This window comes from Oryctolagus cuniculus, chromosome 5, assembly GCF_964237555.1.
Source record: "Oryctolagus cuniculus chromosome 5, mOryCun1.1, whole genome shotgun sequence".
Lineage (NCBI taxonomy): Eukaryota > Metazoa > Chordata > Mammalia > Lagomorpha > Leporidae > Oryctolagus > Oryctolagus cuniculus.
The window spans coordinates 81,418,524-81,490,612 of NC_091436.1; the positions used below are offsets into that span (position 1 = coordinate 81,418,524).

The 72,089-nt window shown below is 39.5% G+C and overlaps 1 protein-coding gene across 1 annotated transcript; it reads left to right on the plus strand.

Annotated features, from left to right (window-relative positions):
• The first annotated feature begins 11,544 nt into the window (after positions 1-11,544).
• LOC100344160 (heterogeneous nuclear ribonucleoprotein C-like) lies at positions 11,545-13,000 on the plus strand. The gene is made up of 2 exons (XM_070074639.1): positions 11,545-12,098; positions 12,138-13,000. Exons 1-2 carry the CDS (start codon positions 11,782-11,784, stop codon positions 12,658-12,660), a joined length of 840 nt encoding a protein of 279 aa, XP_069930740.1. The 5' UTR covers positions 11,545-11,781; the 3' UTR covers positions 12,661-13,000.
• The last annotated feature ends 59,089 nt before the right edge of the window (positions 13,001-72,089 follow it).

The window sequence follows — 72,089 nt, forward strand, 5'->3', positions numbered from 1 at the left end:
TGTTTCTGTGTTTCTGTGTGTAACACTTCTTTAAGCATCTTTTGCAGGGCTGGATGAGTGGCAACAAATTCTTTCAATTTCTGTTTGCAATGAAAAGTCTTTATTTCACCTTCATTCACAAATGATAGCTTTGCAGGATATAATATTCTGGGCTGGCAGTTGTTCTCTCTTAGTACCTGGGCTATATCTCGCCATTCCCTCCTAGCTTGTAGGGTTTCTGATGAGAAGTCAGCTGTGAGTCTGATTGGAGATCCTCTGAGAGTAATCTGACGTTTCTCTCTTGCACATTTTAGGATCTTTTCTTTATGTTTCACTGTGGAGAGTTTAATTACAACGTGTCGTGGTGAGGATCTCTTTTGGTCGTGTTTATTAGGGGTTCTATGAGCTTCCTGTACTAGGATTTCTCTGTCCTTCTCCAAACCTGGGAAATTTTCTGCTAATATCTCACTAAAAAGGCCTTCTAATCCTTTCTCCCTCTCCATGCCTTCAGGAACTTCTAGAACCCGAATGTTGGTTTTTTTAATAGTATCCTGAAGATTCCTGATGATATGTTTTAGATTTCTAATTTCCTCTTCTTTTCTTTGGTCTGACTGTATCCTTTCTTGTTCTCTGTCTTCTAAGTCCGATATTCTCTCTTCTGCTTCACCCATTCTGTTTCGAAAGCTCTCTAATAGAGAAAAAAATTCAAATCAATAAAATCAGAGATGAAAAAGAAATGTTACAACTGATGTCAGCAAAATGCAAAGAATAATAAGAAACTACTATGAAAAACTACATGTTAATAAACTGGAAAATTTCAAACAGATGGATAAACTCCTGGATTCATGCATACCAAGATTAAATCAAGAAGATATAGACAACCTAGACAGACCCATAACAAGCAATGAGATTGAAGAAGTAATCAAAAGTCTTCCATCAGGGAAAAGTCTGGGACCTGATGGCTTTACTACTGAATTCTACAAAACATTCAAAGAGAAAGTAACTCCAGTACTCTTCAAACTATTGTAAAATTTTGAACAGATGGAACTCTGCCAAACTCCTTTTATGAGGCCAGTATTACTTTGATCCCAGAACCAAAGACATGACAAGCAAAGAAAACTACAAACCTATATCCTCAATGAATGTGGACACAGATCCTCAACAGAATACTAGCAAACTGAATTCAGAAACCCCATCAAAAAGATTACACATCATGACCACGTGGAATTTATCACAAAAATGCAAAGATGGTTCAACATTCTCAAATCGGTAAATGTCAAAAATGACATCAATAGAATGAAGAACGAAAACCATATGGTTATTTCAATAGATGCAGAAAGAACATTTGATATGATTTAACATCCATTCATGATTAAAAACTCCCCACAAATTAAGAATAGAATGACAGTCCTCAAAATTATAAAGGCTATAGCCAACATTCAATATTATAGTGAATGTGTGTGGGGAGCAACCCGGACTAGACTGAGTTACTGGAATTAAGACTTATTCTATGCATCTGCTCTCCCACAATATGGCGCTGGGAGAGAAGTAAACAGCTTCCGCACAGCTGCCTCCAGTTCAACCAATTAACTGTAGGACTTGCTCCTGATTGGAGAGCAGCGTACTCGGCGTGTGGGCAGCCGAGTTGGGATTGGCGGAGGAGGACTATAAAGGAGGAGAGAGACGGCATGCACCAGGAACATCTAAGGGGAACATCTAGCTGAAGGAACACCTGTGCAGCCCCCGAGACGAGCCGGCCGGCGGTGTGCCGCTCCCCTGCGGAAGTGGGGAATGCGGCCAAGGGGAACTGCCCTTCCACGGAGGTGGAAGGGATAGTAGCCAACCCGGGAAGAACCAGCAGCAAACCCGGGGAGGGCCGAGCAGACGAAAAGAACAGCGCAGGGTCCTGTGTTGCTCCTCCACGAAGAGGGGGAGCGACATAATGGTGCCGTGACTCGGATAGCAAACTTAGGAGGGAAGAAATGGGAAGAACTGGGAAAATATCGGAGAGAGAGACTAGCAAACAGCCTAGGGAAAATATCGGAGAGAGAGACTAGCAAACAGCCTAGGGAAAATATCGGAGAGAGAGACTAGCAAACAGCCTAGGGAAAAGCCGGACGAAAAAGGTGCCGGAAGAAGTTATTGAAAGCCTAGGCATAGACTCAGATACGGACTACGGGGGGAAGCTGGGAGAAATCTCTAAGGTCGAAAGCGAAAGTGAAAGCTAGAACAAACAGACTCGGATGCGGACTGTGGGGAGAGGCCAGGAGAAATGAGGGAGGAGTATTGTTGGAGGAAAGCTTGGGGAAATATACCGGGTAGAGAAAAGTGTTAGGGAAATTGAAGCCGCGGGGGGCAGGCCGAGGCGGAAACGAAAGCCACTTTGGGATTCTCAAGTTAGCCCGGGAATAGGGGGCGAAAAGTTGAAACCAGAAGCTGAAACGTAAGCCAGATTGGGATCCGTCTGATTAGCCCGGGGAGCAAAGGACGGGAAGCCAAACCGTGGGGCGGAGACGTATGCTGGGTTGAATTCGCCAGGCTAGCCCGGGGAACTTAGATTGAATGCTAGTGGCGGACACGTAAGCTACGCTGTGTTACTCGCGGAAGCCGCCGCGTGCAGAGAGAGCACGGGGCGTGAATAGATAGGGAACGGGGCTGGTGCGAGGCCGTGGTGCAGACGCGAAGGGCGTGGAGACCGCGGAGCGCGCGAAGCCAAGCCGCGCAAAGCCGGGAAGCTGCGCAGATGAGAGAGACGCGGGCTGAAGCGGCTCAGCCGGAAAGCCGCCGAGAAATAGCCTCGGGGCGGAGCCTGCCAGCAGGGCGAGGCACCGGGATGCCGCAGGGATAAGAGAAACAGAAGTTTAGAAGTAAAGTGAGAGAAATAGGAATGCTGGAAGATAGAAGTAAAATGGGAGAAATAGGAATGCCCGGAGATAGAGAAATAGAGAAATAGAAAGGCCTCCCCTCAACATGGCAATGAGAAAGCTTGGATTCGGTCTGCCTGAATAAGTGAGGCGATGAGCACCTGCAGCGGCTAGCAGCTTATGCGCCGCAGGTCACCGAAGACAGGCACGAATTAACATCAGTAAGGCCTCCCCACAATACCGCAATTAGAAGGCTTGGATTCGGTTTGCCTGATTGTTAGGGCTTGTAAGCCCCTGCAGGCAGAGCAGAGCATGCGCTGCGGGGCACCGAACACAGGCACGCATCAGCGCCTAAAAACCTCCTCATAACATGGCGAAGAGAGGACCCGGATTCGGTTTGCCTGATAGGACTTGTAAGAACCTGTGGCAACTCTAGCAAGTAGAGCAGAGTGTGTGCCGCGGGACACCGAAGACAGGCGTGTATCAACGCCAAAAATAAAAAGAAAGGGGGATCTGTGGGGAGCAACCCGGACTAGACTGAGTTACTGGAATTAAGACTTATTCTATGCATCTGCTCTCCCACAATATGGCACTGGGAGAGAAGTAAACAGCTTCCACACAGCTGCCTCCAGTTCAACCAATTAACTGTAGGACTTGCTCCTGATTGGAGAGCAGCGTACTCGGCGTGTGGGCAGCCGAGTTGGGATTGGCGGAGGAGGACTATAAAGGAGGAGAGAGACGGCATGCACCAGGAACATCTAAGGGGAACATCTAGCTGAAGGAACACCTGTGCAGCCCCCGAGACGAGCCGGCCGGCGGTGTGCCACTCCCCTGCGGAAGTGGGGAATGCGGCCAAGGGGAACTGCCCTTCCACGGAGGTGGAAGGGATAGTAGCCAACCCGGGAAGAACCAGCAGCAAACCCGGGGAGGGCCGAGCAGACGAAAAGAACAGCGCAGGGTCCTGTGTTGCTCCTCCACGAAGAGGGGGAGCGACAAATGTGTAAAAATTTAAAACATTTCCTGGGGGCTGGTGCTGTGTTGCAGCAGGTTAATGACCTGGCCTGAAGTACCAGCATCCTATATGGGCGTCAGTTTGAGACCTGGCTGCTCCACTTCCTATCCAGCTGTCTGCCATGGCCTGGGAAAGCAGTAGAAGATGGCCCAAGTCCTCAGGCCCCTGCACCCACGTGGGAGACCCGGGGGAAGTTCCTGGCTCCTAGCTTCAAATCGGCACAGCTCCGGCCATTGCGGCCAATTGGGGAGTGAATCATCGGATGGAAGACCTCTCCCTCTGCCTCTCCTCTCTCTGTGTAACTCTGACTTTCAAATAAATAAATAAATCTTTAAAAAAAAAATAAAGCATTTCCCCTCAGATCTAGAACTAGACAAGGATGTCCACTTTCACCACTCTTATTCAATATACTATTGAAAGTTTTAGCAAGAGCCAGTTAAGGAGGAGAAAAAAATAAAGGGCATAAAAAATGGAAAAGAAAAAGTCAAAGTATCCATGTTTGCAGAAGACATGATGTTGTATATGGAAAAACCTAAGCACACCACCAAAAAAATGTTAGAATTAATAAACCAATCCAGTAAAGTCACAGGTTCCAAAATAAATGTACAAAATACATAGCTTTTTTGTATGCTAATAATAAACTCACAGAAGAAGAAATCAAGAAATAAATCCAATTCACAATAGCCTCCAAAAAAAATCAAATATTGAGGAATAAATTTAACCCAAGAAGTGAAAGGTCTCTACAATGAAAATTATCAAACATTGATGGAAGAAACCATCAGACACACAAAAAAGAAAACATATTCCTTGCTCATGGATTAAAAGAATCAAATATCATTAAAATGTCTGTATTACCTAAAGCAATCAATCCCTATCAAAATACCAATGACATTCTTTACAGAACTAGAAAAAGCAATCCTCAAATTCATATGAAATCACAAGAGACCCAGATTAGCTAAGGCGATCCTGAACAAGAAAAATCAAGCTGGAGGCATCACACTACCTGATTTCAAAGCATACTACAAAGCTGTAACAATTAAAACAGCATGGTGCTGGCATAAAAACCAATACATAAATCAACAGACAGCCAAGAAATTAATCTACAAACATATAGCCAATTGATTTTTGACAAAGTGCTTAGGCCATACAGTGGAGTAAGTAAAATCTCTTTAAAAATGGTGCTGACAGACACTAGTCTTGTTTGTGTGATCCCTTTGGTTCTTAGTCCTATCATTATGATCAACTGTGAACTGAAATTGATCACTTGGACTAGTGAGATGGCATTGGTACATGCCACCTTGATGGGATTGTATTGGAATCCCCTGGCACATTTCTAACTCCACCATTTGGGGCAAGTCTGATTGAGCATGTCCCAAATTGTACATCTCCTCCCTCTCTTATTCCCACTCATATTTAACAGGGATCACTTTCCAGTTAAATTTAAATACCTAAGAATAAATGTGTGTTAATTACAGAGTTCAACCAATAGTATTAACTAGAACAAAAAAAAACTACTAAAAGGGATAAAGTATTAAACTGTACATCAACAGTCAGGACAAGGGCTGATCAAGTTACTGTTTCTCATAGTGTCCCTTTTACCTCAAAAGGTTTCCTTTTTTGTGGTTGGTTAGTTGTCACTAATCAGGGAAAACATATGATATTTGTCCCTTTGGAACTGGCTTAATTCACTCAGCATGATGTTTTCCAGATTCCTCCATTTTGTTGCAAATGACCGTATTTCATTGTTTTTGACTGCTGTATAATATAGAGTACATGTCCCATAATTTCTTTATCTAGTCTACTGTTGATGGGCATTTGGGTTGGTTCCAGGTCTTAGCTATTGTGAATTGAGCTGCAATAAACATTAAGGTGCAGACTGCTTTTTTGTTTGCCAATTTCATTTCCTTTGGGTAAATTCCAAGGAGTGGGATGGCTGGGTTGTATGGGAGGGTTACATTCAGGTTTCTGAGGAATCTCCAGACTGACTTTCATTGTGGCTTGACCAGTTTGCATTCCCACCAACAGTAGGTTAGTGTCCCTTTTTCCCCACATCCTCTCCAGCATCTATTGTTGGTAGATTTCTGTATGTGAGCCATTCTAACCAGGGTGAGGTGAAACCTCATTGTGGTTTTGATTTGCATTTCCCTGATTGCTAGTGATCTTGAACATTTTTTCATGTGTCTGTTGGCCATTTGGATTTCTTCTTTTGAAAAATGTCTATTGAGGTCCTTGGACCATCTCTTAAGTGGGTTGTTTGTTTTGATGTTGTGGAGTTTCTTGATCTCTTTGTAGATTCTGGTTATTAACCCTTTATCTTCTGCATATTTTGCAAATATTTTTTTCCCATTCTGTTTGAAAAAGGGAGAGAACGATCCAACATGGGAAGTGGGATACACAGCAGACTCATAGAATGGCAGATGTCCTAAACAGCACTTTGGCCTCAGAATCAGCCCTTAAGGCATTCAGATCTGGCTGAAGAGCCCATGAGAGTACTTTAGGCATGGAAAGCCAAGACACTCTGGCAAAAAAAAAAAAAAAAAAAAAAAAAAAAAAAAAAAAAAAAAAACCAACACAACACCTAAATGAAAGATCTCTGCTAGTGAGATCCCAGTAGATAGACCGGGCCACCAAAGAAGGAGGTACCTTTCTCTGAAGGAAAAACAGAATTTCCACTTTGACTATGACCTTGTCTAAATAAGGTTGAAGTCAGCGAATTCAAGAGGCTTCCATTGCCTTGGAAATTCATGACTAGAGCCTAGGGAGATTTCTGATGTAATAAACAAGGGTGTCAAATTGTTAAGTCAACAACAGGAGTCACTGTGTACTTACTCCTCATGTGGGATCTCTGTCCTTAATGTGTTGTCCAATGTGAATTAATGCTATAACTAGTACTGAAACAGTATTTTACACTTTATGTTCTATGGGGGTGCGAACTGTTGAAATCTTTACTTAATATATACTAAATTGATCTTCTGTATATAAAGATAATTGAAAATGAATCTTGATGTGAATGGAATGGGAGAGGGAGCGGGAGATGGGAAGGGTGCAGGTGGGAGTGAAGTTATGGGGGGAAAAAGCCATTGTAATCCATAAACGGTACTTTGGAAATTTTATTTACTAAATAAAAGTTTAAAAAAAGAAATACGAACAAAACTAATAAACGTTCAATTACACTTCATAAAAAAAATTGGTGCTGGCAAAACTGAAAGTATAGGTATAGAACAATGAAACCACATCCCTACCTTTCACCATATATGAAAATGAATTCAATATGCATCAAAGACCTCAATTTAAGCACTGAGACTATGAAGTTGCTGAAAAAAAGCAGAGGAAACACTCCAAGATATTGATGCAGGGGACAACTTCTTGGACAAGATCTCCAAAGCACAGGCTACAAAAGCAAAATTAAACAAATGAGACTAAATTAAACTCAGAAGCATTTGCACAACAAAGGAAACCATCAATAGAGTGAAGAGACATCCCACAGAATTGGAAAAATATTTGCATATCATCTTTCTGACAAAGGATTAATATCCTGGATATATCAGCAACTTAAAAAACTCAACAAAAATAAAAACAATCAACCAGTTGAGAAGTGTACAACAGATTTCAATAGACAGTTCTCAAAAGAAGAAATACAAATGACCAAAAAATATGAAAAAATGCTCAATATCATTAGCCATCAGAGAATGCAAACAAAAAATGCAAATCAAGTCAATGAAATATCACCTCATTCCTGACAGAATGGCTAAAATCCAAAGCATGGAGGTACAAATGCTAGTGAGGATGTGGACAAAGGGGAACACTTCACACTGTTGAAAGGAATGTAAATTAGTGCAGCCATAATGGAAGATAGTGTGGAGATTTCTTCAAAAACTAGAAATAGACTTGCTATATAATCCAGCAATCACACTAATGAGTGTATATTCAAAAGGCTTGAACACAATGTATCAAAGAGACAGTGCACCACCATGTTTGTAGTAGCCAAAATTTAGAACCAACCAAGATGTCCATCACCAGATGAAAAGATAAAGAAAATGTGGCATATATAGCAATGGAATATTATCTAGCTATTAAAATTATATTATTACTATAATAATAAATATTATTCAGGTATTAAAAATACCAACATCTTACCATCTGCAGCAAAATGGGTGCAACCAAGGGAGTCATGTTAAGTAAAATAAGCCAGAACCAGAAACACAAATACTGCATGTTGTTTCTTATAGGTGGGAGGTAAAATTTTAAAAAACAGAGAGAAAAAGAGAGAGAGAGACGGAAGGAAGGAAGGAAGGAAGGAGGGAAGGAAGGGAGGGAGGGAGGGAGGGGAAACAAAAACAAAGAAAGAAAAGAGAGAGAGAGAGGAGGCAGGAAGGCAGGAAGGAAGGAAGGAAAAGAAAGGAAGAAAGAATCTGTATCAGTATTGATGCAAATAAAGTTTTGTAAAACTGTTTTATACCTCTGTCAAATCAATGGTTAAGCTTTAATTATCTGTGATTACTTTAAAATGTACTGTATATGGGTGAGATGGTCATTTTTCCATTCAATTACTGTTTATAGCTATTCTCTATATTCCCACTAAACTAGGGTCTTTTTTGCTTTTTACTTGTTAAACTTCTTATTCGGTGAAGTGTTAAGCCTTTTTACTGTGAATGCAAATATAAAATATGTTATCTCACAAATTATAAAAGGAGAGAGAAGGAAGAAGTGCTGAATGGAGGGAGGGAGGAAGGAAATATCATTATGTTCTTAGAACTGTATCGACAAATTACACTGAATCTGTTAAAAACTAATTAAAATTAAGAATAAATAAATAAATTGTGGAAAGACAATGATTCTCCTGAATTAAAATTGGAATCAACTCTGAGTTTCAACTTTCCATTAGGTTTGATTCCTCTGTTGAGATCTTCAATTGTATGTTCTCTGCTCTGAGTTTGTGTTTGGTAGCAGAACTCAAGAGCATTTGTATTTCCAATGAGGAATAAAACAGGTCTCCAGCCAGCATGCTTTCTTCTGAGTCCTTGCTGACTTCACTAAGATGGTTGTGCTGATGTACATTCAAGTGTGGCTGCTTTCTCCTGATTCTTTGGGTGATCATGCCCTTGGCCTAAACAAGCAAATCATGTGTTTACAGAATCACACATCCATGCCCTCCTCCACAGTCTTTTTTTTTTTTTAAGATTTATTTTTACTTACTTGAAAGACAGAATTAGAGAGAGGTAGAGGCACAGAGAGAGGGAGGTCTTCCATCCATCCACTGGTTTACTCCTCAGATGGCCACCACAGCCAGAGTTGAGCCAATTTGAAGCCAGGAGCCTGGAGCATCTTCTGGATCTCCCACGCAGGTGCAAGGGCCCAAAGACTTGGGCCAACTTCTACTGCTTTCCCAGGCCACAGCAGAGAGCTGGATTGGAAGAGGAGCAGTTGGAACTAGAACTGGCATCCATATGGGATGCTAGCGCTTCAGGCCAGAGCATTAACCCACTGCGCCACAGCACCAGCCCCGTAACTCTGACTTTCAAATAAATGAATAAATCTTTAAAAAAAAAAAAAAAAAAAAAACGGGGCCAGTGCCATGGCTCACTTGGTTAATCCTTTGCCTGCAGAGCCAGCATCCCATATGGGCACCGGGTTCTAGTCCCAGTTGCTCCTCTTCTAGTCCAGCTCTCTACTGTGGCCAGGGAGGGCAGTGGAGGATGGTCCAGGTGCTTGGGCCCTGCACCCGCGTGGGAGAGCAGGAGGAAGCACCTGGCTCCTGGCTTTGGATTGGCATAGCCCCATCCGTGGCGGTTATCTGGGGGGTGAACCAATGGAAAGAAGACCTTTCTCTCTGTCTCTCTCTGTCTCAATCTATCTGAAAAAAAAAAAAAAAGAAAGAAAAGAAAAGAAAAGAAAAGAGAGAAGAAAGAAAAAAGAAAAGAAAAACAGTGTCAATATGCAAATATCAGAAGTTGGCTTAGCTTCTTTTCTTCCAGTGAAACAAAACACATGACCATTCACTTAAGTGAAGTACAGGATTCAACTACCAGTAAAATAGCAATCTGTGCCTATAGGCAAGTAAAAATGATATGCTATCAGGCTTGGCTAGACAAGCATTGTGTGTAAAGGTCAAACCTACAGGAGTATATCTAGAAAACTGTTAACAAAGTCAAGCTTCTGGATTTTCAAAAACTCCCACTGTAAACAGTTCTCAAAAAAGAAATACAAATGACCAAAAATATGAAAAAAAGTGCTCAATATCACTAGCCATCAGGGAAATACAAATCAAAACCATAAAACCACAATGAAATATAACCTCACCCCTGTTAGAATAGCTAAAATCCAAAGCATGGAGATGATGTGGACAAAGGAGATTGCTTATACACTGTTAGTAGTAGTGCAGCAACTGTGGAAAACAGTGTAGAGATTTCTTCAAAATTTAGAAATAGACTTGCCATATGATCCAGCAATCCCACTACTGGCGTATATACCCAAAAGACTTGAATACAATGTATCAAAGAGATAACTACACTGCCATGTTCATAACAGCACTGTTCACAACAGCCAAAATTTGGAGCCAACAAAGTGTCCATTATCAGATGAATGGATAAAGAAAATGTGGTATATATACACAATGAACTCTTACTCAGACATGAAAAGAATGAAATTCTACCATTTGCAGCAAAATTGACACAACTGGAGAGTATCATGTTGAATGAAACAAGTGAGACCCAGAAACACAAATACTACATGTTCTCCTTTTTATGTGGAAGCTAAAATTCAAAAGGTAAACAAAAATAAAGTAAGAGATGTCTTCATGTATCAGTATTGCTGCAAATATGCAAATATAGTTTTGTAAAACTCTGTTCTATATCTCTGTTAAACCAATGGTTAAGAATGTTAGACTATTATAGTTTTAATGTCCTATGATCACTTTAAAATCTACTGTAAATGGGTGAAATGGTCATTTTTCCATTCAATTATTATTTATGGCCATTGTCTATATTCCCAGTAAACAAAGGTCTTTTTTGCTTTTTACTTGTTAAATGTCTTATTCAGCAAAGTATTAGGTCTGTGTACTGTAATATAAATTTATAGTATATTATCTCAAACCACTAAAAAAAGAGAGAAGGAAGGTGGGAGGGCAAGAGCAGGTGAGAGGGAGGAATAGAGGAAGGGAATTGTATCTACAAATCACATTGAATATGTGAAAAACTGATGAAAAATCAAAAAAAATTTTAAGTTCCACTGTAGATGAATAAAAGCCAGGTGCTCTATGTGCATGAGATACCAGGAAGTGTCTAAGCCAGGAAAGAAGCAATAGCATCAGATGTGAGCTTTTAATAAGCAATAAAGGAGGCCGGTGCAGTGGCTCAATAGGCTAATCCTCTGCCTGCGGCGCCGGCACACCAGGTTCTAGTCCCAGTCGGGGCGCAGGATTCTGTCCCGGTTGCTTCTCTTCCAGTCCAGCTCTCTGCTGTGGCCCAGGGGTGCAGTGGAGGATGGCCCAAGTGCTTGGGCCCTGCACCCGCATGGGAGACCAGGAGAAGCACCTGGCTCCTGGCTTCGGATCAGTGCAGGTCGCCAGCCACAGCAGCCATTGGGGGGTGAACCAATGGAAAAGGAAGACCTTTCTCTCTGTCTCTACCTCTCTCACTGTCCACTCTGCCTTTCAAAAAAATCAAAAAAATTTTAAAAAAATAAGCATTCACATTTTGTGCGGAGACGAAGACGGTGTGGTTGTGGCCTTGTTGCCTACCTCGAGCAGTGGTCGGCCTCTCCACGTAGAACTCAGGAGTGGGAGATTCAGAATCGAATCTCTTCTCCCTCCCCCTCCTGGTTACAAATCACTTGAAATTTATAAGTTAGTGGAACTTTGCTTGAGTGAGATTTTTTTGATCTTCAGCTACATTTTTCGGCTTTGTGAAGACCCTAGCATCAAACACAATGGCAAGCAATGTTACCAACAAGACAGATCCTCGCTCCATGAACTCCCGTGTATTCATTGGGAAACTCAACACTCTTGTGGTCAAGAAGTCTGATGTAGAGGCAATCTTCTCGAAGTATGGCAAAATTGTGGGCTGCTCTGTTCACAAGGGCTTTGCCTTTGTTCAGTACGTTAATGAGAGAAATGCCCGAGCTGCAGTAGCAGGAGAGGATGGCAGAATGATTGCTGGCCAGGTTTTAGATATTAATCTGGCTGCAGAGCCAAAAGTGAACCGAGGAAAAGCAGGTGTGAAACGATCTGCAGCGGAGATGTACGGGTCAGTACCAGAACACCCTTCTCCATCCCCTCTACTCAGCTCCTCTTTTGACTTGGACTATGACTTTCAACAGGATTATTATGACAGGATGTACAGCTACCCAGCACGTGTTCCTCCTCCTCCTCCTATTGCTCGGGCTGTAGTGCCCTCTAAACGCCAGCGTGTATCAGGAAACACCTCAAGAAGGGGAAAAAGTTTCAATTCTAAGAGTGGACAACGAGGATCTTCTTCCAAGTCTGGAAAGTTGAAAGGAGATGACCTTCAGGCCATTAAGAAGGAATTGACCCAGATAAAACAAAAAGTGGATTCTCTGCTGGAAAGCCTGGAAAAAATTGAAAAGGAGCAGAGCAAACAAGGAGTAGAGATGAAGAATGATAAGTCAGAAGAGGAGCAGAGCAGCAGCTCCCAGAAGAAAGATGAGACTAATGTGAAGATGGAGTCTGAGGGGGGTGCAGATGACTCTGCTGAGGAGGGGGACCTACTGGATGATGATGATAATGAAGATCGGGGGGATGACCAGCTGGAGTTGATCAAGGATGATGAAAAAGAGGCTGAGGAATGAGAGGTTGACAGAGACAGCGCCAATGGCGAGGATGACTCTTAAGCATATAGTGGGGTTTAGGAATCTTATCCCATTATTTCTTTACCTAGGCGCTTGTCTAAGATCAAAATTTTCACCAGATCCTCTCCCCTAGTATCTTCAGCACATGCTCACTGTTCACCCCATCCTTGTCCTTCCCATGTTCATTAATTCCTATTGCCCTGCGCCTAGTCCCATTTTCACTTCCTTTGATGCTCCTAGTAGTTTTGTTAAGTCTTGCCCTGTAATTTTTGCTTTTAATTTTGATACCTCTTTATGACTTAACAATAAAAAGGATGTATGGTTTTTTTTTAAAAAAAAATAAGCATTCAAGGAATGAGGGAGTCAAAGCAAGAGGTGCATAGCAGAGTAGAGAGAAAAGCAAAATCTAAGTCATATTTAAAAGGTAGAATTGACTGGAATTAGTGACCAAAGGAGAGATGGACAAAACAAAGAAATGGAGACTAAAGGTTTTTATCTTAGAGAACCTGGTGGGTAACAGTACCACCACTATCAATAAGGTATATACAACTGATGGTTAGGTAAGGAAAACAGAGTAAAACATGTTTAAGTTCAGTTTGAGGTAGTTATTTGTGGCTCTGATATTAAAAGAAAACAATAAACAGAGGTACAACTGAACAAGTAAATCAAAAGGATGTGAACATTCATAAATGGTCAAAGTACCAGCGTCCAAAATTTACTTCTCTTTCTTCTCCATGTAAACCAGGATGAAAAATCATTCATTTAAGTGAATTATAGGGCTAGCCTAACAGTGAAACACCACTCTGTGCCTACAAAACAACAAAAACAACATTACACAGATATTTCCAAAAACTCAAACATGGGCTATTAAATGCAAATTGCTTTGTCTTTCCTGTGGCATCCTAATATTCAGTCAAAAAATACTTTACGTTGTAGGTGGTCAAAAAAAAAAAAACTGAAATTAAATGATAAGCTTTCTTTTCTTCTGTCTTTTGTTAGTAGTTCACCCAAAGAGCCTAACAACTCAAGTTTTCCTAATCTAAAAGAATTCATTATAGCCTACCAACAAACTCATAATAAAAGCCTAAAACTTAAAATTAAAATGGGAATGCAGTAACCCTAAGTAAGAGATGAATATAAATCAGCATTAGGCTTTTATTAGTCCTTTGTTGAAAATACAGGACTATTATGACAGGGACTTGAAGCAGGAGAGTTAAGATGAAAGTAGCAGAATCACCAGTGGTAAGGGGCAGGGATACACAGTATTTCTCTCCTGTCTGAGCGTTTAGTCCCATCATTCATTTCATATCCCCAGGACTCATTAATGAATGAAATGGAGATACCCAAAGGATACAGTGAAATTCTTCAGCAGAAATTAAATAGGGAAAATGACAGGGTATGGAATACAAATTCTTTCCAGTAGTACGTTAGGTTCCTAGAACTACACCAGACATGGCTGGTCCCATACTTTCAAAAAAAATGCCTTAAGAAAGTCGTGTATTAAAAACAAAGTTTTCAATTACATTATTTTAATTCCTTTATACTTACCCATTACCAGAAATAATGAAAGCTTAAATATGGCTGGTGTATATTCACACAATCATGAATTAAAGAGTTAGGAGAAGCCTGAATTTGGACTACAATTGATTCTCCAGTCTATAGTGACTTAAAGGATATGGTTCCTTTAAAAAGTAGCTACGTGTAGTTGCAAGCATCTGAGGCAGCAATGGGAGAGGAAAATGAAAATCAACTGAGTCTGAATAACAACACTGGCCTCCCCTGCCCAAGGCACAGCTTACAGGGTTACCCACACTGCTCCCTGGTAAGCTAGAAAAGACAGGGCATCCATCCCCTAGGGTTGTCATAACAAATTATCACCAACTAGGTGGCTTAAAACAGTAGAAATGCATCCTCTCCTGGATGTTTCCCAAGAAGAAAAGGCAAAGCTGAGAGAAGAGACTTAAAGGATAAGAACACAATAGGATGCTTAACACAACTTTGAATCCAAAAATTAACACCAAACTATGTAAACACCGACAGTTCCATATCAAACTCTTTCTACATGTAGAAGTAGAAAAAGTAGACATGGAAGAGGCATACATTAATAGCCCACTGGGACTCATATGCCTTAAATCCTGATGAAACAATGCTGCAATATATAAAGGAAAATTTTGAAGAGGAAACTTGTTGGACTTGGAATTTTACTAAAATTTCAATCACGCTTAACCATTATTTTGTGTGTTTACCTCAAAACTTCTATTTATTTGAGAACAGTGGAACTTAAAATCTTAATGTCCCCTAGGAGATTCATTCATGCAACCAACACTTTTGAACACACATTTCTAGGAACTAGGGATATACAAGAGACTAAGATAAAGTAATCCTCTGGGCTCAACTGTTGATTACATGAAAAGAATAAACATAGAAGCAAATAAGGAAATCATTTAGAATGGCAAATGTTATCAAAGAAATATGAGGGAGGAATGGAGGAGAAAGTACATTTTAGGCTGAGATGTGGGGCTTATGATATTTGAACTGAGAAGTAAATGATGCAAAGAATCTAACAAAAAGCACTCCAGAAAGAAAGTACAAGTACAAGGTCCTGAAATAGGAGAGAGCTGATGAGCTCTGTGCAGTAGATTCCCACAGAGAAGATTAAAGGCACACGGGCAAGTCTGTTCTCAAGTTCAGGGAAACCAATCTAGTCAGAAGCGAAAATGAAAATGGCTTCATAGAAAAGTAGGGTTGGCATCATGAGCTTCAAGAGAAAGAAAGAAGTATACCGGTTCACAGACTTGTCCATAATAGAAGAAATCAAAACCATTAAAAACACTAACCCGACTCAGCACTTGCAGGTCCTAGAAGTGTTGATCACTCTAGTAGCAACTTGGTGCAAAGACACCTAAACTCCCTGGGAGGAGAAGCTTCTGTGATTCAGGCTAAACTGCTTAAAGGAAGAGTCCCCAGATAACCACGGATTAAATCAAATCCTCTTTCCTGTAACAATCCAGAAGTGTGCAATTTAGGGTAAATCTGGGAATTCTACCATCCTATAAAATGCCTTCCCTAATTGAGTGTGAGGTAGCAGCTCTGATTTTCACTGTAAGGAAGTTTACAAGAAAATGGAAAGCAACCAATTTCCTTTTTAAGGGCATAATACAGAAGTAAAACAAACTCCTTGGGGCTGGTGCCGTGGCTCACTTGGTTAATCCTTCACCTGCAGCACCAGCATCCCATATGGGCACTGGGTTCTAGTCCTAGTTGCTCCTCTTCCAGTCCAGCTCTCTGCTATGGCCCGGGAATGCAGTGGAGGATGGCCCAAGTGCTTGAGCCCTCCACCCGCATGGGAGACCAGGAGGAAGAACCTGGCTCCTGGCTTCGGATCGGCACAGCTTCTGCTGTAGCAGCCATTTGGGGAGTGAACCAACGGAAGGAAAACCTTTCTCTCTGTCTCTCTCTCTCACTGTCTATGACTCTACCTGTCAAATAAATAAAGAAAGAAAGCAAACAAACTCCTCTCACCCACATTGTGCCCAAAAAGTAATCACATGATCATATTTAGGTACAAGGGATTTAGGAAATGGGATTATTGCTAGACAGCCTTTGGCAAGCTTCAAATGGATGCTGGAGGGCAATTAGTGGTTTTTGATAAAAATTAGGAAGTTTTTTTTTTTTTTTTTTTTAAATACATCACATCATATTCTTAACTAGGGGAAGATTTATAGGTGCACTGTCCCCAAAGCAAAGCACTATCTCAACTCCTGACAATGGTCATCCACCAAAAAAAATGAGTATGGGGAGAATGGGAACAATAGTACTGACCACAGAGTATAGATTACAATGAATCTCTGAGAAAATCTTGGGCTGGTCAGGAATACACAGTGAAGTGGGAACAAAGGTCTATGTAAGATCAAATGGAATCTCCAAGTCCGGGTGTAGAAATCAGAAGGTCTGGGTTTTCAAGCATCTAGTCCACAGTGCTAAACTATGGCTATTATTTTTGTTAATCATTGTTGTCTTTAGACAGAGAATATTCTGGGTAATTCCACTGATATCAATTAAAATAGTTTGTTTAATTAAATATATTCAATTCTTGAGAACAGATTGAGGGAGTTTGCATATTGTATTCAGGCAGAGAGGAATGCTGAGTAAGCTAAATCTATTTGTTCCTGAGTTTTACCTAGGGAGACACGAGAGATCTGTAATTGAATTACTGGATAGCACATTACAGGTCCTACTGTTTCCATATCTTGCCTTAAAATTTATTTTTTTCTTTTTTTAAATTTTATTTAAGGTATGCAAGTTTCATGTATTTCATATGTACAGATTTAGGAACATAGTGATACTTCCACCTTACCGTCTCTCCCGCCCACATATTTCTCTGGATTTTGGCTTTGTTTTCACAGCAGTCCTTTTAGAAACACTGTAATCAAACTGAATGTCCTACTACATTGGTCCAAAGGTCATTAAAATCAGCAGTTGGTCATGAGCTAACATTTTATTCATATCCAACATTCTAGAAAAACACCACACATCAAAAAAAAAAAAACCTTAGAGTGAAATATTTAATTTAAGTTATATTATCCCTAGCTCTCTATTTTAATGTGTAAGTGCACTGGTAACTGATGCTATAACTTATTTCAGCTCTATTCCTCGGTAAAGTGTAACATATTCATCATGCTGAAACACTTAAGTTACAGGCAGTTTACTCACATTAGATCCCATTAGCAATTACACTAGTGTTCAAAATACATTACCTCATTTGTCTCATAGCCCATATAGTTTTTTACATAATGAATTAGACCAATTAGTCTCACATGACAGAAGGAAATCTTAAATAACACTGTCCTTACTTTAAAGACAAGCTTGACTGAAGTGCAATGAAAGAAAACATAAAATTAATTTGTTTTGTAACATAGCAAAAAGATTTTGATAACCAAACCACAGTCTAAACAGTTTTGTTCATTATTGGCCATTGGAAAAAACAAAAATAGCAAAAGGAAGGACAACGTCTCACTCAATTTGGTTTTTGCAGGATATAACTTCATTATGCACATAAGCAAGAGCCATGTTAAATGTCCAAATCAACTTGCTTATAGACTTTCCAACTGAGGCCATTATTGTCCCCTGGGTAAAACCTAGGTGACTGTAATAAGCCAAGAAATTTACAGCTATTGTGTTGATCATTAGTTAGAGATTTTTGGAAGCACAAAGTCAACCCTCTATTCATGTGTTTATTTTGCCAATAAAGAGTTGTTTCTTAGTGTCTTTCCTACTCCCTTCAAATTACTCTTTCCAACAAGAAATTCAATTTCCTATCTATTGTTAGTATCTCTGTCTTCAAACTTTAGAGAGAATCATAAAGCACACAGGATTGATAGGCATCACCTAACAATGGGGATATTTTACCCTGAGGGTACAAATCCTAAAGGTTCCCAGCACTTCATCTGTGCACTCCACAACTCTCTAAGGGTCCTCTGCCTTAGTACTCATCAGCACAGTAATTATCTGTCATCTTAGTAGAGCATAATTGCTTTGCTCATTGTTCTATCAAGGACTTTTTTTTAAGATTTATTTATTTATTTGAAAGGTGGAGTTACAGAGAGAGAGAGAAACAGAGAGAGACTAGGGAGTCTTCCATCTGCTGAGTCAATCCCCAAATGACCACAATGGCCAAGGCTGGGCCAGACTGAAGCAAGGACCTAGGAGCTTTATCCGGGTCTCCCTTATGGGTGCTGGAGCCCAAACACTTGAGCCATCTTCCGCTGCTTTCCCAGCTGCAGTAGCAGGGAGCTGCATCAGAAGTGGAGTGTCTGGGACTTGAATCCACACCACATGAGATGCTGGTGCTGTAGGCTTAATTCGCTATGCTACATCACTGGACCCAAGGACTGGCTTTGCAAGAAAATGACTGTGGACTGGTTAGTTAGCTTGGAGTGCTCCCCAATCATTTAAGGACATCATAAATTATGTTGCCGAGGAAGTCAACAGAAGATGCAAATTTGGTAGCAAATCAGTTCCTAAAAATACACTCAGGAACCTAGAGCCAAAATTTGACCTAATCACTCCTCGTTAATCAAGATGACTCTTAATATATCTTTTTTAATGTCACAGTAGTTAAGACAATTTAGTACTACAGGGGAGAGTGAAATAAGGATTCTTGGTCAACAGAGAAAGAGGTTTTCAAAAAACACTTACACTGTAACACTGAATATCCCCTTTCATATTGACTCCAGTGTTTGCTATTCAGAATTGAATTAAAAGACTAACTAACTTTCCATGTTAATGTTTCTTTTTCTCAATTCTCATGGTTCCACATAAGTTCTCATACTTGGTGGGCAACTTGGAGAATCTTATACTGCTGACTTATGCAAAATAGACATGCTAATTCTGAATCTGCATCCTTAAAAAGACCCCTCAATAGTGCCTTAAAAGCTCAAAAATGTCCCAGTTGTACCAAATGAAAAAATGCAGAAGGTCCTCTACACAGGTGATTCATTTCAGTTAGCCTTTTCATAACACAACAAATTTCTGGTATTTTTAAATAAACTCTTGGCTGTTTTGCTAAGTTACATCTGAAGATCTCTAGAATTACATGAAACAACCCCCTTCCCCATAGTCTCTGCAGTCTATATTTCTATGCATCCAAAGTATATTTTTAAATTATATCAGAAATTATCACCTAAAGTGACAACTCACACTCTTAGGGAGAGAAATGATTCAACTTGATCCAAGATGTGAAATATGGTATTGTGGATCTTTAACTCAGGAAAGGGTTTGGCTATTTGGATATTGTTCAGATTAACCATATGTTTCCTCAAGAGAATTTCTAACTTTGTCTAATTGATCTCCAAGCAGGACTCAGTCCTTTTTATGTTTAAGACCCTCCTTGGCACAAAGGGGTCTGTGGCTCTCATCTGTCCTCAATAAGTGACTCACAGTATGTGGCCCAAAGTCTCACAACAAGGCTGACTTAAAGATGCAAGCAGGGGCTGCTTTCTCTCAGTCAAGGTCCATTGGTCATCAGAAATTGTAGATCTGAATTACTACTCTCAAACTTTTTCCAAACATGTATCCCATTATTATTTTTTAAATTATAAAATCCCATTGGCTTCCTTGCTTTCTGTGATAGCACTCAAAAACAAAACATAGTTACCTAAGTCTCTGATTACTCAAATACAAGGTTCCCCTATGTAGTAACTTAGCATTTGTATATTTGGACAGCATAGGCTAAAAATATTTTAAGTTTTAAGACATTCACACTTCAAGTACTCTCTCCTATCATTTCCAAGCCCAAGAGACTTGCAGTGATATATTTATGGCATTTGAGTCATTATCATGACTCTAGGCCCTCCAATAAGAATCTTCAATCTCTCCTGGGGTTTAATTATTCATTTTTTCAGTCCCAGGAGTAACCTGTTCCCAGAGAGAGCCTGTATCTCTAACCTAGACAGGAAGAACTACAATAATAACAATGTACGTTTATAGAATGGTCATTACATGCCAATCACTGTGCCATGAAATTTATGTACAATAGTTTATTTAATCCTCACAATCTCTAAAATATATCATTTATCTGGATTGGAACCAAGGATCCTAAATGAGAATTCCAATCTATCTCTGACACTGGTGCTCACATCACTGCAGGATGTCGGTTAAGGATGAAAAATAAGTTCCTCTTTTTCATTCTCTCTCTCTGAAGTATACCTGCCCATCTTCTATCAGAAATCCACACAAGATTCTGACAGATAAATACTGCTTCTGCTCCACATGTTTTGAAGCCTGGAAAAAAGCCTCCTTGAAAATTACAAAATCTTAACACCGAAACTAACCTTAGAGTTTTCTCCAAAGATTAACTAATACTAACTACTTTGGGTTTTTTTAATTCTTGATTTTAAGTAGTTCTTTATTAGCAGAGCAAGATTCAGAAGTTGTAATCCAATTTCAAATAAAAATGGTTATTCTTTTCCTCTTACCTCACACAGGTGCCACACAACTTTAAATACTTTTCCTTTTTGAATTATTTAGAGCAGTGAAGGCCACAAGGGCCACTGTAACAAATAAATTCAACATTTTATGGGCTCTCCAAATTCATCATTCGCCATTAGTCCAACATGGGTATTTCTTGATGGCCAATGTCTTTTCTGTAGAGTGACTTAGGAACCAAGGCTGCTGTGAGGCTAATGGTTTCATTTTCTGAGATTTCAGTGTCCTCTGCTTCTAGCAAGTAGAATGAGACAGACAAGATAATTCTGCACTTACATATAGAAGACAGGCCTAAACACACTAACATCGTCCTGGTGAAAACTGGTCATCATGTGGCAACACCTGGATGTCAAAGTGGTTGGAAACTGTATCATTTCCTATTTTTAAGAGTTCAGGGAAGAATTATTTTCTTATCTTTTATTATTAGGGAAGGATAGTTTCCCTCCAGGAGTAAGTTCAAAAAGCCATAGAGAAGACAAGAGATAGAGATACCAATGATGGAGTCTACTTTCAGGCCAATGGGGCAGAGCAGACATTCCTCAGCCAATGGGGAGGACACTACACAGCAATTAAATTGACCAGGATTTCTTAGTGCTGCTGTAAAAATTCCTAGCCTCTTGAGGTGAGGAAACAGATAAGCTCTGAAGATAGAAAATGTTTGCCTTCACTTCTCTAGGAAACATTATCACATACATCAAAATTGGATCTATAGCCTTGTTTCCCTAATTGCTCTGTTTCAAAGGATAATGAAATTTTTCTTATCTCTGGAGAAGCCAGTTACATCCCAAGATAGGCACTAAGTTAGCACTGAGAATGGGAGCATTACTTTCTAAATATTTACAAGTCAAAAGAGATATGGACTAGACTTTAGGGACATCTCCAGTTGGAGACAAATGGAGTTACCTGGCTTCTAGAGACATTTTATTTACATAACAAAGGGTTGGAATTAGACCTCAAACTCCTGAAACCTCCAAGAAGGCACTTTTAGGAGGGAAGGAACAGCTTCCTCTTTGTCTTTTATAAACAAAGAAATATCTTTTTTTCCCCCATTTCTCACCTATACAATGTCTGGCTGCTCTCACGGTTAATTTGATGTGGTTTCCATCACTGCCTCCTGGGAATAAGGACTGAGGGAAGTGGGTAAAGGCATTTATTATTTACTATGTGATAGTTCCTAAGAAAGCTGTTGCTGATCCACAGCATTTCCTGTGTACATTTGTGGTTAAGTTTATAAAGAAAAATATCAGGGGGCGGCACGGTGGCAAGGTGGGTAAAGCCACCGCCTGCAGTTCTGGCATCCCATATAGGCACCAGTTCAAGCTCTGGCTGCTCCACTTCTGATCTAGCTCTCTGCTATGGCCTGGGAAAACAGTAAAAAGATGGCCCACATCCCTGGGCCCATCGGAGACTCGGAAGAAGCTCCCGGCTTCAGATTGGCACAGCTCCAGCCTTTGCAGCCAATTGGGGAGCGAACCAGCGGATAGAAGACCTTCTTTTCTCCCTCTCTCACTCTCTCTCTCTCTCTCTCTGACTGTCTGACTCTCTTCTCTCTGTGTTGTAATTCTTTCAAATAAATAAATAAATCTTTTTTAAAAAAAGAAGAATATTAAAACAACCACAAACTAAATTTATAAAGATGAATATTAAAACAATCACAAACTAAACTAAAGGCAATGATAAGTAACCTTTCCTGATTGTATAACTTTTACTAACTTTGGTCATATTTCCAGGGCAACTAATGCTGGGTGAAGTATCCTCTTCTTATGGGAAGTTTTGAATAGGCAATAAATGCAGACTGTACATGAGCTAAGTATTACATCACAATAGTCAAACACAAACTGAGGCTGCTGCCAACAACAACAAAAATGAGCTTGGAAAGTTCCTCAGCCTTTTTGGAGACTTCAGATGACATCACTGCCTCCCAGTTTGGTTGCAACTTTATGGGAAACCCCAAGCCAGAAACCACCCAGCTAAGTCTCTACTGAACCCCTAATTCTCCAAAATTGTGTGAGATAATACACACTTCCTATTCTAAACTGCTGAATCTAGGAGTTATTTGTTACACAGAATTATCTATTATCTGCATATAAAATGGTTCTGTGGACTATATGACACGATAAAAGCTCAGTAAATAATATTTACTAGTCAACAACAAATATGCTACTTCTCTTCTAATTAGGATACTCTTCCTTCCATGACATCATCTTTCATGAGTCCCTGAAAGCCAGGAGATAATGTATCAGATGCAGTATTAAAAACAATAATGACTCAGAATATACGTAACTAATAAAAAGAATGATACTATATATGCAGGAAAACCAAGAAATGTCAAGCAAGATAAAATGTTTTAAGTATTCATTCATTCACTATATATAAAATATTATTTTAAAATCATTCATTCATTATATATAAAATAGTCATTGAATAGGTGAATATTCGCCTAACGAATAACGATCATCTTCTAGTTTATGACTACTTCACTGCTGACAATGGAAAAAACAAGAAAGCTGACTGATATCTGTCTTCTACTCAGAATTCCACACCTATTAAAATTGTATTTCACAAATGAAAGCAAAATAAAAACATTTCCAGACAATAAAAAAGAAACTGAGAAAAAAAGACTAGCAAATGTTAAACATGGGAAATTTCAATATGTGTACTTCAAGTATAAGAAAAACAATCAAAAACGCAGGCTCTAAGAAGCAAGAATGAGTGAAAAGACAAAAAAGAAATATTTAGAAAAAAAAGAGACCGAAAACATGATCTTCAAAAATATATTTTGCTAAATGTAAAAGAGATAGCATTAAAATACACAACAGTAACATCTGCCAAGAAGAGGCAAATGAAATTAAAGTAATCTAAGTTGCTTTGTTTTGTCAAATTTAGATATTGGGAAGTGAAGAATGCTTATTGTAATTTCTAAGATAATTACTTAAAATAACAGAAACTGCATAAATTTCAGTCACATGATGAAATGGAAGAACCAAAAATCAGCTCAAAGGAATGCAAGAAAAAAATGAAATATTCAACAATGGGACAAATGGAAAACAAAAACTTGGATTTCAGTTTCAATATATAAGTATAATTATATGAAATAAAAATGGACTAAATTCTTCAGGTAAAAACATGATATCAGAATGTGGGAAAAAATCACAATCTAATTATATAAGCTCTTTACAACAAACATTTTTAAAAAACTGAAAAATCACAAAAGCCTAAAATGTTTGAAAATAAAGACAGTTACAGAATACAAGTATCAGAAAATAAAGCTCAGGTACCTATATTAGTACAAGAAAAATATTCATTAAGACAAAATGTTTTGTTAGAGATAGAGCTACTTCATATGATTGAAAAATTATTCAACAAAAAGATACATTCTAGAGTATGTGTACCTCTCTCAGGGTGCAAAGAAGACATTATGGGAACACACAGGGATGTGGTAGCCACCTAGGAGCCAAGAGAAGAGTGAAGCCTATTTTGTCAGCACTTGATCTTGGACATTCCAACATTTAGAAGTATGAGAAATAAAATTCTGTTGTTTAAGCCAACTAGTCTGTGGTATTTTGTAATGGCAGCCTGAACTAATACACTGAGATGAACTTTTAAACATCAAGAGTTAAAATAATTGAATCTGTACTCAAAAATCTTTTCACCAAGTAACTCTAAGCCAAGATAATTTCTCTGGTCATTTCTACCAAATATTCAAAAAGCAGCAATTCCAATCCTACCCAATCTCAGTAAGAAATAGGGAGAAAAATAAAACACTCCGCTAATTCATTTAATGAAGACTATATTCCTTGATCACAAAACAAGCATAAACAGTCTTAAAAAGAAAATTATAGGTCAACTCATTCATGAACTTGGATCCAAAAATCTTAATCCCAAAGTTAGCAGATTAAATCTATCACCACTATATAACAGATAATACCTCATGATGTAATAGTGAATAATCAGTTAAAGCAATTCACCATATTAACAGAGTAAAAGAAAAAAATGAATAATGATCATAATAAAATCAACAAAAGGCATTTGATAAAACAAAAATTCAAGATTTATATCAAAATATTAAGTGATTAGGTATCAATGTGATACAGCTACAAAAATCACTGAGGGGAAAACACAACACAACTTGGAGAAATATTAAAGGAAACCTAAATGTATCAGGAAATCAATTATCTCTCAGGATTTGAAAACTCAATATGATGAAAACATCAATTCTTTCTAAACTTATCCTTACAGCCAATGTAACCCAATTAAAATTCTAGCAACTTTTTTTTTGAAAAAACAAAAAAGGAGAAATGGCTATTAAACCATACATGTTATCAAAGAACAAAAATCGAGACGGTACTGAATAAGAAAAACAAATTTGTAAAACATCCAAGCTGAATGTCAAGATTCATTATAAAACTTCAGTAACTAAGATAGTGTAACAATTATGCAAAGACAGAGGAAAAACAGGCAAGTGAACCCAAACAGAAAGCTCAGGAAGACGCTGCACATGTAGGCATACTAGCTTTATGACAGGACTATCAGTGCTAATCAATGAGGCTAAGTGAGACTTTTAAACAAATGGCATCAGGACAATTTGATGTCTGTATGAGGAAAAATTAAATTAGACCATGATTTCAAATCATATCACAAATCAATGTTAGGCGGAATAAATATCTAAAAATTAAAGGCAAGGATATTAGGCATTTTATGATAATATAGGAGAACATCACTGACTTCTAGATTTGGAAAATTACCTCCGTCTTAGAAAGTCCTAATCCTAATGGACCAGATTGGTAAGTGTAACTTCCAGTAAACTAAAAATTTTTGTTCAACAAAAACAACAAAAAGGCAATCCATACAGTGAAAGAGATAATTTACCATACTGTTCATATTTCAAATATACACATATGCACACATAGTTTAAAAGTGAACAAAAGATTTAAAAGGGTACATTAAAAAAGAAGAGTACCAAGTGGCCAATAATCATGTAAAAAAAGGAGCTTGACCTCACTGGTAGCCTGGGAAATATAAGTTAAAACAATTACCATGCTGTAAAATGATATACCCACAGATTCCTAGGTATCTACCCCAGAGAAAAAATGTTGGACATATGTTCAAAAATTTTCAGTGTAGCACTGCTTTAGGATACTCAAATAGCAGATAGGAATGCAGTATTAGGAGTTATTCTAAATGATAAATATGGCAATACACAATATGGATGGATCTCAAAAATATAATATCTAGGAAAAGGGAAGATACAGAAGAACTAGCATTTTATAATTTAATAAATTTCAAAAGTATATGAAAATAGACTGATATGTACAGGCACTCGTACACATGTGATAAAAATATGAAGCAAAGACAAGTGATTATCATGCAGTTCAGACAGCCATTACCTTTGGGAAGGGAGAGAGTCATACTAGTGAAGGCATGCACAGGGGGCACTGAAGGTCTCCACTGTACTAGATCATGATCTAGTTCTTGCAAACAAACATGCTCTCTTCCTCTTATTTATTAAAGTATGCATTTCTGTTTTATGCGTTTCTGTCCACATATGATTTGGAATTTAGATGAAACACACTATCCTCCGCTTATTCTTTTTCTCCAGTGAGTCAATCCTGAAAGCACTAACATTCTTTAAATGTCTACATGAGGTGGTGTCTATGTGGCATGTAACATGACAGTGGGTTTCTTACTGAGACGAAGAAGGAGATTAAAGTAATGATTGTATCAACAGACTCACCCAGGCACTAAAAATGTATTTGCAAAACCCCATACACTCTTTGGATAAGTAATCATGATTTTGCTGCATTTTAAGTTTCCTCTGAGGTAGTTCAGTGATGTGGAACTGAATCATTAGCCAGTTCTTCAATGTGTAACTTCTGTTACCTGGGAAGAGAGGCAGAAAATGAAGTGTTTGGAGTAGAACAAAAAATTCTCGTTATCTGAATGCTGAGGGAATGGCACAAGTGGCTATTTCTGAGATTCAAATATCTCTTAAAGACGTCTCGAGGGATATGGCAGTCCCTACTTCTCACAAGGTTGATGACGATTACCTGGAGAGCTTTAATAAGCACAGCTGTTAGGCTAATGGGATGTAGAATGTAAAGAAACACAGAGGTAATTCTGAGAATAATTCCCTCTCCTGGTCCTGTTCAAAGCCACCTTTTCTTTCTACTTTCACTTATCTTTTCTGCTAACATGGGCTGATCCCTCACTAACGACCTTTCATTCATCAGTCCTGTTAGTAGTCAAAATGATGGCAAAGGACTAAGGAAGACAGTAATGTCAAAATGCATCAAACTAATATTTCTGATTCTCACAGAAACAAAGTATGAGAACCCCATTTACTCTGCCACATTAAACAGCTAGAAAACAGGACAATATTTATCATACAGTGATTACACATACTAGTCTAAAGGTAACACAACCAGTTTGAGTCCATAGCTGCTCCACTTTCTTTTTCTTTTTTAAAGATTGTATTTATTTATTTGAAAGATAGAGTTATATATATATAAAGAGAGACAGAGAGGAAGGTTTTCCATTCACTGGTTCAATCCCTAAATGTCCTCAATGGCCAGAGCTGTGCCAATCCAAAGCCAGGAGCCAGGAGCCAGGAGCTTCCTCCAAGTCCCCAATGCGGGTGCAGGGGCCCAAACACTCAGGCCATCCTCTACTGCTTTCTCAGGCCATAAGCAGAGATCAGAAGAGGTGCAGCTGGGACATGAACTGGCACACATATGGGATGCCAGAGCCACAGGCAGAGGCTTAGCCTACGAGGCCACAGCTCTGGCCCCACTGCTCCATTACTGATCTAATTTCCTGGTAAGGTATCTGGAAAGGCAGCAGATGATGGTCCAAGTGATTGGGTTCTTTCTTCCATGTGGGAGACCCAAATGGAGTTCCTGACTCCTGGCTTCAGCCTGGCCCAGCCATTGCTGTTGTGGCCATTTGGGGTGTGAACCAGCAGATGGAAGACTTTTCTCTCTGTCATTCTCTCTGCCCCCACCTCAACCCCCTTCTCCACTTCTCCCCCATCTTGTTTTCTCTCTGATGTTCTGCCTTTCAAATAAATTATTATTTTTTTATAATTTATGTATTTTATTTGAAAGACAGAATTACAGAGAGGCAGAGAGAAGGAGAGAGGTCTTCCATTTGCTGGTTCACTCCTCAGATAGCCAGAACTGCCGGAGCCATGCTGATCCGAAGCCAGGAACCAGGAGCATCTTCCAGGTCTTCCACACGGGTGCAGGGGCCCAAGAACTTGGGCCATCTTCTACAACTTTCCCAGGTCATAGCAGAGAGCTGGATGGAAAGTGGAGCAGCCAGGACTAGAACCAGTGCCCAAATGGGATTCCAGCACTGCAGGTGGTGGCTTTTACCTGCTATACCATTGCGCCAAACCCTCTAATAAATTATTTTAATCTTTAAAATAAAGAGAGCACAAGAGTGTGGTCCTCAAGAGAAGTAAAACGAGTAAGGTAAGCCTTTGGTTGTGTTAGTGGCTTACCCAGAGTTTTCCAGGCCACAGTGATAGTTTCCAGGCCATGGGGAGCTTCAGTATTTACATCCCTGCACTTGCCAGTCAGTCATTGCTTAAGGACACCAACTGTATACCCCCTCAGAAATACTCAAATCTCCTCATACTGCTTCAGTGTGATCCATCTACAAAGAGATATACATGCTAGGCAGGTTGCTAGGAATGAAAACTTACTCAAAGCCAGTGTCCAGGAAAATGGGAAAGAAATCTGAGAACTTGTGTGTAAAACACCAATGTTCTCTGCCACAGTAGTTAACATTCTTTTGGAAAAACAGACAATTCACAAAACCAGAATAAGAATCAGTGAGTACAGTGAAATATATTGGTTTTCACAAGCAGTCACGAACTATATTTAAAACAATGAAGAAATAGCATGTAACATTTATCCAACTGGCAAAATTTTAAAAGACTAATGTATCTTCAGCAGAAGAAGTATTCTTAAAGAATGCTAGCAGAAATATAGAATGAAGTAAATTTAGAGCATGGTAACCTGGAAACACAATTTAAATGAGGTATTCCACTAAGCCAACAATGCTTCTCTTGAGGTCCCATCCTAAATACATGTGCAAAGGCATGCTGAGAAAAATTGTATTTATAATAGGAATAATTTGATAAGAACCAACATTTATTGATCTAGACATTTATACTTAAAAATTAGAATGCATCTATACAATAAAAATTAATGCAGCCATTAAAGTGATAGTATGTGTTGTTATTTATTTAAAAAAAAGCATTAACCAGCCCAGTCTTATGCATACACACAAATACATGCACATATATACTCGCTCTGAATTCCTTTGAGAGTTATATCTGGCTCAACTATATTATAGGTAGTCTAGAATCATATTCTCTGAAGTTTCCAAAGTGACTCCTTACAGCTGAAGGAACTGAGTTACTTTACTTAATTATAAGGCTATTTGAAAAGTTATATGATCTAAAAAGACACTTATAATTGATTTAAACTATTTTGTTAAGAAATTCAGATCATCCTTGAATATGGCTTCAACAAAAATGTCTTGACAATCTGTCTTGACATTTCTTCTGCTCCATTTGAAGTCAAGGTTCTCCTGCAATCCTTTCATTTTTTCTCCTAGTTTTACTTGATTCTTTTGAGTTACCACACAAAACAAATAGTATACAACAGCAGAAAGCAGACCATCTCTCCTACGAGAAAAGTTCATTGCTTGCTGCTCCAGACTGAGTCCTCTTTCTAATCCCATGAACTGGGGCACTGTGGGCACATACCACAGAAGCACACATTATATTTGTTCTCTAAAATAATCATCCTTCAGCCTCTTCGATCACAGCTTTTATGATAGCTTAGCTACCAGTGCTTGAAATCCCCAGTTTATCAAAATTCCTTCCAAACTGCAATGCAAGGTGCATTGAGCATGGCTAGTCACAACTGGTATATAACTTTCCTTGACCTGGGAACTACACATCTGTTAATATAAACCAAAAGTATACAATTCTTAGAACAAGAGTGTCCCTGTTGATTTGCTTTGAATTTGTACTTACCTAAAATATGAGGTATTTTTATAATACTATTGAGCAAAATCTAGCCAAACACTTCCTGAACTAACTTAAGGTTCTTACTTCCTATTAAATTTCTTTCTTTTTTCATTAGTCTATAAATATCATTTTAAATCCTAATTCTATAGTCCAGTAGATTTACTATTTGGTGATTTATAATCATAAACTTCATTAATAAGCACTATTTAACTTATTCATTTTATGTAGTATGATACAGTTTATTAAATATTGGGACTGGAAATAAATCAATGGCACTGCCCTGTGACAAAAGATACTATTAAAAGAGAGCCCAGGCAGAGAAGGAAGGGAAGACAGAGGCTTCAGAATGCCAGTGGAGAACACAGACTCCAAATTATACATTTGCTCTTTGGGAGCACTGTCATGGATCTTTTCAGAACAGTGATGTTTCTCCTTGGAAAAGGAACAGATATAGGTTACCTGAAATTATTCAGCACTTAAAAACTAAAGCTAACTCTGACTAGAGCTAAATTTTAACCAGAATTTATTTTCACAATTTTTAGTAAACTCACATTCAGAGAATAATAACAAGTGGCATCACCAGTACATTTGTAGAATCGATGTATTTCTTTCATGGTTCCATGTGTGAGTAACAGTGAAAAGACATCTGTTTTGGGTCAGTCTTTTAGCGTTTACATTCTAACTCTGACATTTATTGTGTAAGTTACCTAACCACCCTGTGCTCAATACCTCTGTTCATGCATCTGTAAAAATGCTTACCTATCTGTAAAAGATCATCAAGTTAACTTTTATTGTGTATTTATTATGTGTCAGGAACTTTTCTGAGAGCTTTAGATATTTTAATCATCATAAAAGATTGGTACTCATTTCACAGATAAGGAATATGAGACACAGAGAGGTTAAATGCTGCCCAAACTCACATATTTGGCAAGTAATAAAGCCCAGATTTAAGCCCAATCTGGATCCAAGGTAGATGCTTTTAGTCACTACTCCATCCTGCTTCCCTACAGAGTAAAAATAGAACAGAACTTAAAGGGTTGCTGTAAGAATTACAAGAGACATCACACGGAAAATACTTGGAATAGTAAGAGTTCAAGTATGTACCTATTTTTATTATTGTTTTAAAATATTACGTCTTTCTACCTCTAATAGCACATCTCCCATACATCTGCCAAGGGACTTTCAATGTAGCATATGACAGTTTATCATTTTAAAATGCTGTGTAAATTTTAACAGTTTGAAAATTATAAGTCTAGTTGCCCCTTGCAACTTGCAATAGGCACATGAACTAATCTATACATCTACTAAGTATATAATTAGGATGTTCACAAACAGAATTAATTAGAAATGCATTTTTGAGATGTGTGTTTGGGTTAGGATGCCCGCATCTTACATAGGAGGACCTAGGTTCAATTCTCAGCTCTGGCTACTCACTCTGGCTTCCTGCTAATGTAGAGCTTGGGAGGCAGAAGTTATGGCACAAGTGGTAGAGTTTCCGTCACCCACACAGTAAACCTGGATCCTCTGCTCCCAGCTTTGGCCCACCAGCTGTTGCAGGCATGTGGGGAGTGGATGAGCAGATGAGCTCTCACTCTTTCTCTCTCTCTCCCCTCCTGCAATTTAATTAATTTACTAATTAAAAAAGAAACACATTTGGAGACCTTAATGTTTAAAGAAGCCCCCAGATAAATGCTTCCTGAGGCAAATAGTTCTTTGGAAACAAGAATAATTTAACTCACCTGCCTATGTAAGTATATGTCAGTCTCAGAACACAGCAAAACCTATGATGTCAAAACACAAAAGCAGATACATTCTGAGCTGTTGACTACCTGAGACCACTGAGCCTTCATGAAGGAGTGTTTGTCACATGATCATGACCATAAGCACACAACCAGCACCCTATTCCAAGAGAAAAGAAAAAATTATCATCTAGCTAGCAGGCCAACCTAGGTGCTTCTTCAAGATGTAAAAATGGAGAGAGAATGTGAAGATAAGGAGAGAAAATACAATACCCCCCTCTTTTTTTTTTTTTTTTTTTTTTTTTTTTTTTTTTTTTTTGTCATTTTGTCATCTGCTAGCAAGTGTGGAGATTTCTTTGCTAAGGAGTTCTAAGCCTCTGAGATACTCAAAGGCATAAGAAGGGTAGCACTGTTTCTTCACAAAAGAGAGGATTGAAAAACTGACCAGCATAACCAATAGGCTTAATGAGTCAAAGTATAGCAAGGACAAGGAGCCAGAGAAAAGCCAAGAAGGAGGTTTACGAGTCCCTGAATAAGGCCAATAAATCCTTCAGCACGTGGATGTCAAGGCCTCAGTCTGTGCACCAGATGCAGCTTGATGGATGGGTTTATCTGTCCCAAAAGGCATATAGAGATTGTTCTGCCTTTGGCCCCACACATAGGTGAGACAGAGCTCTAGTGTTTTCCCCCGTAGCCTTTTTCAAATGTATTACATGTCTCCCACTCAGTATTTCCATTTCTTTGTCCTCCAGTTCCAGCACTGAACAAGCAATTTTAGAACCTCAGTATATGAAGAGTGCATTTACTGTCCTTAGACTGCCAAGACATCTCACTCTTGAACTAAATCAAGAAAAATATAATACTCCTGTTAATTCAAAGCACTTGAAAGAATGGTATCTTCTCCCCTTGATCTCACAAAAGTCAGAAATCAATTCACTGTACTTTGCATCTTCTTTCAATCTTCCTCATAATCACTTCTAAAAGATGGTATTGACCAGTCCAGACCCACTCAGTATTTTGGTACAGCTCAAGTATACTTCCTGTTTGCCTCCTCACTATATATACTTCAGGGTTGATGTCATGAAAGGATCCCAGGGAGTGAACTATTGACCTCAACCTGAGGAGAAGTTCAGCCCACAGGAACATATCTTTATGAATCAGAGACAGGACAGTTTAGCTCCACTTCTAAAGAGCTGAAAGGGGGTCACAAATATGCTATGAAATGTTATCATGAAGGTGAAGATACAGGTAGATGTACAAAGAGCATACTGCCTTGAGAAGAACTGAGTTCCTAACTTGGATAATGTATTGCCAAAGATGTCCCAGATGGAGCAATACTCTCACCAAACCATGCTTCTCAGTTGTCTTCCAAACAGAACAAACATCTTGCCAACTCAAACCTTTACACATGCTGGTTCCTGTTCCTGGTTGGCCCTTCTCTGACATTTATATCCCCACCACCCTTAGGTGATTGGCCCCCAACTACCATCCTTTCAACCATAACCATGTTTTATTTATCCCAAGAATGTAAAAATCATTAATATAAAATATGAAATGTTATGTTTATAAATTTAAATAGAAAATTAAATTATTGTTTAAGTAGATTAAAATGACAAAATTCAAGATTCATTATTTACAACAAAAATTTAAAAATATATTGCTATTATAGTGGAAGTAAATCTCATTAACCTAATCAAAAACCTACAGAAATCAGCAGTCTGTGATCATATTAATACTGAGATCAGACAAAAGACAAGAAGTCCTTTTACATAATTTCTTTTCAAAATTACACTTTCTATCCTACAGAATGCAATAGACAAGAAAATATATAAAATGTAATAAAGGATGAAAAGAAAAACATAAAAAATGCTTGCCTACCCAGAAAAATGAAGGATGCTTACAAATAAACTATTATGGTTTCCAAATAATAGAGCATTCCTATATATCAAAATAAACTCATTTAAAACTGTAAGAGTGATAAAAATCAATCTTTCATTTTAAAAAGCAACAAAAATCTTCAATTCCTTCATAATAAACCTATGGAATTCAATTTAACATCTTTGTGGGAAAATATCATGAAATACAAGGAAAATATGAGTGAAGGACATAAAATGTGAGTGAAGGAAATTAAAAATGCCTTATGTTTTGAGAATGGATTAGAAGATACAGTATTATAATCATATCAGTTCTCTCCAAAGTAATCTATACAATATGTTTGGCTTAAGATACCAAAAGAATTTTTCATGTAATTAATACATAAAGGAGAAAATATCGAAAATATCTGGACCATTTTAAAAAGGAACAAAGTGGGAAAAAATTGTTAACAAATATTAAGACTGTAAAACTGTATGCAACTGATACAAAACCCTTTGTATGTAGCTACTTTTTATGTGATAGAATTGGTATTGTACATCTGAAGTGAAAGAAAACAGACTACTCAAAAATTTGAGAGACAACTGGTTCTCTAAATTGAAAAAATAGAAACACACTTTACACCATACACAATAATAAATCCTGGCTGAACCAAAGAATTATATATAAAAATAAATATTTGGTCAATCTTCAAAGAAAATGGAGGCATATGCCTTTGCCAATTTCCATTAGGGCAGAATTTCTTAGACAAGGTAAAAAAATACCCAATCTACTAAGCCCACTAAAGAAACAATGGATACATTGAACTAATTACAACATTTTAAACTTTTTCACAAAAATACAGTACAAAGTCAAAAGACAAGGCACAGACTTGGAGCAAATACTTGCGAACAACATAAATAGCAGATATCAATTATCCAGAAATATCTAAAGAATTCCTTCAAGTCATTAGGAAAAAGAAAACTCAACAGATAAATGGGCAAATGACAGGCACTGAAGAAGAATCACAAATGGCCAATAAATGCATGAAAAAGGCTCTCAGCCTAATTGATAATAAAATGTAAACAATGAGATGCCATTCACTTGCACTTCACACCCACCAGATTGGTAAAAATGTTAGAGTTGGCTATGATGTGGAGCAATGGAAATTCTCATGTGCTGACATTAGGAGCGTGAATTGGCCCAACTGTTACAGAGAGCAATTTGGCAATAACAAGCAGATCTGTTGGTGTTCATACTCTATAAGCCAGGAAATCCTCTTTTGAGTGTTCATCTTCAGAGATTTTTGCATGTTGCCTTCAAAGCAACATGTTAAAAACATTCATTTTCTCATTGTTTATCCTCATTGGAAGAAGTAAAAATCCATCAACAAAATAAACAAATATATGAGGGCATATATGTGGCATACGGAATATAGAGTACAGCAGTTATAATCTATCAAAAGGTGTAAATTCCAAAATAAAGCAACACATTGTGCTTACAACATGCCTAACATTGTTCTAACGGAATTACATGTAGTATTTGACTTATTTAATATTATTTGTATTAATATTTAATATTCACTACAAGTCACATAGTACCAAACCTAAGCAATTGGTACTGTCACAACCTGATTTAGCAAATGAGGCAACTGAGGCAGAGAAAGATCAAGAAAATTATCGATGACATACAACCACCTTGCAGCAAAGGAATATTCCAATCCAGTCCAGCTGTTAAGTCTTTACTACTTCTGATTTTTTTTAAAGATTGCATAGCACAATACCACTTATACTTATTTTAAGCTGCCAAATATCAACATATGATGTTCAAATACACAAAAATATTTTATGGAGCTGTAAAACAGTATGCAGTATTATTTACAATTTATAATTAATTACTTAATATAAATACCCCATTCTAAGTTATACTATCCTTTACCTCAATTCGAATCTCTCCCAGGTAAAGACACATGAGGTCATTGGCTACAACAGAACACCTGATGATGTACTTCCCACTTCAGTTCAGTCCCTAAGGCAGTGAACAGCTCTGGTCGGGGAAAGCAGTCACTTCCAGGCTCAGTGTCACTGCAGCCATAGTAGAGCGGCCTTTGATATGTCTGTGACTGTAGCAGGAGTGTTTGAAGAGACTGAGTGGAGAGAGGTGGGGGTCAAGAAAGGGAAGCGAACACCACCCCTTCTCATATCACGCTTCAATTCCACTTGTCCCAACTTTAAATGGGTTTGTGCAGTCAAAACCACCAGTTTGGGCTTCACTACAGGCTCAGCCTACAATGTGGACACTTCAAAGACTTCAAAGGGAGGGGACACAGTACTGTATCTGGAGTGGAACCAAAACTGTGGGATTTAGCAAAGCTTTCGGAGGGTGGTTCAAGGGCTTGAAGTGATTTCCACTTAAATACACTGTGAGTGAACAAAAAAAGAATCAAAAAATAATAGGCTGGAGGAAGTGAAAAAACTCAATTTTTCTCTTTTGTTAATGCTATAGAAATATCAATCCTGAGGGCTTGGTGAGATTTTATAAAGCCTGATCCATGAATCTGAGCCTGACTTTTAGAGGCAAAATTCATGAGGTTCTTTCATGCTTTTCTACCCAGCTCCATTTTTAAATAATTGATAGGTAAAAGGAAAAGAAAGAAAATCATAATGGGAGCCTACTCTATACCAGGTGGCATACTAGGCACTTTCATTTATGTTTTATCTTATTCTCATTAGGTTCATCTCATACAACAACCTTTGAAGTGATGTGATCATCTCCTACTTACAAATGAGTAAACTGAGGCCTACTGTGCCCAAACTGTTCCACTAAGGCACAGAAATGAATTCAGTCCAAGTTGTTGTAAGCTGCAAAGCTCCTACCTTTCCACCATGCCATGTGGCTTTTAGAGAATGGAATACAAAAATGGCCTAATCTCTTTTAAAAAGCCAAAATAGCAAAATTACTCCAAGTTAAAAATGCTTGTTTTTTTAATTTATGCACAGCCAAAAAATGCTTTTGGTCTCCTGGAAAAATCACTGGAGGTGATTTTTGTTTGATTTTCAGTTCCTGTGATATACTCAGTGGTTTCATAAGGTTTTAACTAGTGCCCATCAGTAGTAATGGTATGTATTACAGTGGAGGCTCTGGGGCTCTGTGTCCATTCTCTGAAGGCTTTTCTGGTTTCTACTGTTTGTGTTCTAAACAATTAGGAAAACTAGACATGGTTACAGTAAGAGCCTTTCTAATTGAAAAATATAGGTTTTTAAAACCAATTTCTCTATGAACTACACCAGCAAAATGAATATTGTTTAATTTTCATTTTGAATTAAAGACTTGGAAACCTGAGTAATATAGAGGCTAATGATGAACTGAGCTGAATGGAGGCTCCTCTGAGAGCCATAGCGATGTATTAAAACAAGAATTATTTTGTACACTGTGCTGTATTTCAACATTGGATCCTCAGCAGACTGCAAAATCACTTCCTAGATAATGAAATTATAAAAGAATTTTAATTTCATGTTAGAACTTGTATTACAAATTATTAGGGAAAGAAACAAGGGAGAAAATAATTTTCAAGCAAATTCCTCCCATGGATAGCCAAACTGGAAGGGCTTTCTGCTTACAAGACTTGTGAAAAGTTTTATCAAAGGCAGCAGAAATACCTCAAATTTCTGAAACACAAAATCTGTGTAAGGGGCAGTATGAATGTATTTAAATATCAAGGACATCAAAAGGCTGTGATTCAGCCAGCACCCAATTAGCTCAATAGACTAATCCTCCACCTGCACCACCGGCACACCGGGTTCTAGCCCTGGTCGGGGCACTGGATTCTGTCCCGGTTGCCCCTCTTCCAGGCCAGCTCTCTGCTGTGGCCCAGGAGTGCAGTGGAGGATGACCCAAGTGCTTGGGCCCTGCACCTGCATGGAACACCAGGATAAGCACCTGGCTCCTGCCTTCGGATCAGCATGGTGCACTGGCTGCAGCATGCTGGCTGCAACAGCCATTGGGGGCTGAACCAATGGGAAAGGAAGACCTTTCTCTCTGTCTCTCTCTCTTACTGTCCACTCTGCCTGTCAGGAAAAAAAAAAAAAAAAAAAAAAAAAAAAAAAAAAAAGAGGCTGTGATTCAATAACATAGAAAAATAACATAGAAAGGAATCATTTTCTAAATTATGCTAGACAAACATCACAGAATTTTTGGTACTATTGCTGCTTTGTTAAAAGAGGCCATTGGGCCGGCGCCGTGGCTCAATAGGCTAATCCTCCACCTGTGGTGCCAGCACACCGGGTTCTAGTCCCGGTCGGGGCGCCGGATTCTGTCTCAGTTGCCCCTCTTCCAGGCCAGCTCTCTGCTATGGCCCGGGAGTGCAGTGGAGGATGGCCCAAGTGCTTGGGCCCTGCACCCCATGGGAAACCAGGAGAAGAACCTGGCTCCTGGCTTCGATCAGCATGATGTGCTGGCCGCAGCGTGCCGGCCGCGGCGGCCATTGGAGGGTGAACCAACAGCAAAAGGAAGACCTTTCTCTCTGTCTCTCTCTTTCACTGTCCACTCTGCCTGTCAAAAAAAAAAAAAAAAAAAAAAAAAGAGGCCATTGGATCAAGGTCAAGGAGCTGTCCCATAGGAATGCAGGAATGCAGGGCTGATCCTGCAAGCTACCCCAACTCCCAGAGCTGCTTCCTAATCACAGCTCATTCTTCCGTCAAGTCCTGTGACTTGGTCTACATGAAATAACTTATAGGACCTTTACAAGTTGCTCTTTGGGAGCCAGCATTGGGGCACAAGGGTTGAGCTTCTACCTGTGACACAGGTATCCCATAGTAGAGAATCAGTTTAAGTTCTGGCTGCTGTGCTACAGCTCCAGCTGTCTGATAATATGCCTGGAAAATATGTGGAAGATGGCTCATCTACTTGGGTCTCTGCCACCCATGCGGGAGACCCGGATGAGTATGGGCTGCTGGCTTCAGCCTGTCCCAGCTCCTGCAGTGGTGGCCATTTGGAGAGTAAACCACTGGATGGAAGATCTTTCTCTCTGTCACTCCATCTTTCAAATAAATAAATAAAATAAAATAAAATTAAAAAAAAGAAGCACTCTTTAATAACATTCTAAGGTTTGGAATCCCATTTGGCCTATTATTTCCATAACACTTTCAGGAAAGCAAATGTTCCCCTATTGACGCCCTCAACCAGAAAGAGGCACAAATGCCCCTCCTGGTAGGTGTCAGGATTTTTGCTGGACCACAGCAAAATAATTAGTGCTGAAATAGTCCACGAAATTAAGCAGAGATTTTTATCAGGAAAATGAATGTATTACCTCTCTCTTTTTTTTTTTTGTTAAAGATTTACTTATTTACTTTGAAATTCAGAGTTACAGAAAGAGTGTGAGAGAGAGAGGGATCTTCCATCCACTGGTTCACTCCCCAAATGGCCACAATGGCCAGCACTGGGCCAGGTTGAAGCCAAGAGGGAGCAGCTTCATCCAGGTTTCACATAAGGGTAGCATGGGCCCAAACACCTGGGTAATCATTTCCCAGGCCATTAGCAGGAAGCTGGATCCAAAATGAAGCAGCTGGGACACAAATAGTCTCCCATAAGGGATGCCAGCGCCACAGCAGTGGCATTACATCCTACACAGTAACACCGGGCCCTAACTGTCTCATTTTATATCTAACTTAAAATGTCTTAAACAAAGCTGCAAAAGCTAAAACCTGACCTAGACTGGGAGAAAAAATATACACATGGAGATGAAAGTAAGAGTAATTCATTGGGTTTCCTATTGGAAAACATATCTACCCTATAGCTATGGGTAAGTATCAGCAATGTAATCAATTCTTAAAAATCAATTTCATTCTAAACTCAATTTCAGCTTCTGACCACCTTTATCAGAACCTCATAGGATGTGTAATCCACCAGAAATTTAGACCAAAAAGGGTTCAATGGTAAGGAAAACAGTGCAGTCCTCGAGTTTTCTTCCCATTCCTTTGGAGCTGACAGAGGAAGACAATCTTAGCAAAAAGCCTCATAGCTCTTAAAACATGAAGAGTGATTCTGGGAGAGAGACACAAACAGTACTGGGTTGAGCAGGGGTCAGCACACAGAGTAATCCCAGCCCCCCATGGAGGACCTGTGCAAACTTGAGTAAGTTACTTAACCTTCAGTTACAGTGTCCTTACCTATAAAGTAGGGACAGAAAATGCCTTTTTGTCTCCTTTGTTGTGGGGTTAAAAGCAAAACCTAGCTAAAAACATTCTGGCACCACTCCACAGCTGTTGGTTTCAAAAGCTTAAAACTGTCAAAGATTTTCAAAGATCAGGGAGGAACTGTGAATAATTGAATCTGTGTCCTTCCCCCCAACATGTCCCAGGAATATCTCTGGATCTCAGAAAACAATTGCTTTGTGGAGCTTTAGGATTGTCAGGCTCAGTGAAGATGCCTGGAACTAAGCCTGGCCTGGAAAAAAGCAGAGCAATCATCTTTGAAAACCATGCGATATCATGGTGACAGATGGGGGCTAAAGAATAGTATCCTTCTTAGCATGCAGCTACATATAAAATTCTGGACACTCTTATCAACCTGCTCAGGAAGGGAGACCCAATAATGAGCGAAGCTGAGTTGGATGTCACTCTAGTGTGGTAGGACACTCAGGTAGCACTTATATCTGTTTTTAGAAATATGACATTTCTTGTTTAACTGAGTATGTGTACACATGTACACATAAATACATATGGACAGACACATTTGTATGTATTTGTACATAAGCTTAACATTACATTGATAATTTTAGTGGATGATAGATTTCTTATTTTATAAAGAGGTAACAATGATAATGGCATATCTGTTCTCCATAAAGGCCATACAAACCAAAATTAAACTGATCTAACTTCCAATAATTTTTTCCCTTCATATTACTGCATTAAAAAACAAAATATCTCAGAAGGCTCAGTAAGTCAATTGCTTATTGACTTTCTGGTGGGTCCATATAGTGTGATGAGTCTTTATATCTCTATTTGTAGATTACTTATTGGATTTTTGAGATTAAACAAAGCATATGAGAAAAATTACAATGTTGGGCATTAAGAGAGCTGGTTAAATGAGTATATTATTATCCTATGAAAACTACATTTGAACTTTCCAAGAATAAATATTAAAGCACTAGAATGATTGCTTATTAAAAGCTCTTTGCAACAAGTTCTTTAAAAATTGACTATCTTTTTACAATTTTAGTTACTATAATATGAATTCCTATCTCCATATACAAGTCTAATGGCCTTCTTCAGATTAGGTAATAAAGTCAGTTCACAACTTGATTGAATTTGTGCTATTATTTAAGAGTTGTAATGAAATTCTTACCCCTGGAACTTAGAAATAACAGAAAAAAATTAAGAACCTTGAACCATGATGCAACATAACCAGAATACTACTATGGAAGTAAGACTAATGATGTCACTCTTGTTTAAATGAGTTCTGAGAGCCAGTAGAAAAGATTTTGAATATTCCCAAAGCAAAGAAATGATCACTATCTGAGGCAACAGACATCTCAGTTACCCAAATGTGACCATTATACATTGTATACATCTATTTGAATGTGGAATTGTACCCCATGAATATGTACAATTACTGTCAATTAAAAATAAAAATTTAAAAATCCACCTAAACAATAGCTAATTTCCCTGGGTCTTTGGGTCTTCAATCTGAAGGTTTTCATGTCATCTGAAATTATGATCTGATACATTTATTTTGTTTTGAAAAAAGAAAAAAAATACTTCTAAGGTTTACTATCAGGCTGGAGACCAATATCTTTAATATGGCCTCCAAGTCATGGTCTGGCCTGGCTCCTACTTCCCTAGTACCCCCACTACATGCCACTATCCCACTTTCGTTCAGTCCCTACATGCTTTATTTCCTTATCCAGGAATAGCCATCACCTTGCCACTGACTTCATTCTTTCCTACTCCTTCACCTGTCCTCTGTATGCTTTTTTTTTAAGATTTTTTTCCTAATATTAACAGTAACAGATTTCATGCATTTAATAGATACAATTCTACCCCTCCCCCAAATAAACCTTTCATTTAAGGAATACAGACTGCATGCATTCCCTAAATACAACTTTAGGAATATAGTGATTCTTCCCAACATACCTGCCCTCCTACCCACTCTCTCACCCCTCCACCTCCTCCCTCTCCCATTCCCAGTCCCATTCTCCACTAGAATCCATTTTCAATTAACTTTAAACATAGAAGACCAACTCTATACTAAGTAAAGAATTCAACAATTTGCATGGAGGAAAAAAAAAGGCAAAAAACAGAACAAAACAAAACAAACCCAAACTGTTCCTCAGAGTCGAAACAAGGGCTGTTCAAAGTCATTGTATCTTGAAGTTAATTTCACTTTTTCTTTTTTAGAAACTTAATTAATTTTAAAGAAGCAACCAAGAATGATACATCTTTTGTGAGCACTTAGACATAATTATAATACAACTCTTTGAGGACAGAGGCCCTGCATGGGAAGTTAGTGTGACACTTTTTTTTTAAGATTTTATTTATTTACTTGAGAGGTAGAGCTACAGACAGTGAGAGGGAGGGACAGAGAGAAAGGTCTTCTGTCCATTGGTTCATTCCCCAAATGTCCACAACAGCTAGAGCTGTGCCGATCCAAAGCCAGGAGCCAGGTGCCTCTTCCTGGTCTCCCATGCTGGTGCAGGGGCCCAAGGATTTGGACCATCTTCTACTGCTTTCCCAGGCCATAGCAGAGAGCTGGATTGGAAGAGGAACAGCCAGGACTAGCACCGGTGCCCGTATGGGATGCCGGCACCACAGGCAGAGGATTAATCTACTGCGCCACGGCACCAGCCCCAACACTTATTAATTTAACAATTAACACTCTTATGTATGATGTCAGTGATCGCCTGAGGCTCTTGACATGAGCTGCCTAGGCTATAGAAGCCTTTTGAATCCACAAACTCCATCACTATTTAGACAAGGCCATAGCAAAGTGAAAGTTCTTTCCTCCCTTCAGAGAAAAGTAACTCCTTCTTTGATGACCACTTTTTTTCACAGGGGTCTCACCTACCAAGGTCCTTCATGTAGGACATCTTTTGCCACAGTGTCTTGGCATTCCATTCCTGAAATGCTCTCGTGGGCTTTTCAGTCAGTCTAGAATGCCTTAAGGGCTAATTTCTGAGGTCAGAGTGCTATTTAAAGTGACTGTCATTCTATGAGTCTGCTGTGTGGACTACTTCCCATGTTGGAGCATGTACTCCTTTTTAATTATATCAATTATTATTACCAGACCCTTAATTCTATCCACATGATCACTTTAATACTTAAGATGGCATTTTTGCCACCCATCTTAAAGGGATTAGGGGTACCATGGCAAATTTTTAAACTGTACTTTTAGAAGTAACTCAATCAAAGTAAGGAATCATGCAGAACCATATAGCTTTACAGTTACAAACATCATACATTTCATAATTACAACTTCAGCAGATGGTGATCCTTCCCACCATGCCCACCCTCCCACCACCCATACTCTTCACCTCTCTTCCTCCTCCCTCTCTTACTCCCACTTATTTTTTACTGAGATCTATTTTCAATTGATTGATACACATATATTTAACTCTATGCTAAGTAAAGAGTTCAACAAATAGTATAAAAAATGTTCCTCAACAGTCAAGACAAGGGCTGTTCAAGGCATTGCTTCTCAAAGTGTCAATTTCACATCTATAGATTTTAGGTGCTCTATTAGTTAACACAGGTCAGGGACAAGATGTGGTATTTGTCCCTTTGGAACTGACTTATTTTACTAAGTATGATGTTTTCCAGATTCATCCATCTTGTTGTAAATGACAGGATTTCATTTTTTTACACTGCTGTGTAGCATTTCATACTGTACATATCCCATAATTTCTTTATCCAATCTTCAGTTGACAAGCATTTGGGTTGATTCCATGTCTTAGCTATTGGGAATTGAGCTGTGATAAACATGAGGATTCAGATAACTCTTTCACATGCTGATTCCATTTCCCTTGAATAAATTTCCAGGAGTGGGATGGCTGGGTAATATATTCAGATTTCTGAGGTATCTCCATATGTCTTCCATAGTGGCTTCACCAGTTTACATTCCCACCAACAGTGGATTTAGGTACTTTTCTACCCACATCCTCACCAGCATTTGTTGTTTGTTGATTTCTGCATGAAAGCCATTCTAACCAGGGTGAGGTGAAACCTCATTGTGGTTTTGATTTGCATTTCCCTGAGGGCTACTGATCCTGAATGTTTTTTTCATATGTCTATTGGCCATTTGGATTTCCTCTTTTGAAACATGTCTGTTTAAGTCCTTTGCCCATTTGTTCAGTTTGTTTTGTTGTTGCTGAGTTTCTTAATCTCTTTGTATATTCTGGTTATTAATCCTTTATCAGTTGCATAGTTTGCAAGTAATTTTTCCCATTCTGTTGGTTGCCTCTTCACTTTCCCAAGTATATATTTTGTAGTACAGAAGCTTCTCAATTTGATATAATCCCATTTGTGAAATTTGGTTCGGTTGCTCATGCCTCTGGAGTCTTTTAAAAGAAGTCTTTGCCTATGCCAATATCTTGCAGGGTTTCCCCAATATTCTCTAATAATTTGATGGTATTGGGTCATAGATTTAGGTCTTGAACCCAGCCAAGTGGAGACTCCTGAGTCTGGCAGGGAGAACTGATGGGAGGCTGAGTGCTCATGACTGTGGGAGGCTTCTGTGCCAGGACTGTGAAAACACTGAGGCTATAGGGAAGGCTCAGGGTATGGCTGGGACTTGGGTAGTCCCTGTGGGAGGCTCCACATGCACAGGGCTCCCTGGTACCCTGCTGAGGGACATTGCTGTGGAATTTGCTTACTCCAAGGAATGTGTGGTCCTTGTGGAAGTGTGTTGCATGACACATTATAATTAAACTCTCCACAGTAAAACATAAAAAATGTGCACGAGAGAAATACCAGATTACTTTCAGAGAATCTCCAATTAGACTCACAGCAGACTTCTCATCAGAAACCCTACAGGATTAGGAGAGAATGATGAGATATATTCCAAGTCCTAAGAGAAAAAAAAACTGTTAACTCAGAATACTATATCCCACAAAGCTCTCACTTATGAATGAAGGTGAAACAAAGAACTTCCATGACAAACAGAAATTCAAAGAATTTGTCATCACCCATCCAGTCTTGCAAAAGATGCTTAAGGATGTGCTGCACATAGAAACATGGTCATCACTATGAACAAAGATAAAGGAAGAAAATATCCCAGTAAAAGTACAAAGGAAATTCAAAGTAAAAAAGAAAAATATTCATGGAAAAATGGCAGGGCAAAGTCATTACTTACCGATAGTCACTTTGAATGTGAATGGCCTAGTGCATTTATTATTTGGCATTTGTGGAGATACTCTTTGGGTTCTTTGATTTTTTGCTGTGCTGGTTTTTATCTTTGGACTATGTATGGATAAGTGGAGTGCCTGCTTTCAAGGAATACCCAAATGGATGTGGTAAGTGTGGCCTGGGAACTCTGTTCAGTGCTCCAGGGTGAAGGAAGTGTTAAGTTGACACCTAGGGTGCCATGGTAAATCTCTCTCTCTCTCTCTTTTTTTTTTTAATCAGAGGGGAGGTTTTTCTTCTATTGGCATAGACTCAACTCATTTCTTCTCCTCAAAGGAGACCAGTGCTGGGCCCTCACCCTGGTGGGTATAATATTCATCCACACTTCCACAAGGCTCACACACAGGATCTGTGTGTTCCTCGGTATAAGCAGATTCCACAGAAATATCCCTCACCAGGGAACCAGGGAGCCCTGTGCATGTAAAGCCTCCCTCAGTGACTACTCAAGTCCCGGCCATAACCTGAGCCTTCCCATGTAGCCTCAGTGTTTTCAAAACCCTGCAGTCTCAGTGTTTCCACAATCCTGGCACACAAGTCTCCCACTGTCACAAGCACCCAGGCTCCCATCAGTTCTCCCTGCCAGACTCATGAGTCTCCACTTGGCTGGTTGCTGGGAGTGGACACAAGCTGGCACATATGTCCAAAATGGTGCCTGCTCTCTATCGGCTTGTTACAGGACACCATTGCAGAGTGATCAGGGGGAGAGAAATGTGTCCTCCCCCCTTTTTTTTCTCCTCTAGTTTGGCAGGTACACTATCACCCGTGGGACTCCAAGCCGGATTCTCTCCAGGCTTTTCCTACGGCTTTATCACCAGCAGCTTGGGCTCCTGCAGTCTGGTCTCACCTCTCTCCAAAGCTGGTACTGAGGCTCTCAGCTGCTGGGGTCCTGATTTGTGTGTGTTCACAGCCTCTACATAGGTCCTCTGTGTCCCTCTAATTTGTGTGGGGTTTCCTCTGCCATTTTCTCCCTAACTCTTCCCTGAGACTGCACTCTCTCCACTTTTTTTAAACTATCTTCTCCTAGACTAGAACAGTAAACTGCCTCCCTACTCCACCATCTTAATCCAATCCCTAATAGATACAATTCTAAGGTAACCATACTTCCCTCCTCCCTTTTTTTCTTTAACTTTTATAATCACACAATTTCAATTTACTTTATTTTTTTATAATCACAGCTTTAAGGAACCCTGTATACCACCACCACATTCATTCTTCACATGATTAATTGCTCAACGGTAGACTTCCTCTAAGTGGTTTACTCATTCTCTGTTGTACAAATCCTTAGCTTGAGGAGCCAGAGCAACTCAGAATCTTACCTGTTTAAGGAATAACAAATGTCTGCATGACACCTGACCCAGCTTTCCTACTCTAGTAACAGTTAAGTCCCCTCTTGTACTGCCATGTAAGGAAAGCTCCCTTCTTAAAAGGGGTTGAAAGGAATCTCACTCCTCAACATGATGGTTCATATGTTAGATAAGGGCTCTTCCTATTTTACCCAAAAGTATCAACTAATGCATTTGTTTTGGGAAGGGGTTTCCCCCACCCAACCAGCTTAGATTTTAGGAATAATAAAATAACATAAACCTCTACTGAGATTTGAATTTTCTCCCACCCCCAGCATCTTTTTCTTGAAGAAATAGTTAAAAAAACAATAATCCTGACCCGTGAAAAAGTCTCACATATAAGACAAAGAGCATAGCACAAACAATATGATTAAAAGCTGAACACTGCACTATAGATAAGGCCTGTTGTTTTTTTTTTTTTTTTTTTTTTTTTTTTGGTAAGTAAATCACCTTTAAAGAAATTTTTGAATCAGGGAAAGTACATTTGCCAGAACAAACGGGCCAGAATGTGAATGAACTCCATAAATCAGAATATAATCAGTTTTCACTCTACCTCTTTATTGCTTCTGATGAAATTCTCCTACCAAGTCCTACTGAATTTGCCATTATCTGCTGTACCTGAGGAAAAAAATGATCCAAAAATGCCCTAAGTAATATCTGAAATGCATTTTAAATATAGGATCTATTTGGTAATGTGCTATATTCCATTTTAAGTAAAATGCTAGACTATTATGTATTTATTTTCATAGTTTACTTACTTGGCACAGTTTAATTCAAATTGTACTTGTAAAACCTAAGATAGACAAATGTTTGGGTCACATTTATTCTGGCTTTTTAAACTACTCTGTTGTACCTACACAATGAAACTAAAAGAGACATGGTTTGAGTAGCTGTGAGGATTTCTATTCATTCCTGCCAAGTTCCACATTATATTTATCTTCTCGCTATCACCCAAGTACAGGCTCAATTCATAAAAAAAATGGTCTTTGTGCTACCCTTATGAGTCCATTCTTTTGCTTACATGAAATTAACTCCAAGTTCCCTCCACACTTACTGCAAAGTTTTTTGTTTCTTTGTGTTCTTTAGTTATATTTCTTCTACTGCTCAATGAATTGAGGAAAACATGTAAGAATTCAATTTGTAAATTCTGAGTCTCTGGTCCTCAGGGACACTGTTTCTGCCTCAGGTTCCTACACCAAGCCATAAAAAATGTTGCATGAGGTGGATGTTGCTGGACCCTGGGAAGGGGCCTCTTTTCTCTTAGCCTTAAATAACAGGATTTTAAAATTCAAGCTAATTTTCTTTAAGCCTTATCTGCTTGGAATGGAACATTTCAAATTCAAAACCCTTTTTCTTTTCGTAAGCCTCAAATGAATTCTATTTCAAAGTATTGGAGTATGTAAGTGAAAGAAAAGTGACAATTATGTCAGCCAGCCAAAAGATAGCAGAGATCGCCCCACTCCGGAGGAGAACCAGGATTAGGTGATGTAATGCAATGACCCAAGCCACCCCGAGAGCCAGAACGTGCCAGCTTCCTGTGACAACCTCGAAGCCCACTGAAGCCGTGCACCTGAGCCTCCCGCCTTGCTGGACCCGCCTGGGGCCGCTGTGTCTGAGCCAGCAGCACTGTCCCATTTCTATTTATTCATTCCTGTCAGTAAAGGAGTGAGCCACCGTATATTTAACTCATTCAGAATGAACATATTTCTTTCCCACGTACTTTCTCGAAGGGCCCAAGATGTCCGGCCGGCGACGTTCGGAGCTGGCGTCCTCCTGTCCCGCCCTGGAGGCGCTGGGGCTGGCCGAGTCCCTGCCCTCGCCCAACACAAACCTCTGCAGAACATCTGCCTGCGAACTCGGTGCCGGGAGAGGGAGCCCCACCGAGGGCGTTCTGGGAACTCCTCTTTGCCTCCATGTTCTGGCTCCACAGAAGAGTGCAGGTGAGAGCGGCAGCCGCCACCGCCATGGACGCTGCCTGACTGTGAAGAAAGCCACAGCAAACCTGCCGCTCCCGAGGTTCTGAGACAACTGCCTCCTGCCTCTCGGGCCACCGTGAGGGGGCCAAGTTTTCTTCTGACCGGAAATTACAATGGTTTGCGTATTTCCGGCATGTCAGCAAGTAGCTTACAATTCCCACAGGTACTTTTGGGGAGAGTAGTCTTAGGGAGTGAGAGGCTGAAGAAAAGAGGAGGATGAGAAAGCGGGAGTCGGCAGCAGAAGCTGGGGAGGGGCCGGCGCTGTGGCGCAGCGGGTTGACGCCCTGGTCTGAAGCGCCAGCATCCCATATGGGCGCGGGTTCTAGTCCAGGCTGCCCCGCTTCCTATCCAGCTCTCTGCTGTGGCCTGGGAAAGCAGTAGAGAGGACCCAAGTCATTGGGCCCCTGCACCTGCGTGGGAGACCCCAAAGAAACTCCTGGCTCCTACCTTAGGATCGGCGCAGTTTCGGCTGTTGCAGCCAATTGGGGAGTGAACCATTGGATGGAAGACCTCTCTCTCTCTCTCTTTCTCTCTCTGTCTCTACATCTCTCTCTGTAACTCTGACTTTCAAGAAAATAAATAAATCTTAAAAAAAAAAAAAAAAGCAGCAGCAGCAGCAGCTGGGAAGTCTCATGGGTCCACAGGCTGTCTAGGGCTCTGGACATCGGGATGATTAAACTGATTTAAGGTTCAGTGGTCTTCCAGCGGCACTGTGGCCACCGGGTTAAGCCAACCACGAATCCCGCCTGTTCGCCTTGGCCCCTGCCACCCACAGGGTGGCCAGGATAAAATTCCTGGCTCCTGGTTTGTGTCTGGCCCAGCCCTAGCTGCTGAGGCCATTGAAGGAATGATCCAGCGGATGGAAGATCTCTTTTTCTGTCCCTGTTTACATCCCCGCTTCACTCTTTTCAAATAATAAATGAATCTTTATTAAAAAAAAATCACTGGTTTTGAAGGCCAGTGTATCAGTAACAATGCAGAGGTTATTTTTGGTGTCTTTTATTTCTGTGTTCAGTTAGGTTTGTTTCATGGATCATTCCATTCTTCAGATACTCCATATTGATGAGAAAGTGATAAGCCTCAACCTGGACCTTGATTATTGTGGGGCTAGACCTCCTTAAAATACGACACAGCATCCCCATCTAGTGTCCAAAACCTAAAACTTAAGTCAGATGTCACTGACCTATAAAATCATACCAAAGGAAATACAAGGGAAAAGTTTGTGGGGAAAGTGGAATTAAAGATGTTCAGTTTGGTGCAAAAAATTCCAATTATGTGTATGTAGGATGTTCAAAAAGTTCACGGGAAATGTGTATTATGAAGAAACTATGCATGGATTTCAAAATTATTTGCACAAAATAAATTTATTTTTAATCCCATTCCCCTCTTTTTGAAGTGTTTTCCTATGTTCCTTAACCATAGTTAATAGTTTATTTATAAGTTGAAACTTTTGAACAGTCTTTTCTGTTAAGTTATTTTGTAGATAGATCATAGTAGGAATTCACACCGGGTTCTAATCCCGGTGGGGGCGCCGGATTCTGTCCTGGTTGCCCCTCTTCCAGGCCAGCTCTCTGCTGTGGCCAGGGAGTGCAGTGGAGGATGGCCCAAGTGCTTGGGCCCTGCACCCGCATGGGAGACCAGAAGAAGCACCTGGCTCCTGGCTCCTGGCTTTGGATCAGTGCGGTGCGCCAGCTGCAGTGCGCCGGCTGCAGTGCGCCGGCTGCAGCGGCCATTGGAGGGTGAACCAACGGTAAAGGAAGACCTTTCTCCCTGTCTCTCTCTCTCACTGTCCGCTCTGCCTGTCAAAAAAATAATAATAATTACAGTGATTCTTTTAATAGTAACTGGTGGCATAGTAGGTTAAACCTCTATCTGCAGCACTGGTATGCCATATAGGTGCCAGTTCGGGTCTTGGCTGCTCTGCTTCCCATCCAGCTCCTTGAAAATGTGCCTGGGAAAGCAGCAGCAGATGGCCCAACTGTGTGGGCACTTGTACCCACCTAAGAGACCTGAAAGAAGCTCCTGGCTCCTGGCTTCGGATTAGCCCAGCTCCAGCTGAGCCAGCAGATGGAAGACCTCTCTCTCTCTGTACTCTTGCCTCTCAAAATAAATCTTAATAATCAATAAATAAAATAAAATAAAATAGTAACTGGTAATTCTCTTATTATTCCATTGTATAGGTAATTTCTAAATTTTCTCACCATGGATTGCAGACATCTTATTGTTTATGAATCCATAGTCTGAAGTGTGTTTCTTTATTGTAGGAGTTGGTAGCCAAGTTTGGAGAAATGGTACTGGAAAGTATTGGGTGAAGTTTTCTTTTCCATCTCATTCAAACAACTAGTACCAAGCAGACTAATGTCTGCTCCTGTTTGCACCACAGGCGGGCTTTGTTCTAAGACCTTCAACCTCCTTGCTTCTCCTGCTCCTGTGGTCCCAACACCCAGTGTTCTGAACACATGGTGGAGATAGCTAACAGTGCAAATAATGCTTGTGGTGATTTTCTGCCTTATGCTGGCTGGCTGACAAGTCTGCTATCTTTTTTTTTGTTTCTCCATGCCTTAGCTGACCTCTTGTGACCAAACCCCTTGACAGCAGAGCCCTGGCTTAGCTGGAGTTCTGTCAGGGCCTCCACTGCCCTTCCTGCCCCAATTCCACTCTTGCCTGAGGGTTACAAGTTTTTAATCAAAGGCTTAATGGCAGGATTCTCAAGAAGGGGCAGGAAGCTTATCAAAATCCCCTGAGGAGATTTTCCTAATTATAGGTCCCCCCCCCCCACACACACACACCTCATCTTTTCCTTACAGAAAGAAGTGTTTCATAACCCTCAGGTATGCTGGGGAGGGAGAAAAAGAAGTTGAGACCCATTGGCTTCAAGCAATGAGAGCAGTGAGGTTAATCTTCTTTTGATTCAGATGGAAAATATCTCAAAAGAGGGAAATGAAACCTTGTTTCCTAAGGATGAAACTATAATAAAACCTTAATTAATTTGGACCCCATTAATTCAAAATGTGTGATAATTAGAAAAATGGTTAGGTTAAAGTTTACCTTTTCTCTAGCTAGGGGAAAAGTGGCTGAAGATTACTTTCCTGTACCCTGGAAAAGTGAATTTGCTAAGCAAATGAATATTTCCAAAGAGAAAAACATTTAACTGATTAAGCAAGTAAGTGGTTTTCAGACAATTTAGGAAATTTTAACAGATAAACAAAGGGCTATTGTAATTACAAATCATCCTTTCTACTCATTAGGATGGATGACCCCCAAGGAATTTCTCTAGGCAACACTCAAGGAATAAAGTTATCTACAGGAGGTAATGAAATTAATTTCATTTTTAAACTTTCCACAATTCTGACTGATCTTCTTTTCAGGTAAGCCAATTTCCTATAGTTCTACTGAATCTTACTCACTTATAAATGCAAAAAGCAACCCAAGCATCTCTTAATTTTTCACTCATCAAATGGTATCTAAGTATCTTCAGCGCCTCAATTCAGCAAAGAAAAGCTGGAAGCAATTGGGGGAAAAGTGGGAAACAAGGGTGGGGGACAGAGGAGCTTTACAATATAAATATACAACTGATTCAGTATCAATACTATTCTAAAAATAAACATTGATGTTTCTTTGACTTGTTTTTTTAGTCCCATACAAGATGAAGAGGGATTACTAGGGATGGGTCGGGGTATGAATCTCTGTTCTTAAAATTTGGGGAAATGGAAATGGTGTCAACAAAGTTAAGAAGGTTGCTTTATACAGGCCCCTAAGAACCTTTCCTGAACAAATGCTCAATATTTCTGAGAGAGTTTTACAATGCTTCCTAAAGTTACTGTCAAAAAGCATCCTGTCTTCGCTGATCCTCCTGGGAACATTATCCCCAGTCCTACAAAGCCACTCTTGAAGAATCATTAAACTAGTTGTTTAGCCTTTAATGAAGAGCCTCAGAATTCCAATAGTTAACTAAAGATTTTTCAGTTACTATTTCTGTTGCCTAATTATCTTAACCCAGAAAACAGAATAATAACAAAAACTTATTCCCCATACTATATTTACACACCCCTCCTGACCACTCCCTTCCATTTGAGTTTCTTACAATTGTTGGATGTACCCTAAAGCTCTATAAACTGAAATTCTTGTAGTTTGATTTAAAATATTTTAATTAAGTGTAGCTTCCTGCCTCATGGCTTTCTAAAGTAATTTTCAAAACCTCGAAATAAACAAATAAACATTATACCAATGGCATTACCATTGACAAACCACAACCATTTCCAAGCCATCATTTCTTGCTGTGTTTTGCTATGCATAAAAGCATTTTACTTCAATAAATATATCACAAATTTAGGCAATGTAGTACCTAAGTAACATGCCCCAGATCAGGCATGAAATGTGAGGGATCTGTAGCACATTAATAGAAAATCAGTATTATTTAAAAACTACGCACAGAGGGCCGGCACCGCGGCTCACTAGGCTAATCCTCCGCCTTACAGCGCCGGCACACCGGGTTCTAGTCCCAGTCGGGGCAATGGATTCTGTCCCGGTTGCCCCTCTTCCAGGCCAGCTCTCTGCTGTGGCCAGGGAGTGCAGTGGAGGATGGCCCAAGTACTTGGGCCCTGCACCCCATGGGAGACCAGGAGAAGCACCTGGCTCCTGCCATCAGATCAGCGCAGTGCGTCGGCTGCAGCGCGCCGGCCGTGGCGGCCATTGGAGGGTGAACCAACGTCAAAGGAAGACCTTTCTCTCTGTCTCTGTCTGTCTCACTGTCCACTCTGCCTGTCAAAAAATAAATAAATAAATAATAAAATAAATTACGCACAGATTTCAAAAATTAAGCAACAAAATAAATATCTTTCAATGCCATTACATAATTTTTTTTAGTAACTTCATACAAAGCTCACCAGAAAATACTGTTGAAAAAGTCATTTAAAACAGTGTTTGTGATGCTTGTATCTAATTTAGAATGAAAGCTATCAAATTTTTCCTGATGGAGAGTTATTTCCAATTTCCTGTATATGTATGATGTTTTCATTTTAGGAATATACATATGCATTTTCATGTGGTTTTGGAGGGGCTCAATAAGGACTTAGTAGGCATTACAGCAGTGTTTCTCAAAGTGTAATCCTGGGGCCACCAGCTTCAGCACCATAGGAAATTTAGCAATGGGAATTCTCAGGCTCCCAGCCAGCCTTACGAAAAGGAAAATTTGGGGGTGGAGACCAACAGTGTGTTTTCACAAGCATCTGTGGGGACTCTTGATGTCCCATGATGACTGAGATCCCCTGGGCTAGAGCATGGCAGTCATAAAGACCTGCACTTGAAGTTACTTAATCTTTCTAATGCTTAGTTTCCTTATCTATAAAATGATTTGTAAAAGCCATAACATTATCTTCCTCAAAGAACTGCTTTCAAGAAAGGAAAAGTGAGATGATATGTATAAAACTCTTCCTATGGGGGCTGGTGCTGTGGCGTAGCGGGTAAAGCCGCAGCCTGCAGTGCCGGCATCCCATATGGGCATCAGTTCGAGTACCCACTGCTCTACTTCCCATCCAGCTCCCTGCTATGGATTGGGAAAGCAGCAGAAGATGGTCCAGGTGCTTGGGCCCCTGCACCTGTGTGGGATACCTGGAAGAAGATCCTGGCTCCTGGCTTTGAATCAAGCCAGCTACGGTCATGACAGCCATTTGGGGAGTGAATCAGCGGATGGAAGACCTCTCTCTCTCCCTCTTTCTCTCTCTCTCTCTTTGCCTCTCTGTAACTCCGCCTTTCAAATAAGTAAATAAATCTTAAAAAAAATTCTTTCTATGGTGGCTGGCAGCATTCAGCTTAAAGAACAATTAAGTAATTTATCAGCTCACTGTTTGGAGGAGAAAGCCTACCTTAATTTAAGGGGAAAACAAATCTTCTCTCTTTTCTCCACAAAGATCATTCTTGAATGTCCAGTCAACAGCTCCCTGTTATACTCTCTTCAGATACGCCCCCAAATTTTGTTCCATATGTGAAATTGGCCTTTGTGACTTGTGCTTGTGCTTTTACTACCTTGGATGTCAGACAAGACATTTTGCTGAGTGGGTTGTGTAGTGTGATAAGAGCAGGCACTACAACTTGCTGTGAGTGACACCATGACCAGTGTGTAGGGACAGAAGTCTAGGAGTGAAGGGTGAGCATGTTGCTGTGTGGACAGTAACCTCTCCATCACACCCTGCCAAAGGTAGGCCCGCTGTCTTCATTTTACGCATGCATGATCTGATAATTAGAGCCATTAATAACTGGCCGAAGATCACCGAGCCAGTATTCAGACCTCCTTCTGTCTGATTCTTCCCTACAGGTACCCTAGCTCTCCATCATCACTAAGGTGTGCTATTGTGGACACCGTGCCATTATAGTTACACTGTGGGAGTGATCGTGTTGAAATTATTGCTGAATTGCTTAGTTTTGTTTTGAGCTTTTCAATCCCTTCAAGTACACCACTAAAATGTCTACTATTCCAAGGTGTGCTGAGAACACACAAAAAAAGATAATAAGCACGGGGCTAGGTCTGAATGGTAAGATTTCCCTCAGTTAGTTATTCTGTCCCTGTGCCTTGCTTTCAGAAACTGCACTGCAAAGCTTCAGCTTCCTTTGATGCTGTCTGCTACTACAATGAGTTTCTCTAGCTCCGGTTTAAGACCATATTTGTATTCTATCTGGAATGCTTACAGTGACCCATTGCTGGTTTTCGAGGTTTCCCCTATGGCTCCTGTTTCCTGCTTCCCCAGCCTGCATTCTTAATTGGCCTTTATCTCTCCCTCATCATTTCTGGCCCTGCTGGTAGCCGCTTCCTAGGGAAGAGCTCACAAGCACATGGAGCAGGGAATGCTTTCCTGTTAGCCAGAACAGCCCAGGGACTGTGGGTCTGCTGGCCAGGAATCAACTGAACCACACAGCTTAGCAGTTTTGCCGCTTTTCCACCCCCTCCTCCCCCTCCCCCGCTCTTCCAATATCACCTTATCAGTTCCCTTCTGATCCAATCCTTTACATGAAACTGAAGTGTACTTCATTTATTAGCTGCTCTTTTAAAATCCTGTCAAGACTTGGGAAACGGAAAAAGACACAAAGATAAACGCTCAAAAATGGAAATTTTGGTCATTTTGGGAAAGGGGTGTTGAAGTCTGGGTACTTGAGGGGTTTCATTATATACTTCAAAGTAAAATTAACTCTATTGCTGGGTTTTACTCACTCCTTTTGAAATACGTATCCACACAGGCAGCATCCCGCCTCTTACTCTCGGTAAACGTGTGTTTAAGGCTGATTGATCCTCTTATGTTTCACTAAGACTTCTTGGCCTTTGAAGAGCATTTCCTGTGTCATTAAGATTTTCATTTCCAGTTCTTGAATTAGACAACAAATACCACTCTTCCAGTTTTATGGGACAGTTGGGCCCTTGTCATTAGCACACACTTCAGGTTTCTGAACTGACATTTTCCTCAAGAGGATATCGGAAGAGCTAATTATGCTGCAGCTCTTTGCTGTAGAGCTTTTGGCCTTGGTAGAGTGGCTCCCATATTCAGAACTGTATGTATTGGACCGGACTATTCTCAGGCCAAAGCAATCCTCACAATAGAGTGACATAGTAAGAATTTCAGGGTCTCCAAGACACTTCTGTGTTGTTAGCACAAATATTCTAGAGTGCAAGTATATCTAAATAAACAGTAAGACTAGATAAAAAGACAAGATAAAGTGGACATGTGTTTTTTTTTTTTTCATCTACTTGAAAAAAAGTTGAAGAGGGAAAACTATTTTTTCAGAAAGAAGTTTTCCTATAATGCATCTATTTGGTTTTTTGTTTGTTTGTTTGTTTGACAGGCAGAGTAGACAGTGAGAAAGAGAGACAGAGAGAAAGGTCTTCCTTTTTCCGTGTCCGTTGGTTCACCCCTCAATGGCTGCTGCGGCCGGTGCGCTGCGCTGATCCGAAATCAGGAGCCAGGTACTTCCTCCTGGTCTCCCATGTGGGTGCAGGGCCCAAGCACTCGGGCCATCCTCCACTCCCGGGCCACAGCAGAGAACTGGACTGGAAGAGGAGCAACTGGGACAGAATCCAGCGCTCCAACTGGGACTAGAACCCGGGATGCCGGTGCCGCAGGCGGAGGATTAGCCTATTGAGCCGCGGTGCCAGCTTGACTATTTGGTTTTTTAAAAATAGCCACAGCACATACAGTGTCTGTCATAGAAATTTTCTCTGATGCCATAAAACAGGGTCACTTTGTTTTAGGAATTTATTGGTCTTAATTTTGAAATCCACCTTGCTCATTGTCACTGGGGATCTAGAGAATACTAAGTCCCCCTGAATCTTGACCCAGAAGACATGTGAGTGTTTTTACACCGTGGTTAATGTCAGAACCTATGTTATGAAAAACATTTCTGACACTTCTAAAAAGTTAGTCACATCCTCCTTCTTTTGCCAAGGCATTAGCCTGAAGACTCAAGTGTTCGGCAGTTAGGCCCCAGCTGCATTTCTCACGTGCCTACCTGTTGAACTTCCTCCATATGTCTTTAAAAAAAAAAGTTCCCAGCCTTTTAATTTCTAATTTCATGTTATTATTCAAAAGATCACTATGGTCTAGATTTTCTTCATAATCTTCTAACATAAAAGGGAGTATTTCCTACCTAAGCTGAAGATGGGGAGAGAAAGACAAAGCTTTCCCTCTCTCCACAGCTCAGGTTAATCAAGGTTTCAATCATCTTCAAGTAACTTCCTGGACAAAGCCAGCCAGATCTTTCATTTCTTTATCTATCCTGATTCTGAGATGGTACAAACCAGAAGGCCTTGAATGTTTTTCTAGTGATTCATGCAATCTTTCTTCTTCATCTTATGTTCTCATTACCCTTTTATTAATTATAAGTGACAACATTCCTAAGAAAGAAAAATTTCTAAAGTATGGTCTAAAAAATAAAATCATAGACATTTTAAATGTAAAATTCACGCACTAAAAGAAACATACAAAGTTCCCTCAAATTATGATCCTTTTCTTCCCAGAATGTCTATTTCTAATGGAATTTCTTTCCACTAGTGATTATTATGTTTTTGATTTCAATAAATGTTACCTTCTCCCATCAGGGAAAAGTGAAAACCAGGACTTTCCAGTATGAATTTATTGTTGATTCACTTTTCATTTTATCTTTAAATTGGTAGATATAGCATGGTCCTATTTCTGTAAAGACAGCAGTAATATAAGTGACTTAAGAAAGGAGAAAAAGTAATCTGTGATTAAATGCACATTCCATAGCCTTCTAGTCAGCTGCTGGCTAAGAGAAAAGATAGCTTTTTCACTTGTGGGGAAATGAATCCGGAGACATGTGGCAGGCCATGGTGGGCACACTTAGGTGCTCAAAGGTGTGTCTGAATTTAATGATAAGCTATTTGCAACAACAAGAGACCTATGAACAATCCCTTTTCTCCGAACTGCTTCAATTTATACCCACAATAGGCCATTAATCCTACATGTACATGTGATCATTTCTTTACCACTTTAAAAAGTAAGGCCTACTAGGAATTTTTAAGAATTATTCTGAAAACTCATTACAACACTGGGGCTCATTCAGCAGCCACCATTTCCAGGCTTCCATTTCTGTTGGTTTCCCTTCACTGATCAAGGATAATACAATTATATTCACCCATTAGCTAAAGTGGTGCATTTTTCTTAGGTACCTCTGAATTTACATCTACTTAATTATGATTCCTATGCAATACCCTATCTCTTGTTAATAATATTTTTCTTGTTTTTTTAACAAAAAAAATCAGAAAAAAAGACAAAATGTCTACAATCCATTGGCATATTAAATGTTTGTTTCCTGGGTCTGGACACTGTGATGTAGGGGTGGGGCCACTGCCTGCAGTGCCGGCATCCCATGTGGACACTGGTGAGAGTCCCGCTGCACCATTTCTGATCCAGCTCTCTGCCAAGGCCTGGGGAAGCAGTGAAGGATGGCCCAAGACCTTGGGCACCTGCACCCATGAGGGAGACCTAGAGGAAGCTCCTGGCTCCTGGCTTCAAATTGGCTTAGCCCCAGCTGTTGCAGCCATTTGGGGAGTAAACCATCAGATGGAAGACACTCTCTCTCTCTCTCTCTCTCTCTCTCTCTGCCTCCTTCTGTAACTTTGCCTTTCAAATAAGTAAATGTTAAAAAAAAAAAAAAGAGTTTGTTCCCTTTGGCAATTCTTTCACAGGGCAAACGCTATTATTTTAAAAGATAACTTTATTTTTTCAGTATATATTCACATGAGTTTATAAAACAGGATCATGTTACCTTTGAGGAACTGTTCTGGGACAGTTTTTTATGAGCTTCAGGAAAAAGATAACACTGCTATCCTTTCCTCTTATTATTTCAAGATTTACATGGAATATTTTACTTGAACATTTTTTCCCGTAAGATTTCTTTCTTTGTTGTTCATTCATTATTAAGTAATTCTCTATCGTATACATTGCAAATAAGTATTTGCCAGTTTTTGTAGTTAGCATTCAGATACTCTGATTGCAAAACAGCACCATTGGTACTATTTTAACCATTTGCATTCATATCTAGCAAGATTATTTCTACCCATCATTTTATTTCTTTAGCCCCTTGCACACAACAGCCATTCCAAATCACTTATAGAATAACCAAGTGCATTCATGCCTTATGGTCTATCAAAAATTCGATTGGCTTTTTTATAATAGGTGGACCTTTCCAGTTGTGGCAGTTTCTTTACACGTGCGTGTACACACACACACACACACACACACTTTCACTCACTCAGAAGTCTATAACAGTAAAGGAACTCTTGATAATGTCATCAAAGAAAATATAGATTTTGGATTTAAGTTCCAGCTCATCCACTGACTGCATGATTTTGGAAGTAAAAATAGTGATGACAACACACGATTGGTCTGTTCTCAGAATCAGAGATAATGTGTTGGTCAATGCCCATCAGGCAAAGACAGCCAATATGTTTAGGTTAGCATTGTTCCTACACTAGAAAAAAGGCTTAAAAATCCTGAGAACCTGCGTCACGTGCCAGCTCTTTTAACAAAAGCATCTCTAAGCAGCTTTGCAACATGAGCTTTGGTTTCTGAGACCCTGTGACCCCTTCTAGATGCCTAAACCAAGGATCTAAATCAATGCAGTCCTCCATGAGTTGGCCAACACCCTGTGGCATCATCTAGTCTGAGAAATTCACACAACAGCAAAAACTATATTAAATGACAATCAATCAATCCCATCAGATCTTCTCTTGGGGAATTTGAATGTAAGATACCCAGAGGAGATCCTGTGTGGAGCAGGGGTGGTATGAAAGGGCTTGTGGAGAGAGGATGACTTGCAGAAGCTCTTAAAGATCCAAAACAGGAAAAGTTAAGAATAAGACAAATGCAGCTAGTTTCAGTAATAGAAATAGAAAGAAGTCCATTCTTGAGAATGAAGGAGCAATGGACAAACTCATCCCCAGGTTCTCCCTGCTGGCACTGCTATTGCTCCTGCAGAACATATCAGATCTCTTAGAAGTTCAACTGCGAGTCACCAATTGCCTATACTTTTTATTTCCCATTACTCTTATCCCTTATAATAGATTCCTTCTCTCCACGGGGTTTGTGTCTGTTCCTTCTGACAGACCTGACATTACTAACATGGCAATGGAAAACAGAAGGCAGAAGAGGCCAAGGAGAGGAGTTGACCAGTAGTGGAGCATCTCACTTCTTTCTCAGCCCTTTACTCTTTCCCCTTTGGCTCCCATTCTTTCACTTTCACCACTCAATCAACCCTAGGTTTAGAAAAGGATGTCAAAGCTCCCTTTCACTAATTAGCCATGACAACATTGTTGTTCAATTCCTGCAACTTACAGCCTTTCAACTAAATTTCAATTCTTGCCTTTGGAAATTCCCCTTTCCTCTATAAGGTAAGATGGTAAATCCAACTGCCCTGATCCCCTTCTCAAGATGCTGAATAGATCTCCATAGGCTCCTCCTACCATCCTACCAGCTTGTGCTCTTCCATTCCTTATTCAGCCAAGAGTGAGTACAAGTTTTAAGCTCAGCTAACAGATGCTCTCCCCAGAGAATTGAGTCATAAGGGGAGAAATCAGCATCCTTTTATTTTCCCACCGCCTCCCCCTTCTCTGGCTTTGCTCTGGCCACACTCCCTCTTCATTGCTCTTTATGCACATTTTGCAATTATTTTCTCTCTCTCTATCACAGTCTTCCTTCTCCCATCCCATGTCCCATGGTTCATTCCATCGAGATTTCCAGTACCTTCCTCATTATTCTGTTCTATTTCATTTCAGAACTTTTTTCGTTATTGTTCTCAGACCTGATCATTAATCTGGGTGTTGTTATATATGAGGGTTCTTAAAAAAGTTTGTGAAAGACAAAATTAAAAGGTAAGTTTATTGTGGTGCAAAAAATTTGAAATCTGTGCATGGTTTTTTCATAATACACATTTTCATAAGCTTTTTGAAGACCTCTTAAATTTGTTAAATTAAAAAAAAATCCTTTACTTCCCAAGACTCAAAACTTTGAAATTTTTAAATTAAAAAAGAATCAAGGGGCCGGCACTGTGGCACAGAGGGTTAAAGCCACAGCCTGCAGCACTGATATCCCATAAGGGTGCCAGTTCAAGTCCAGGCTGCTCGACTTCTGATCCAGCTCTCTGCTATGGCCTAGGAAAGCGATACAAGATGGCCAAGTCCTTTGGCTCTTATACCCACTTGGGAGACCTGGAAGAAACTCCTGGCTCCTGGCTTTGGATCAGCTCAGCTCTGGCTGTTGCGGTCATTTGGGGAGTGAACCTGCGGATGGAAGACCTCTCTCTCTCTCTCTCTCTGGCTCTGCCTCACTATGTAACTCTGTTTTTCAAATAAATAAAATAAATCTTAAAAAAAATCAAGATCTTTAGAAGTGAGAAAAGCAGGACAGATAAGCAGAAAAGTAACATTCAGGGTAAATTAAGGAGTTTGGAAGGAAAAGCAGTCCTACCCAAATGAGTGAGAACAGTGAAGTAGAACTAGGTTTTGTATTTTAAAAGTGTTTATCTGTTTTTATGTAATTTTAAACTGGCTATACGAACATCTTTTTTTATTTTTATTTTTATTTTTTTGACAGTCAGAGTGGACAGTGAGAGAGACAGAGAGAAAGGTCTTCCTTTGCATTGGTTCACCCTCCAATGGCCGCCAAGGCCGGCGCGCTGCAGCCGGCGCACCGCACTGATCTGAAGCCAGGAGCCACGTGCTTCTCCTGGTCTCCCATGCGGGTGCAGGGCTCAAGCACTTGGGCCATCCTCCACTGTACTTCCGGGCCATAGCAGAGAGCTGGTATGGAAGAGGGGCAACCGGGACAGAATCCGGCTCCCCGACCGGGACTAGAACCTGCTGTGCCGGTGCTGCAGGCAGAGGATTAGCCTATTGAGCCGCGGCGCCAGCTTATACTAACATATTTAATAACAATATTTTTTGATTATAACTAAAGAAACTCAGGCCAAGAGAATGTAGCTTTATGAATTATCACCTGAAAAGGTAAACCAGGGGGTGTGCTTGGTCTCACATTTAACCTGTAAGTTGGCAAACCTCCATACCCTCTCAGAGCTCCTGGGTTCACGCTCTGGCTCTGCTCCGGACTCCACTTCCTACTAATGCAGACCCCAGGAAGCAGCAGTGATCGTTCAAGTGATTAATAGGGCTTCTGCCACCCATATGGGAGACCAGTATGGAGTCCCTAACACTTGGCTTTGGGGAATGAAGATAGGACCTCTCTCCCTGTCTCTTTCCCCTCTCTCTACCTCTTACCTACCCCCACCCCCACTGTCTCCCACTTTCCTTTGCTACCCACTTAAATAAATAAATGTTTTTAAATGGAAAGGGAAACAAAAGGTCCTGGTTTTCTAAGGCCACTATATTGAGAGAGGACCCTAACACCATGTGAGTAGTGAAGTGTTATAACTGGGTCTCCTCTTTTTTTTTCACAATCTTGGCTTCAAATTACTTTAAACCCTGGCTTCAGTTCCCTTAGTATTTCTCAGGCATTCCTATTGTCACTACTTCCATCTTCTTAATGTCCTTCAACTGCTCTGATCTGGATTATCTTATTCACATAGTCTTTAAAACCAATTGTATGAAAGATCCTCAAAAAGTTCATGGAAATGTGTCATAAAATTATGCAAAACTTATTATTCAAAATTTTTTTGCACAAAAAGAAACATCTTTTAATTCCATTTTCCATGAACTTTTTGAAACACCTTTATGTAAAAATATTAGGTAGTCCACTTAGTGACAGAATTTTCTATTTGGCTTATAATAAAAATATACTAAGCAGCAATATCCAGCAAAAGCATTGGCCAAAACTTATTATTTGTGTTCACAAGAATATGTCTCTTTCATGTCTGCATTCTTTCTACTCCCACCACTATAGTCTGGTTCAGGCCTTTGTCACCCGAAATTAAACGACTGTCAATTCTAACTTAGCCTCCTAACTTCCCCTCACTGATAACATCAATATCCTTCAATCCACCTCTCAGAGTACTAGACCATCTTTCTAAAATACAAGTAGAGAATACAAATGCTAGTCCATGAACACAGGGTTTCAAATACAAAATATTACTGTTAAAAACTTCCGAAACATGCTGTGAAAAAAATTTTGTAATTAGGACTCAGAAAAATATATGTCAAGGCAGGCGAGTTTTAAAAAATCAATAATAAACCAAGTTAGCTATGGTATATGATGTACATAAAAAAATACAAACAAAGCTGTCTGGTACTAATGCCTTTATAGTTACTGTAAGATACCATTCTCTTGCCCCCTACCATCCTCAGTCACAGTATTTATATCTTGTGGATTTGCTCTCCTACTAATAAGGTTCACATACAATACAGTGAATTCTTAAAAAGGTCAACTCAAAAATTCCTTTGCCCCAGGCTCAACTCAGTAGCTTTACAATGGAATAAAACACTAATTTTGATTTTAATTTTATAACCTAAATTGTGTTGGAAATAGAAGTAGCCATATTTCCAATATCCACTAATGTTTGAAGCAGAGAGTAAGTCATGAACTTGTAATGTCATCTTTACCACCACAGAGGGAGACCTCATCTGAGTTTGAACACTTTAGCAAGGAAAGAAGCACCCAAACAGAGACAAAGACAGATTCTTGCTCAGGTGATCAGAGTACCTAGCTCTAACTGTGCCTGAAATCCACATATTATCTAAACATCTCAGGAAAATTGGGCAATACATTGTCACTTAGCAATGTGAGCTCAGTTTCTAGCACCACAACCTGAGGAACTTTGATTAATACAGCAATCTATTTTCCATAAAATATTAAGCTGAGAAAGGAAATCTAAAAAATGAATGGGTGGTCTTCCAACTATGGAAAATATCTCCATTGATATGGAGATTTACTACCAGACTTTCTTTGTGCAAATTGTTCAAGATCCCAGGCATGCCTTCATCTAATAATTACACATTGCTTCAATCCCGTTCCAAATACAACTTCTTTATACCTCAGAGAAGCCAGAACTTGCTTCTCTAACAATGGTAAGTAAACTGTACAACCTAACTGCAACCACAGCTAACTTTACCAAGAATGGTCACTATACCCAAATGGGCCAATCCAATTCACTCTCCTGAAGAACTAGTATTGTCTACTCTCTGGTGATGCTTAAATCACAATTATATAGCTTGGTGTGGAACTTTTATACACACGCTCATGAGAAAGTCAAATATACAAGGTGGGGGAGATGTGTTGCAGAGATAATATATAATGAAGCTAATGTCCAATATGTGCCAAAGACACAAAAGAAAAAAAGAGCTCTCTGTATCTCAAATTTAATCAAATTATAAACCCTGACTAGTCCTCCTAAGGTTTGATGGTAGTTCTTGCCTTCAGAATAATTCAATAGATCCTCCTCCTTTGCAGCTTGAACTACTTTGCAAACTATGCAACAGATAAAGGGTTGATAACCAGAATCAACAGAGAGATCAAGAAACTCCACAACATCAAAACAAACAACCCACTTAAGAGATGGGCCAAGGACCACAATTGACATTTTTCAAAAGAGGAAATCCAAATGGCCAACAGGCACATGAGAAAATGTTCAAGATCACTAGCAATCAGGGAAATGAAAATCAAAACCACAATGAGGTTTCACCTCACCCTGGTTAGAATGGCTCACATACAGAAATCTACCAACAATAGATGCTGGAGAGGATGTGGGGAAAAAGGGATACTAACCCACTGTTGGTGGGAATGCAAACTGGTTAAGCCACAATGGAAGTCAGTTTGGAGATTCCTCAGAAACCTGAATATAACCCTACCATACAGCCCAGCCATCCCACTCCTTGGAATTTACCCAAAGGAAATTAAATTGGCAAACAAAAAAGCTGTCTGCACATTAATGTTTATTGCAGCTCAATTCACAATAGCTAAGACCTGGAACCAACCCAAATGCCCATCAACAGTAGACTGGATAAAGAAATTATGGGACATGTACTCTATAAAATACTATACAGCAGTCAAAAACAATGAAATCCGGTCATCTGCAACAAGATGGAGGAATCTGGAAAACATCATGCTGAGTGAACTAAGCCAGTCCTAAAGGGACAAATATCATATGCTCTCCCTGATCAGCGACAACTAACTGAGCACCAAAGGGGAAACCTGTTGAAGTGAAATGGACACTATGAGAAACAGTGACTTGATCAGCTCTTGTGCTGACTGTTGATGTACAATGTAATACTTTATCCATTTTAGTATTTTTTTGTTCTAGTACAATTGTTGAACTCTGTAATTAACACACAATGATTCTTAAGTGTTTAAATTTTAACTGAAAAGTGATCCCTGTTAAATATAACAGTGGGAATAAGAGAGAGAGGAGATGTACAATTTGGGACATGCTCAATCGGACTTGCCCCAAATGGTGGAGTTAGAATCGTGCCAAGGGATTCCAATACAATCCCATCAAGGTGGCATGTACCAATGCCATCTCACTAGTCCAAGTGATCAATTTCAGTTCACAATTGATCATAATGATAGGACTAAGAGTCAAAGGGATCACATAAACAAGACTAGTGTCTGCTAATACTAACTGATAGAATCAAAAAGGGAGAGAATGATCCATCATGGGAAGCGGGATACACAGCAGACTCATAGAATGGCAGATGTCCTAAATAGCACTCTGGCCTCAGAATCAGCCCTTAAGGCATTCGGATATGGCAGAAGAGCCCACGAGAGTATTTTAGGCATGGAAAGCCAAGACACTCTGGCAAAAAAAAAAAAAAAAGAAGAAGAAGAAGACCTAAATGAAAGATCTCTGCGAGGGGGAGATCCCAGTGGAAAGAACAGGTCATCAAAGAAGGAGGTACCTTTCTCTGAAGAGAGGAGAGAACTTCCACTTTGACTATGACCCTGTAGGAATAAGATCGAAGTCGGCGAATTCAACAGGCTTCCATAGCCTTGGCAACTCATGACTAGAGCCTAGGGAGATTACTGACTCCGTAAACAAGAGTGTCAAATTGTTAAGTCAACAACAGGAGTCACTGTGTACTTACTTCTCATGTGGGATCTGCCATTAATGTGTTGTCCAATGTGAAGTAATGCTATAACTAGTACTGAAACCGTATTTTACATTTTGTGTTTCTGTGTGGGTGCAAATTGATGATATCTTTACTTAATATATACTAAATCAATCTTCTGTATATAAAGATAATTGAAAATGAATCTTGATGTGAATGGAACGGGAGAGGGAGCGGGAGATGGGAGGGGTGCGAGTGGGAGGGAAATTATGGGTTGGGGGGGGGAAGCCATTGTATTCCATAAACTGTACTTTGGAAATTTATATTTACTAAATAAAAAAAAAAGAAAAGAATAACAGAGGGATCATAATTTCAATGCATGATATTAGAAGTATTTGTGAGTACTTGCCACCAGAACTATCCTTCTAAAACTATACACAAATCATGACTTTACTGCTTGAAATTCTTTTCTGGAATTCTATTTCCTTTCATAGAAAATGAAAATGCAGGGAACAGTGTTGTGGCGGGTAGAGCCACTGCCTGCAAAGCTGGCATCCCATATGGGCACTGGTTCAAGTCCCAGCTGTTCCGCTTCTCATCCAGATCCCCGTTAATGCATTCAAAAAAGCAGCGGAGGATGGACCAAATGCCTGGGCTGCTACACAGATGTGGGAAATCCAGAACAAGCTCCCAGCTCCTGGTTTCAGCCTTGCTCAGCTCTGGCTGTTGTGACCATTTTGGGGGTGAACCAGCAGATGGAAGACATCTCTCTCTGTCTCTCCCTCTCTCTTTCTGGAACTCTTCCTTTCAGATAAAATAAAATAAAATTAAATTAAATTAAATTAGATTAAATAAAACTAAAAAAGAAAGGAAAAGAAAATGAAAATGTATAGATGCTTAATGCTCACTTCTCCAATCCTCTGTCCCATTCAGTTTTTCATGTGTACCTCACAGTCCTCCTCAGTCTTTTGACACAGTATCCCTGATTCTAGAATAAAAATGAACTCATTTTCCTTGGGTCTAGGGGCATTGCCTAAAGCTATTCTTGCAAGCATAAAATTCATATGAAATATTTGTGCTTGGTTGCATACATTTGTACATTCTATTTAATAATAAATGCATATTTATTTTGATATATATTCTACAAAATTGACAATTCATGATGAGTTTTTAAATGATCTAATTTATTTCTCTATCTCTATTGGTTGTTACATCGCCTAGCATGGATTAGGTTTTCGACAAATACTTGTCAAATGAATAAACAATAAACCCTTGTTAGATGAACCAAGTCATATCTACTCAGCCGTCTTATGTATGCTGGCAAAAAACTCAGTTAGAAATAGTGATCTGGTCATTCTCAACCACTTTGTCATTTCCTGACTCATTCCAACACCCTCAACAAGACACAATTAACCACTGTCTACTTGGAAGCCTTCCTTAGCCACCCACCTGAGGAGTACTTCTCCTGTGTTCTATAAGTGTATCTAGTATAAAATTTAGTACACTGTCTGCTATTTGTCTGCTTTGTTGTCTTTCCTACAAGGCTGGAAACTCCTTGAGGCCTTGACCTAAGATTTGTTCCCTATGTAGCACCAGTACCTGACCCATGGGAAGCTTGAATACATATAATGCTGAATAAGCAAGTGAAAGAGTAAATGATTTAGTTTACCTGGAAGAGACATGTGACTGCCACTGTTACAGATTTTTGCTGGTCACCACTACGTATGGAAATCAGTAGAGAGAGGAACTGACAAGCCTGGGCTATGCTTCTGCTTGAAATATTACATTACTTTTCCTTTAGAAAAAGGGCATAGATGATGAAGCCATAAACATGGCCCTTAAATACAGAAACATGGATGTTTTGACTCTTTGCACCAAGAGCTACTGTACATTACTATTTCTTCCACCTTTACAGGACTTGTAAATAAATAGTCATGCACTAAAAGAACCAAACCTACAATTCTTCCCTAAACTTCCTTCAGTTGCATGGCCAGGTACTCAGAAAGACTCAGTTAATACTGCCAGAACCTATACCTAATCAGGAGCTTTCATGAAGGGGTTTCAAGCTTTATTAGCACAACTAAGTATTTAAACATGGAAAATTAAACACTGATGAATTAGTCTGGCATCTCAAATATTTATCTTTTGCTTTAGAAACACCAAAGGGAGAAAATCGGTAGTTTATGCAGTGGGGGGTCAAGAGTACACAGAATAAACAGCCAATCTCCAGTGCAGTCTGTACCCTACTCAACAGCAGGAAACCCTTCCAGCATTACTGTGTCCTTTATAATCTATAACACTTTTGGGAATCTGGAAAATGTTTTGCTGCCAAAGCTTCGAAGGGGAAGGAGGGAAAACATGCCAGCTCCTCTTAAAGCAAGCACAAAAGTGCTATTCTCTCATCCAACAAAACAATAAGATTAGCTCTTTTATCACTAATTTTTCACTCTCCTTGCCTGCTTTGTAAACATGGCATGGATGACTTTGCTCCTTATCAGCTGCAAACTGAATCTGCCTTTGTTGGAACACCGTCAATCAGCAGGCTTTCTGTGCATACACTCAGTGATATACCCAACTGAGAAAAGACAGACTTTCAATTTCCCCACAATATCAGAGAAAAAAAAAAGAATAAAAAACAAAAAGGACTCTTCCATACAGTATAACCTAGAGTTCATTTACTCTGCCAGACAGCATGAGATTAAAAACCAATGAAGGTCAAAGCTATTAACATTGGGATCAGAGGGCATTTTGCCTGTTAGGATCTAGTTAGAGTGAGTCTTTGTAATTGGCCAGTTTGTTTCCAACATGTCATGTAAACACTAACATTAGCTACAGCCTGGGTGGTCACAGGCTCCACATAGGCAGCTTTATGTTTGATTAGCAGCAACAACACATAATTCTTTATATACCAATTTGAGTGGTCAATGAACCTCTTCATTTTTGCTAGTATGACTTGATTGTGACATTTCCAAATGGACCATGATTTGATTTCCCTTTAGAACCCTCTGTTGTTCATTTCTTAAAGCATGTGATTGACAGCTTCCTTGCACACCAGGCAACTTTTAGGGTCTGCACATTAGACTTAACAAAGAACGCCCTTAATCATCAGGAAAGGCTAGAGAAATTTGAGTGTAACTCCAGAAGATAAACTTGTTGATAAAATTACTATCCACACACCATGAAACAACTTCTTCCTCAAGCTCCAACAATAACATCTTTCTTTTGCTCTTACATTTCCCCAGAATTGTGGCTGAACTTTGAGAGCATTTTCTAGACAGTATTTACCACTACTCGCATTGCTCATTCCCATTCTCAGCAAAATGGGAATAGGAAAGTTGCATGTGATATTGAGTGCATGCCCAAGGCCTTCAACAACAGCTGAGAAATTTTATATTTCTATCACTATTAGTGCTATTAAAAGACATTCTTTCCACTGGTCATGTCTCAATTTTCATGTCCCAACACAAATACCTAAGTCTCCTAGTCTCAAATCCTCCTGAAGCCCTACCTGAGTCCAGCAAAAGTCAGAGGTCTTCCACTGTTATCAGTGTTGGAAAGATTTCCAGGATTTATGTGTATACTGGTGTGGTTTGCTTTTGTTTCTGTTTACTTATGTAACAGTCTTCCATTATAGCTGAGTGGTAATTCCCCTCTCCCTAGCTTAATTTTGAGCTTACTAAGAGAAGAACATGTTGTCCATATTTTTTTAAATTGGCATCCAGTCTTGGGATTAAATCATTGAATCTTTAGAATATTAATGACTCTTTCAAAAACAGTTATACTCCTTTACTCCCAAAGGCATGGAAGTTATTTAAATTAAACAGCATGGCTGTATGTACTAGCTATATTTTATACTGTTCTTAATAAAACTTTATGTATATATTGTCATTTAGGAATTACAGAAATTCCAGAGTCTGCTTACCCCTTAAGCTATTTTTTAAATGAAATGTTATTTATTGCTTCATTTTTACTACCTTTGCTTTGGTTGGAGTGTTTAATTGCAATGCGACAAACCTCCAATGAAGCTAGCTTTAGAAAGAAGGATTCTCAGAAAATAGCCCACACGAGGAAAACTAAAGAAAAACTAAAAAGTCACACAATATTAAGCTGCTATCTGGGATACCCACATCCCATTTAGGAGTGCCAGGGATCTCTGTCCACCTTTGCTTCCAATCCAGCTTTCTGCTAATGTGCCTGGGAGGCAACAGATGATGGTCCAAGTGCTTGGGTTCCTGCCTCCTAATTTTGGAGCCCTGGCTGTTGTCGCCATTCAGGGAGTGAATCAGCAGATGGCAGAACTCTCTTTTTCTCCCTCCCCCACCTGTTTGTGTGTGTGTATGTGTGCCTTGTCATTCTATCTGTTCTTGCTTTTGCACCTCAAATAACTTTTCCATTTTCTCCTCTACCTCCATATGGTACATCACTGCCATCCCAATACAAGCTTCAGATCTCAAGGCCACATAATAATTCAGACCAAACTCCATGGCAATATGAATTGCTCTTTCCATGTCCCAACCCAAATGTTGGGTCTGGAAAATCTGGTTGGCCTATTGTATTTTTTTGGGGGGTGTTACGTTTCTGCTTCTGAGTCATTTATGGATAAAGCCACAGGACATACACACCTTACTGTACTGGGGGCTGTGAGTGCAGTATTTTCTTCAAATAGGTAGTAGAAGATAGGAAGAAGGAGGAAGAGGAGGGAAAGGGGAAGGGAAAGAAGACAGGAAGGGTGAGGGAGAGGAAGAGGGTGAAGGAGAAAGAGAAGAAAATAATAATACAAGGACGAGGAGGAGAAAGGAAGGAAAAAAAATACAGACATATGTTACACATATTTCTGAACACTCTACCACACACAAGAAAATTTGAATTCGTTCTTTTATTATTATTAATTGTTCAATGTGCTAAAATATATTACCAGGTAAAAATGACTTTCAGACTCAATATAGGAGAAATATAAACTCCAGTGGTAAAGCATAATTAAAATATTTTATGATGTGATAAAGAATATTGTCAGATGTGGTGGAATGAGAAGGCCATGCCAAGATGGCCACTGGCAAGCAAGTGTCAGTTACTCAGGAATGGCTTTGAAACCCACCTGGCAAAAGGCTGTGATTGGATGGCTTTGGAAACCACATGGCAACAGAGCCTGCTTGGCAACAGGCTGTGATTGGTTAGGGCACAAACTGCCCCTTGACTGGATTGGCTCCTTGGCTATTTAAGCTGCTGTACCAACTGAAATAAATGAGTCTGTTGTCTGCTTGGCTCTGGCCTGCTTTCACCTGACTCCCAGGGTCTGTGTGGTGACTCCGCACCTCTTGCCCCCACCACACTCCTCTCAGAACGTATCTACAGCAACAGTCAGAGGCAGGCAACAGTCAGAGGCAGATGTTTGGTGGTTAAGACATCAGTTTGGGAGTGCCCATGTACCATATCAGAGCACTTGGGTTCAAGTCTGGGCTCCAGCTCATGGTTGTAATTTCCTGCTAAGGCAGGCTCTGCGAAACAGTAGGTGATGGCTCAAGTTGTTGGGTCCCAGCCACTCAAGTGATAGACCTAGACTGAACTCCTGCCTCTTTTTGTAAAACATTATTTACCTATTTTATGTATTTGAAAGGCAGTAAAACATCAAGACAGAGAGAGCTCCATCTACTGGTTCACTCCCCAAAGGCCCAAAACAACCAGGGCTTGGTCAGGCCAAAGTCAGGAGCCTGGAACTCAATCCAAGGCTTTCACATGGAGGGTAGGGCCTCAGCTACTTGAGCCAGCACCTGCTGCATCCCAGGGTCTACGTTAGTAGGAAAATGGAACTGGAGCAGAGCCAAGATTTGAACGCAGACCCTCCAGTATGGGTAGGACACAGGTATCCCAATCAGCATCTTAACCGCTAAGTGAAATGCCCACCCCATCTTTTCATTAATTTTCATTAACTTTGCCAAAGATTTGTGTATGTTGCTAGTCTGTATTAATTTTGATCTTATTGTTTCACCTTTTTGTACATTTATTTCCATTTTATTTTTTTCCTACCTTTATCACTTTTCTCAATCTACTATCCGTATAGTTTATTTGGGAAGTAATTTTCTGACTTCTAACATTAGCAACTTAGCTCATTGATTTTAACTGTTTTTATTAACTGACATAAGCACTTAAAACTGTAAATATTGTTTGAAACACAGTTGTTGCTGTTTTATCCAACAAATATGAAATAAAGTCTTCATTAACAATTAGTTTGAAGTCTTAATTTTTATTTTAAATTGTTTAGATCATAGTTTATAAGAGTAGTTTGTAGTTTTCATAAGTATAGAGTTGGTTTTTGATCTCTGATACTGGTTTCTAACTCAATTGCATTTGATCAGTCTGTAATTTATTTATTACCAATTCTTTGTGTGAAATTTGTTTTATTATCTAGTATGTGGATATTTCTTATAAAAGATTGTATTTGCTTGAAAAGTTACATACATTATGATTGCCAATTCATTAAATTTTTCTTAATTGAATTCTTTGAATATTTTATGTGCTTACTAAATTTTTCAACTTATTGATTATAGAGAGATGTTTTAAAGATCCCCTGTATAAAAATGGGTTTGTCAAATTTTTGCTT

Bases quoted from the DNA above. Each gene is read 5' to 3' on its own strand.
- LOC100344160 (XM_070074639.1), top strand. From the start codon at position 11,782: ATGGCAAGCAATGTTACCAACAAGACAGATCCTCGCTCCATGAACTCC. The intron at 12,099-12,137 runs GTCAGTACCAGA...CCCTCTACTCAG, and splicing joins TCTGCAGCGGAGATGTACGG to CTCCTCTTTTGACTTGGACT.